Consider the following 71804-nt stretch of genomic DNA (forward strand, 5'->3'; position numbering starts at 1 on the left):
ATATAAAAGCAAGATTAGTAGCTAAGGCTACACATATAGGGAAGGCTTAGATTATCATGAAACCTTCTCACCAGTTGCAAAAATGGTTACTGTAAGGATAGTAATCAGCATAGCAGCATCAAATGATTGGAAAATGTTTCAAATGGATGTTAATAATGCATTTCTTCAAGGAGATTTGGATGAAGAGGTGTACATGTCCCTTCTATATGGATTCCATAGACAAGGGAAGACTAGAGTATGCAAGCTTCTAAAGTCACTATATGGCCTGAAACAAGCTTCAAGGCAGTGGAACATCAAATTGACCACTGCCTTAATTAGTGCAGGATACTCGAAGCTCACATGATCATTCACTGTTTACTATAAAGTAAGGAAAGGAGTTTTTCATCATCTTGATATATGTTGATGACCTGTTTATAATAGGAAATAGTTCTAGTCTTGTTGTTAAGACAAAGATGTATCTGCTTAGTCAGTTCAAGGTGAAAGATTTAGGGATACTTAAGAACTTTCTAGGAATAGAAGTACTGAGATCTAAGCATGGCATATTACATAATCAGATAAAATATACGTTGGAGCTGATTTCTGATTTAGGACTCAATGGTGCAAAATCATCCTCTACTCCATTAGAGGCAAATGTTAAGCTGACCTCTGTGGACTATAATGTAGCATCTGGAAAGACAGATGATATAATACTAGAAGATGTAGGAAGCTATCAAAAATCAAAGGGAAAGGTAGACCGTTACAAGACCAGACATTTGCTTTGTAGTACAAGTCTTAAGCCAGTTCATGCAAATGCCAAAGAAGTCACATTGGGATGCAACATTGAAGGTGGTAAGATATGTAAAAAGGTCAGCAGGACTAGGAGTATTTTCTAAGGAGAAATTCCATTACAGATTTATCAGTATTTTGTGACTCTGACTGGGCATCATGTCCTAATACACGAAGATCAGTCACATGATTTGTTGTTCAACTTGAAAAATCATTAATTTCTTGGAAATCTAAGAAGCAACAGACGGTAAGTCTAAGCTCAACTGAAGCGGAATATCGCAGCATGGCCTAGCAGTTTCAGAGATTGTTTGATTAATCGGTTTGCTCAAGGAATTATAGGTTGATGTGAAGCTTTCTATTAAAGTCTACTGTGACAGCAAAACATCTATTCAAATAGCAATAATTCCTATATTTCATGAATGAACAAAGCATATCAAAATCAACTGCCACTTTGTAAGAGAAAAATTCAAAGATGGCACAATTGTGCCAACATATGTCAACACCAAACTACAGCTTGCAGATCTATTGGCAAAGGGGTTAAGTGTGGTTCAACATCCTCTTCTATTGTCCAATCTGGAAGTGATAGATGTGTTTCACCCACCAGCTTGAAAGGGAGTGTTGAAACAAGTTGTATATGCAAGTGGTTCGCAGTATATTTGTGTATATCGCAGCATGATGATTGAGATGGAACATATACATCTCTTACGACACATTTGACAGGAGGTGAAGATGTAGCCTAGTTATGAGCTCGTGGTCTGAGGTTCGTTCCGGAACGAGTGGTACATGGACACCATGGGTCCCTTGCAGGTCATGGCTATTTGGGAAAAAACAATACCATTTAGCATGTGTGTACAGATATGTGACGTAGTTGAAACTTCATTGTTTATTGTTTACTTTCGCCAGTATTGGTGTTTCATTGTTGGTAATCGGTGATTGATTCTGAAAAAGGATTATTTGAGAATAATTATTGTGATCCATGTTTGTTGTGCCTGTCTTCCTATTCCAATGATTTTATGTATGTATGCATGATACTAATCTTAGTCGGCCTATGATACCTACCAGTACGTGTTGTTTGTACTGACCTACACTTGTTGCACTTTTTTGTGAGCGCAGAGTTTGAGCCAGAGACGTCTTCCAAACCTCGCATCTAGTTGAGGTTATTCGTTACCAAGATCAGAGGGTGAGCTCCTATCCGTGCCATGCCGCCCGAAGATCTTTCTTTATTTCAGATGTCTATTTTCATCCCAAACATTATGTTTATTTTTAGACAGTATCTCTCCTTTTAGACATTGTTGGTTAGAGTCCTTGTACGGTGACTTTCAGATTTTTGGGAATGTAATAGTTAGGTTTCCGCACTCGCTATTTTATTTATTTTATTGTCATACATCTTATTCCATTATTCATGAGCAATATTTATTAATTGGTTTAGGTAATTGAAATTAGCTTGATAATGGGTTAAGGGATTGGTTCGCCCACTATAGGACTAGTGTGGGTGCCACTCACGTCTATTAGGACGTGACAAAAATGCTAAAGTGGAAGCTGCAGCACTTTATTTGAATGGTATTGTCGAGACCTGGTATCATTCACTAGTGTTGAGTAAGGGAGAAATTGTGTGGGCTGAGTTCAAAGAGGAGCTAATTGTCAGGTTCAGTGAAGAGCTATTTGAAGATATAGTGGAAAAGTTCAACAAACTGAGTCAAGTTAGGAATGTTGATGAGTTTTTGGCACAGTTTGAGGACAAAAAGGCACAGATGTTGGTAAGGAATCCTTACCTAGACGAATCTCATTTTTATCTAGTTTCATAGGAGCTTCGAAGGAAGATATTAAGGTGGGAGTGAAGCTACTTAAACCAACAACTCTTAGGCTAGCTATAGAACAAGCTAAGCTGCAAGAGAAAGCAATTGAAGTAGCCGAGAAGAAAGCTAAAGCAGCTGCTAAACTACTTGCTAAGCCTAGCAACTATACTAATGTTAAGGGGCCTGTGACTAGTGCTCCTAGATCCAATGGGTTTAGGTTGACAGCTGAGGTGTATGAGTATAGAAAGAACAACCATCCATGTTTTAGATGTGGTGAGAAGTTTGCACCAGGACATCAGTGTAAGAGGCAACAATTAAAGTGTATGGTTGGTGAGCCACGTGCTATTCCTGAAAATTCTGAGAATGAAGGTGAATAAGGTGGTGTAGATCCAATTATTGAAGGAAAATTAGAACAAGAAGTTATGGAGGTTGTCTGCATGAATGCTTTGTCTAGAGATAACCACGGAGTGAATACTATCTTAGTAAGAGAAGTAGTCAAAAACAGGAAACTAACAGTGTTGATTGATTCAGGAGCTACTCATAGTTTCATTGACATAAATACTGTCAAGGAAACTGGTTATCACTCTAGCAACTGTCCCCCAGTAAGAGTAACTGTTGCAGATGGCAACTACGTTATGACCACTTCTCAATGCAAGGGGTTCACCAGGAAGATGCAAGGAAGACCATTCAGTGAGAATTTGCTTTTGATACCTTTGGGAGGGTCTGACATTGTTTTGGGAAATGACTGGATGAAGAAGCATAATCCTACTAAGTTTGATCATGAGAGGAATTGCATTACTATTGGAAGAAAGGGAAACAAGTGTTGACACCCAATTTTTGCCCTCCAAAAATTCAAATTAACTAGTCAAGCTTCTTGAATCGCAAACAAAGTAAAAGAATTATTCAGAAAATCAAAAATACTTTCTAAAACGACTTTTGGTGACATTTTTGCCATTTCATTGGCGAAATACCCTAATATATATTATATATATTTTACTTATAATTTTAAGTATAAGTTATGATGATTTAACGGACTGGATAATCAAGTTGCATAAAAAACAAGTATTTCAATCAAGTATGTATTTTAATTAAAGTAATTACTATAATTTGTCCATTATTGGAAAAATAAGTATTTTTTTTTTACTTTGTTGAAGTCAAGAAGGTTAATTAATTAATTGGACAATAATTTCATCTCAATTCTAAGGAATGGTTTTAATTGAAATTTGGCTATTTTGCTAACGTTTTGGCTACAATTGCAATACAAAAGGTTATGATTTAAATTCGATTTCAGCCATTTTGTAAACTCCCAAAACAGCCTTTCATTATCCATTAAGACAAATTTTAGTCCAATATTTCCAGCCCAAAAATGAAGTAACCCGGCCCATTATTAATCATAAAACCCCAAAAGTCCTTTTCGTTTTTCTTCAGCAAAAAGCACAAACGAACCCAAAGGCCTTTCAACCTTCATCCCAGCGAAAACACAGGTGTTGTTCGGCCATTTTTGGCAACACATTTTCATCATCTCCAGTCGTTATTTCGGCAAAGAATTTATTGCTCGTCTTCTTCCATCAACAAAAGCCAATTCAAACGGTAACCTAGTGATTTTTAATTGTTTTTTTTTTCTTTTCGATTTTGCATTGCTTCTCTAGTAAGATTCGGATTCCAAATCCATTATAGACGAATTCCAATTTTCAAATTTGAACCCTAATTGAGGTTCTATAAATAGAACCCTCTTTCTTAATTTCAGGGCATGCGGGTTGACACCTACAAAAACTGGTTTTGACATCCCCAGAGGTTTTTCACACGTCAAGAAAGGGTTTTTAACATCCCCAAGTTCTGAATTTTCAATTACTTGGCTTAAAACAAGAAATTTTCTCTAGTAAATTGAGTTCTTGAATTATCGGAACAAGTTAAAATAATTTTTTCGAGTCCGAGTTAGTTGTTGTGTTGGTTCGAAGGTGATCGACTCAACTCTCGTCACCCCCATCGGAAAAAAGGTAATTTTCTACCTCATCTTAGTTTGTTTTCATTTTCTAGGTTCTGTTATTTTTAAATTACAATGGACTAGTTTAGTCTTATTTGAGTTAGCTAGTAATTTGTTCTTACTGTTTTCAGTTAGTTGTCTTTTTTCTTTGCTGTTTAGTTGAGATTCTTTGCAGATTATGTAGTTTATTTGCTCAACACTTAATATATTTCCTGCTGCTTTTTCCTTGGTCATGTGTGATTTAGAGAGTTCTTTCCTCTGGTTTTTCTCTTCATAAGGTGTATAAAGTATAATCTTGAGCACTTGAATTTCTTGTATGCTCGCCTTTATCCTAGTTCACTATCCTTTCCTTGTAGTTTCTTTGTTTGGCTATAGATAAATATGGGTGTAAGAAATTTCCATAAGTTGAGTTTCCTTTTTAAGGAAAGAGAATAGTAGTATATGATCTATTCTGGATGGCTGTGTTATGTTGACATTATAACAAATGACTTCGAGTTCAGTTTTCACTTAAGTAGTTAATTAAGTTCAATTTCATTCCCTCTTGATGTCAAAGACTCTTTTCAATAATCAGTAGGGCATTTCCTTCCTTTGTTTAAGAAAGAGTTAAATAATTTAATTCGATCTATGTGTTATGCCAAATGAGCAGCCAAGTATAATTATGTCCGTGCATTTTTCATCCACTAAAAATAATATGTGTTTACAATATCCTGGTATGCTTGACTTGGGGTTAGAAGGGATACCCAAAAGAGTACTTTTCTTCCATATTAACCCAGAAAAAGAAGTACTTTTCTTTTCATATTATAGGGAGAGTACCTTTCTTCCATGTTAACTCAAAAAGAGTACTTTTCTTTTCATTTTTTTTTTTTTAAAAAATAAATCATGGCCTTATATTACTACTGGTTGTGTATGTCTAATAAGCGTAAACTAAGTGAGTCAATTCCACTCTTTACTTGCAAGACAAAATTTATAAAATTCCAACTTGGGAAACATTAGTCCTCCTACATTGAATCCATATCATTGCACATCTGTTTTCCTTAGTGTGAAGAAGTCCATGCTAGAACTAATATGCAATTCAGTTAGGTGATGACAAATATGGTTCAAAACCATTGAAGTCTGCTACTAGCTCAAGGAATTTGAAAGGGCAAATACACCCCCCTTCTTGTTAAACTGTTAATAGAGTTATTATAAACTGAACATGGATCATATTCTGTTATAGCAATAGGATATGAGTTGCTACTCAGTTTTTAACTTCCTTGAAATCTTGAGAATGTCATGCCCATTATGATTGTTTTATATTGGTTTGAGTTCCAATCAGTTAGCATGAACAATAAAGTGATAGGTCTCATTAGAAAGTAGCCAGAAATGCCTTTGAGAATAAAAAACACCCACTGTTTTCTGATACAATTTATTTCTTTCGTCGTTCCAACTAGAACTTCATGTGTTACATGTTCTGTTTAAATTTGATGTGAGCTTAAGGTCTTGCATGTTCTGTTTGAGTTGGGTTTAAGCTTCTACAGTTGGTTTCGTGATAATATGTTAATTTTGTATACGGGACATACATGACTATATTTTGAAGTTCCTTTGCTTTCCAGTAGTGGGCAGAGTGCATTAGATCACTATTTAAGTGCGAATGGTTTGAAATTAAGGCAACCAAGTTAAACATGAATAGGTTAATATTTAGTGTAAAAAAGGGTAACTACTATCACGTGTTTAAAGATGCTTATGGTTGGTTTTCTTCTTTTAGAAATAGATGCTTGCTTGTTGGTGATGTTGTACAGAGTTTGTTGTAGTCTTTTCTTTAGTAACATGCTCGGTTCATTTGTATTTCAAGTAGTATGTTGATGTGCAGACTCAGTAGAATTAGATTTAAAAGTATTCGTCATCTGCATTTACTAATTCTTATTCTCCTTGTTTGTGCATGAAATTACCCGAGTCCGATGGACCATGTGTTGGGATGGAAGCCCAACATAATTTTTTTTTTTTTTTTAATCGAGTCCAACCTCCAGCCTAAATGGAGAAAGAAATCTGGACTTGAAGCCCAAGTAACTCCTGGAACGCACGGTGGCAGTTTGCAGCAGCAAATGAAAGTCCAGCAGGCCATTGACGGAAAGTGCAACTAAAGGTCCAAGAAGGCGAGGAGATAGGATTAGCTAATCTAACCTTTCTCCACCTTCCTCCTCTATCCCTCTCTTTATTTATCTTTTGAAATTTGTACACATATATGACTTGTAAATGCTTGTGTATTATTGAAACCTATAGTTAGAACTTAGTTGAAACAATTTTCAAATAGATGGTCTTTTTTATTATCTCAGAAAATCAACATTTTCCGACTTATAAATTTGGCACAAAAGAGGAATGAAAAGGGATGTGTATTTCAACAAAAGGGAGTTGTTTGGATAAGATGAAAACGGTTTGGGCAATTTGCATGATTGCCCTTCGCTGGGGGTGTTCTTTAATTTTTGTCCCTCAAAATGGTGGTCTTTAACTTTTGTTCTTCGTTGTAATTTCTGCGAATTTGCCCCATTTGGGCTTTAAAGGCAGAATTTGCAGAATTCTCCCTTAAGGCAGAATTTTGCCTTAAGGCTCAAATTCTATCTTGCATGGATAGATTTGTAATGGCTAGAATTCTGCCTTGCGATTTTTTTTTTTTACTGAGTTGGGGTTCGAACTTACAACCTCGGGGGTATTAGGTGAAGGGCAAAAATTAAAGACCACCAATTTGAAGGGCAAAAATTAAAGACCACCCCAAATGAAGGTAATCCGTGCAAAAAAAGAAATTGTTTAGGTTTATTTTTGGGCTAAGTCCCACATAAAGCTAAATGAACAAGAATAATTCTATTTAAATACAAGTTTGAGAAAGGGATCTAAAGTAGAATATGTTGACCCGAATGAGCAAAAAATAAGATAAATAAAATCTCTTCCTTTATTATATTTGTAAAAAAACTTATGTCATTTTCAATGGAGATATACTCCAAATAGATATAAACTTCTAAGAATTCAAATCATGACATTAGATCAAGTTAGTAGAAACTCTACTTAGGAGAAAATTTTAACTGTGTTTTAGTCCGGAAATGAAATGACTTCAACCTTTATAAAATCTTTTTCCTAAAAACCTTTTTTCCTTAAAGACTTTTTGCTAAAAAATGGAGTTATGATATGACATGACGTTTTTTTTTTTTTTTTTTTTTTGCAAAGAAAATATTTTAGCAAGTAATCACAATTAATCACACATTGAAGCTCGAAGGTCAACCGTATTCTACGGATCCTTAAAACCTTTCTTAGGGGATCACCAGAACCCTTACCTCGAACTAAAGTTTAAGAAGGATTTTTATCTTGTTTGAATAAACCCTTTAACTCGGTTTTCTGATTTCGTTCATAAAATTAGGTGGCAACTCTAAAAATATAAAATCCGAATAGAGTCTACAATCTCTTAGTAGCTTTTATGTACTCATGTAAAAGTGAACCGTAACAACAAGTTGATTCTGCATGGAATATCTGAAGAAAGCAAGCATAACATGATCTCTAGTGGAACCATGGGCAAGATGCTGAAAAGGGGGCAAGCTCTCATAGCTCACCTATTCATGATGAGCGCCATGACACAACGCATCAGGAACCTGTGGATGAGACTGTACAAAAGGTGTTAGAATCTTATCCTGATGTGTTTGCAGAACCTAGGACCTTGCCTCCTGCTAGAGCACTAGACCATTCCATACCTCTCAAACCTGGATCATTGCCAATCAGTTTGAGACCTTATAGGTACAACTATTATAAAAAAGATGAGTTGGAGAAACAAGTTATGGAGATGCTTACTAATGGGATCATTCAGCAAAGTCAATCCTCATTTTCCTCCCCAGCTCTGCTAGTCAAGAAGAAAGATGGATCATGGAGATTTTGTGTGGATTATAGAGGTTTGAATGACATTACAATAAAGGACAAATATCCTATTCCCATTGTTGATGACTTATTAGATGAACTATATGGGGCTATGATCTTTTCAAAGGTGGATCTGAGAGCTGGTTATCACCAGATTAGAATGAAGTTAGAAGATGTGCATAAAACTGCATTCAGAACACACATGGGGCATTATGAGTTTAAGGTCATGCCATTTGGCTTGACCAATGCACCAGCAACCTTCCAAGCTTTGATGAACCAGGTTTTTCAAACATTTCTCAGAAAATTTGTATTGGTATTCTTTGATGATATCTTGATTTACAGTATCTCTATAGAGGATCATGTGAAACACTTGACTGCTGTATTTGACACCTTAAGACAACATTCATTATTTGCAAAAAAATCTAAGTGTTCTTTTGGCCAACCTAAGGTTGAGTATGTAGGCCATGTGATCACTGCAGAAGGAGTATCAACTGACCCCTATAAAATACAAGCAATGGTTAATTGGCCTAGGCCAACTACACTAAGAGCTCTCAGAGGATTTTTGGGACTAACAGTTTATTATTGATACGCTCAAATTACACTTTTTAATAGCGTAAAGCGGATGATGTCAAATATAGTAACCCAACAAGGTTGGGATCGAATCCCACAGAGAATATGGTATGAAAAGTTTACTAAATAAGTATTATACTAATCTTGCGGTCCTGGCGTATTCCAGAAAAAGGGATTTTATAGTTGTTTTGGTTTGTGGACTAATTTGAAGTGACTAGTAATTTAAAGTTGTAAATATATGGGTAAAAAAAATCAAGGTTGTGTCCCCGTCAGATAAAGTGTATGATCATGGGTCTTGATCTTGATCTACTTCTGATGGATCGTTTGTATGGATGCACTTAACTTCTATATGAATCTAGACTATTTCCCAATAAGAAAAGATTATTTCTTTCTATGTTTTTCCCAAAGATAAGAAAATATGCATGAAGAACGATTAATTTATGCCAAGTAAATTCCTCTTATTCCTAAGTGAATTTATTAAACAAGGTTTAAAGCCTTGAGTTCTTATTATTTGTTCTTACCAAACCCTAGTTATTTTCCCAAATAAACCAAAGTCTATAATGTTTGCAACCACTAACTATATGATGAAAACGAAAAACAAATAAACCCTAACAATCCATTATGCGTATATCAATCACAATCCCCAATCACAACACACCCATCCTTGGGTTCACAACCTTAGTAAAGGTGTTTAGCTACTCATGGCAACAAGAAAACAATAAAAGATTGAAGATTGCATAATTGAATTTGTATTGAAACTTACGAATAAAACTGAAAGTAAACGAATGTAATTGTCTGGAAAATCTTCAACCGTACTAAAAACCCAAAAGTAATTACTACAAGTCTAAAACTCCGTATGTCGTAAAATAAAACCTAAATGTGTATTTATACAAGTTAAACTCGGAATAATTAATCCTAATCCGGGCCTGTGTCGGCTTGCAAGTCGATGGACGTCTTTGTACATTGACGGTACCGTCGAATGTTGACGATGCACTTCGACGGTCTGATGACAATTTTCATGCTGCAGAAACTCCACCGTCTCTGTACATAGACGGACCGTACCGTCGAATCTTGACGATGCACTTCGACGGTCTGATGACAATTTTCATGCTGCAGAAACTCCACCGTCTTTGTACATAGACGGACCGTCGATCATGTTGATGGTCCGTCGACCTTTCCGTCGTTTTACATCAATAAAGCAGAGTTCTCCAATTTTTCACTCAGTGCAATTCGACGACCAACTTGACGGACCGTCGAGCATGTTGACGGTTCGTACAAGTGGAACACAGTGCCTTGTTTTCAAAATTCCTTGTTTTCAACTGTTTTTGCAATTCCGCTTCTAAATACCTACACATGCACAAAACACATCAAACTAACACAAACTTACTCGAAAACAAGTAAAACTTAGAGTCAAAATTCATTAGATGTGCCATAATTTCATGGCACATCAACACCCCCAACTTTTAAAGTCTTTGCTTGTCCTCAAGCAAGTCAACTAGCAGACTCAATCTACCAATGTCTAGATATTACAAAGTAAAAATGTCTACAGTAGGTGTGGCAAGTAACTACCGGCATATCACTTGTATCCCAATGACTCTCCCCCCAATAAAGACCAAACCAATCAATGACTAGTAGCACTAACAATGAGGCTTCAATTTATGACATCTAGTTATCACAGAAACCATAGCACACAAGAACCAAGACTTACAGAAACCAATCACTTAACAAATTCTCATGCCCTCACAAAGACCAAAGAATGTCCCAACACATATGTACACACAAAATGGATGAAGCCTAAGGAGAAAAGAAACACTCACACTCACGCATGCAAATACCATAGGCTTGCCCTTATTTTCGCACTTAGACTTTAGACGGCCTTGGTACATGTGATCACACTAGACTTTTTCGTGAGATTGTAATGTAGGCTCGGGGACAAGTAGGATGTATATTTGGATAACTGCGACTCACCCTCCTTGAACATTACACCTTTTTCTTTTCTTTTACTTTTTTCGCCCTTTTTGTTTCGTTCCCTTTTCCCGCTTCATTGCCTCGGTGTGGTTTTATTGCTACTCTACTTCTATATACCCTTTTTTTTTTGGTTTGCTGTTTTTCTTCTTTTTTTTTCCCTTTTTTTTTCACTTACCACACTGATGTCTTTTAACTAGGCAATTCATTTCTACCCAACTTTAGGCTTACACCTCATGTTCCCCTTATTCCACCTATCACCCCCAACTTAGCCTTTTAGCCTCAATCTTATCATTTTAGTGCCAAGGAGGGACCAGGTGCAAAGATAGGGATATTTAGAACGGGTATTGGCTTATTACGGCTAGTCAAAGAATAGGTTTAAGGCTCAAAATGGCTAACAAGGGATATTCATCTACAGGTAGGCTTAAAATTTAGGCTAAAAAGGGGTTCCTAACACAAACAAGGCCTAAGATCATTTCACAGCTTCACTTAAGGATACAGGCATGACTAACCAGGCAAGTTCTAGATTACATGCATAACTAGAGAATATATATACAAGATCTCTCAACACATGGCATCAGAATTGTCAACACACTAGTCTCCCTGCTAAAATTCCGCACACAAGGTGACTCAATAATCCAAGTGTCACACAAAGAAGCATGCATGTCAATCAAACAACCAAGTCCAAGTTTTCAAAAAATTTGGAGGGGAGTGCTTTTTCTCAAATCATAACTAGATAGCCTTAAGTCACTCAAACCACCACCACATAAGTCAACATTACTCTATTTTATCTAAACACGACCTAAACATTCCAGGTTCAACAAAAAATAAACCCCCGGGAAAAGAACCATGGAAAAGAAAAGCCGAGGGGGTCCTAAACACATATATACACTATAAACAAATCAAATACTCCCACCCCCAACTAAAAAAATCTGCAATGTCCCCAATGCAGTAAAAGTAAAACAGGGGGTAGGAATACCTATGGCGCGCTGCTCATCTCGCGACTCATCGGTTCGCGAGGCATCAAGTGGCACAACCGCACCAACAGCAGTCTCCGTAGTAGCATCAGCAGCAGCATGAGTAGCAGCATCAATGCGAGGTGAGTACCCGTAAAACCGGCACCGGAGTAGGAAGCGGTGCGGGCAATGTCTTCTAATGGGAGCACTGCTCGAGGTGGCTCCCGTGGACCCAAAAGGAACGTTTAGCACAACAGAGTTCCTAATGGCCTCCTCCATATGCTGCTCTTCTATACTCAGACCCTTCGGGCGAGTCCTCTCTCTCAACTCAGCGTCCTCATCATTCTCCTCCATCACTCGTTTTCTCTTCTCCTGAGCACCACCCGCTGGAGTTGCCGTAAGGCCTCCCTGAACATCAAACAACTGTATCACTAGGAGTACATCTTCCTCCACCTCAGTCCTGGTGGGAGGCGGCATCAGCCCTACACTCGGATCACGAGCCTACAAAATCAGGACTGCAGCCTTTCAGCTGCTCTAACTCCACACGCAATGCATCAGTAGAGGTACTCGCCTGAGATAACTCCAAAGTTGTGAGCCGCGCCTCAAAGCTATCCAAGAGAGCAGATGTGGTTTGCCTCAGTGGAACCATAGCAGCTACAACCCTTTGATTGACAAACTCATCCAGTTATGCCACTATAACCTTAGACTGTTGATCCGCTGTAGTTGCCTGCTTCACAATTTTCCTGAAGTTCTCAAGAGAGAAGGCATAAGGGTCAACTCTGGCTGTTGATACGCTCAAATTACACCTATTAGTGGTGTAAAATGGATGTTGTCAAATATAGTAACCCAAACAAGGTTGGGGTCGAATCCCACAGAGAATATGGATAGAAAAGGGTACTAATTGTATGCGATACTGGTCTTTAAAGGCTTTAATCCTATTCCGTATAGTTTGGAATATTTGTTTGGTAATATAAACAAATACTTTGACTTGAATTGTAATTAATGCGAGAGAGAGACTAAGGTTGTGTTTCCCGCTTTGATTATATATTATGCTTCAAGTTTCAATGTGATATACTTCTAATGGTTGTTCTAAGGATTTGCACTCGATCTCTTAAAGACTTCCTAATTCTTCCCAACAGTTAGGCCGTATTTTCTCTTTATGATTTTTCCAAATACAAAAGAGTTGATATCGAAGAAGGATCAATAATGCCAATTAGACTTGTTCTTATTCCTAAGTTAGTCTATTAAACGAGGGTTAACGCCCCGAGTCATTGTTATTCAATCTTACTAATGTTAACTCACTTTCCCAAGAAAAGTTAGAATAATGGCTTAGGCTAATGCTTGCAATCATTACCCAACACTAAAACACAAAGATTGAATAAACACCAACAACCATTATGCATATATCAATAGGAGAAACCCATTCACATAATACCCATCATGGGGTCCACAACCTTAGAATTAAAATTAGCTACACATACTTTTGTTCAACAAAGAAAGCTTAAAAGATGACATAATGTACTTACAATGGTAATACAATGTGGACTAAGGATGAAGTTGAGGCCTTAAATGCTCCAACAACTTCACAAATATCCAAGGCTAAGAGTTAATGCTCTCAAGTTAATGAATAATATCTGAAAAACCTAAACTTAACTATTTATAGGAACAAAAAGCACGCCAAAGTTCTAGACAAAAACACCCTTCGCGGCATCGTTACGGACCGTAACACTTGTTACGATCCGTCCTTTGTCAGCTTGCTCAGAGGTCAACTGTGATAGCCTCTTTCGACGGACCGTAACACAGGTTACGGTCTGTATCTTCCAGCGTATTTCGGCTTCACTCTTCAGTGGACAATGCATTACGCCCCACGTTACGCCCCGTAACTTGCGTTACAGACCGTCCTTCTGGTCATAACGTTGACAATACTTTGGCATATTACTGGAATTTCCCTTCAGATTACGGCCCGTAACATGAGTTACGGACCGTCCTTATGAGCCTTCACGTTGATAATCAGTTTGCATGTTTCTGGAATTTCCTCTCAGGTTACGGATCACGTTACGATCCGTAACTCGAGTTACGGACTGTCCTTTAGCTCCAAGTTGTCCGTTTTTCAGCAATTTTCATCATTTTCGTTCCTTCATTAACCAAACCTTCAAAACATCAAAATAACATAAGAAACGATATAAAAACACTTAAAAACAAGTAAAACTTCTAGTAAAAAGATATTAATTGTCTTTTGAAATTCACGGCACATCAGTATATCAATCACAATCCCCAATCACAACACACCCATCCTTAGGTTCACAACCTTAGTAAAGGTGTTTAGCTACTCATGGCAACAAGAAAACAATAAAAGATTGAAGATTGCATAATTGAATTTGTATTGAAACTTACGAATAAAATTGAAAGTAAACGAATGTGGTTGTCTGGAAAATCTTCAAAAGTACTAAAAACCCAAAAGTAATTACTACAAGTATAAAACTCCAGATGTCTGTAAAATAAAACCTAAACAGGTATTTATACAAGTTAAACTCGGAATAATTAATCCTAATCCAGTTCCAGGTCAGCTTGTAACTTGGCCGACCGTCTTTGTACATTGACGGTACCGTCGAATGTTGACGATGCACTTCGACGGTCTGATGACAATTTTCATCTCTTGCAGAAACTCCACCGTCTTTGTACATCGACGGACCGTCGATCATGTTGACGGTCCGTCGACCTTCCCGTCGTTTTACATCAATAAAGCAGAGTTCTCTGATTTTTCACTCAGCGCAATTCGACGACTAACTTGACGGATCGTCGAGCATGTTAACGGTCCGTATAAGTGCAACGAAGTGCCTTGTCTTCAAAATTCCTTGTTTTCAACTGTTTTTGCAATTTCGCTTCTAAATACCTGCACATACACAAAACACATCAAACTAACACAAATTTACTCGAAAACAAGTAAAACTTAGAGTGAAAAAGCATTAGATGTGCCATAATTTCACGGCACATCAATTATAGAAAATATGTTTCAAACTATGGTACTATACCTCTTCACCATCTTAAGAAAGATTCATTCGGGTGGAACCTGCAGCTTTCATTGCTCTAAAAAAAGCAATGACTACAACTCCTATTTTGAGCTTGCCTAACTATTCTAAGGAATTTGTTATGAAGCGATGCTAAGAAATGGGGGTATTGATGCGGTTTTGTGGCAAACTTTGTTGCATAATATCTCGGTAAAGTTTTAGCACGGACTCCATATAAAAACAGCTCAATGACATTACAATTTAAACAACTCCTGAAGTTTTTTATTGGAGCAAAAAGTTGCCAACAAAAGGGAATGACCAAACTACTAGGACTAGATTATAAATTCATAAAGAGGGCCTTGATGCACTCTCTGAACAACATAAAAGCCGCCATGGATCATTACAAGGGACAGCTAATGGCTATCAGCATGTGTGTTCCATCTTGGATGCTTGAGATCAGTTCAAGCTATCAAGGTGATACTTAAGTCTTAGAGATCATCTCTCAGATTTCAGTAGATTTACATGGTCCTAGTATATGGAACTATTCATCTGGTATTCTCAAAAGAAAAGGCAAACTGTATATTGGTGCTACTAGTGGTCTCAAGAATCAGTTGATCACCACATTCGATGAATCACCTTTGAGGGGTCACTCAGGTCAACTTGGCACTCTTAAGAGGTTGACTCAACTGTTCTATTAGCCCAAGATGAAGTAAATGGTAATTGCATTTGTCTCTAGTTGTGACATTTGCCTCAGAAGTAAGGAAGAAAATGTAGCATATCTAGGCTTATTACAACCACTTCCTATTCCTAATCAAGCATTTAGTCATATCAGCATGGACTTCATTAAAAGACTACCCAAATCAAGAGGAAAAGATGTAATTTTAGTGGTGGTGGAGGATGACCAAGTATGCTCATTTCATAGCTCTTGCTCATCCTTATACTATATCCATTGTTCTTTGAATTATTTTGGAAAAAGGTGCATAGCTTGCATGGCACTCCTGAATCCATTATTACAGACAGAGATAGAGTATTTCTCAGTAATTTTTTGCAAGCATTGTTCAAGTCGTTTGGCACTCAACTGCACTACAGTACTTCATATCATCTCAGAGTGATGGTCAAACTGAGAGGGTGGACAAATGTCTAGAAAAATATCTTAGGTGTATGACTGCTAGCAGGCCTAATCAGTGGAAGCACTGGCTTCATGCTGCTGAATGGTGGTATAACACCAATTTCCATACAAGCTTGCAATGCACACTTTTTGAAGCATTGTATGGATACTCACCCCCTCAACTATCTCTAGGTCCCTTGCTTAAAACTATGATCCCAGCAGCTGAAGACACCGTCATGAAAAGGCAACAAATGCAATAATTATTGAAAGATAACTTGACTAAAGCTCAGGAACGTATAAAGTATTATGCTAATAGAAGGAGGACTGACAGAGAGTTTCAAGTGGGAGATATGGTCTATTTGAAGTTGCAACCATACAAACAGTCCTCCATTGCTCTAAGGAAGAATTTGAAGCTTAGTTCTAAGTATTATGGACCCTATAAGATACTGCATAGGATTGGAAATGCGGCTTATCAATTGGAGTTGCCTCAAGAAAGTAAAGATCATCATGTGTTCCATGTTTCCTTGCTTAAAAAGAAGGTTGGTGACAGAGTAGTAGTGCAAACATTGCTTCCCAACATTGGTGATGATGATTAGTTCTTGGTCAAGCCTATCGCTATATTGCAAAGGCAGATGATCAAAAGGAACAATCTTTGCAGTGGCTCGTGTGTTGATTCAATGGTCCAACTTGCCTCCTGAGGATGCTACGTGGGAAGATTATCAATATATCAAAGCTTAGTTCCCTGATTTTGATAATTAATCCTTGAGGTCAAGGATTGTTTCCAAGCAGTGGGGATTGTCATGATCTTACTTAAATAAAGGAAAATAGTAGAGTAATGTTGTTGTAGTGGTTCGAAGCTAAATCTCGGCTAAAGAAGGGAGTAACTAACATTTAAAAAGCACGGTCAGGATTAAACGAGAATTAATGAACTCGGAGGGCCACAATTTTGCCATGTCATCGAGAAGGTTGTTATAACTGAAAGGGACAGGAGAGATAAGATGAACTTTTGGCAGGACATTCCTCTCTCTTTCCGTCATCTCCTTCCTCACGTGTTCTTCTCCTTCCTCTTCTCTTCTTCTTTCTCTTCTAAATCTTAACTTCTTTCTTCTTCTTCTTCATGGCAGATTCATGATGACATTGGTGGATTCTCCATTTATCTAGTATCATTTTATTAAGCTTTCAATTTTGTTGTATTTGAGTACCATTTAGTGATATAAAACTGAAAATTGTCCCAAAATTCATTTACTTTTCGCATTTTACTTAGTTTGAGTTTAGATCCATATTTGGATCATTATGAGAGAGCATTTGTCACGACATAAAAATGATTGAGCTTTAACGAGATTGTTAAAATACAATACATGATCATTCTGTTGCTGCCAATATGTATTGGGATTTTGATTTTAGCGTTTTTGGTTCCAAACTTGCTATTAGGATTTTGACAAATTGGAAGAGAAGAATCTTCTTTTTGGTTTGGAGAAGAACTTTTAAGATAACACCAGTTTGACAATAAGAACTATTAGGGGTCGTTTGGTTGAGATACAAGTTATGTAGAATTTTCTTATATATTACTTCATTAATGTAGAGATTAATAATACAGAAACTAGTACTCCCTCCGGTACATAATAATTAGTGTCCTTTTGGCCTTTGGCAGACCCCTTAAGAAAATGTTAACTCTTAGAAAAAATAGGTATATTTTGACTAACTTATCCTTAATGAAATGGTACCTATTTAATATAATTTCGTGATTACATAAAAACTCACTTATCTAAATAGAGATAAATTTGAAAGAAAACAATTACTAATACCTTCTTGATTATGTAAGATAACACTTATTTGGACCAAAATAAAAAGCCTGAAAGGACATTTATTATGGACCAGAAGGAGTAATACAGAAATTGAAATGCAATAATTATTGGGGAAATTTCAAAAATATACAATTTGCTCACTTACATTGCAAATAAAATAGCTCAAAATTTACATTGCAAAGCTTTGGCCCAAAAACACATTTATACAGTGTTATACATTTATATACAAAAGACATGTACATTATGTGTATAGTTGTTTGAAGGTGTATAATGTGTAGGTATATACACTAAAAAAATATAATTATACAATATTATACAAAAATTAACTCCAACATCACCAATGACGGAGCAATAGCAGCCACCAGCCATCGCCGGAGTTCCGTTCTCTGGCAAACCCCAACACCACCACCAGATCTGAGAGATATAGAGAGAGCGAGAGAGAGAAATTTTCGGCGAAAACCACCAGCCACACCACCACCAGATCTGTGAGAGAGAAAGAGAGAGAAATTTCTGGCGATGCCGACCAGCCACACCACCAGCAGGAGCCACCAGCCACACCACCACCAAACCGGCCGACGAACTCTCTCTGACCTTTCCGGTGGTGCCTACCACCGACTATTGCGGCGGCAGCGTTAGGCGAAGAGAGAGAGAGAGGAGAAGGAGGAGGGAGTGGGTGCAGAGCGAGAGGAGGAGGAGGAGGAGGAGGAGGGAGTGGGTCATTTTTATAAGATTTTAAAAGGTGAGTCAATTTTGATAATATTATTACCCTAATTAATATACAGTGTAATTATTTTTTGCTGGATTTTTCATGGCTAACACCCCCATGTTTGGTGTTGTTTCATGATACCATATTCTCTGATTTTTTGTTGGGTTGTTAGTTTGATATATTACAACAACAAACAAACAAAAAAAAAAATTGTTGGATTTTTCATGGCTAAGACACCCATGTTTGGTGTTCTCTCAAGATACTATATTCTATGATTTCTTTAGGTTTTTAGCTCGATATATTACAAATTAGTACATAATTTATAATTCAAAATGTACTTAATTTTTAAATAAAATATGCTTGAATACTATTATGAGGTTAGTTTTATCATTTCAGTACATTTAATTCATATATTAGTAATACTCACATTCTTACTCCACTTGTTATCCCAGTTAAAATAATACACAAAGTATTATTTATGAGGAAAATGGAAATAGTAACCAAACATATAAACTAAGACAGAATTATATGCAGAGATTAAACTTCTAACAACGCCAGCCAAACATCCACATCAAGTAAATGGAAGATTGATTTAATGATTCATCATAAGTATTACTCCCTCCGGATCAAAAAGAGTGTCCACTTAACCATTTGCACACCCCTTAAAAAAATACTAACTCCTAAACAAAAATAGGTAATTTGACTAAACTGCCCCTAATTAAATAGGTATTGAGATTTGATCACATAACACTTAATAGGGGCAAATCTGAAAAAAATAAGGTTAATTCTTTCTTGATTTGATAAGTTAACACTCTTTTTGACTCAAGAAAAAAAGACTAAGTGAACACTCTTTTTGATTCGGAGGGAGTATTAGAGTTATATGATCTTTTTCACAAGATATCATGCATGACATTTGTGCATAATCTTTTTTGTTTTATTCGAATTGTAACTGGTTATAGGAGTCTCTTTTATCTCAATAAAATAAGATATAATTTAGGATCTTGTTTTTCTTTATCCTCCCTATCTAGGTGGAGATAAAGATTGGCAGCAGTGGCAGCAGTTGAGTGAAATATTTCGAGTTCGGCGTCAAAATGGCATGTTTTTAAAGCTTAAAGATAAAAATGGCATGTCCTTATTTTGTATACCATAATGGGCATTTCGTTCACTATCCAACGAAATATTAAAAAAAGTTAACTTTCCGTTAGTAAGAAAAAAAATTGCATTTCGCTACAGGCCTAGCGAAATGCAAATTAATTAAAAAAAATTCGCATTTCGCCACAATTCTAGCGAAAAACAATTGCAGAATTTTTTATTTTTTTTTATGTATTTCGCTGGGCATGTAGCGAAATACTATTTACCTTCTTTTTTTTTTTTTGGCACTTCGCTTAGTTTTTTTTTAATTTTTTTTTTTTGGTACATTTCGTTTTATCTTGTGTCTCTCGTGACTTAAAAAAAAATAAACTTGTAGATTCAAATTTCGGACGAGCATTGATTGGTCACATCAAAATAATTTCTTTTGTAGTTCGTGACTCAATTTGCTAATTTTTTTACTTTTCTCCGTTAATAAATACTGTCCTATCTTTACCTATGTTATATCCTTCATCTTTCAATTTTCTTTTATCCATTTCATATCTTTCATATATTGTTTTTCTCTTATTTGTTTCATATCCTTCAACTTTCATTTTTTCTCTCATACATTTTATAAAAGATGACGGAAACTCATGTTAAAGTGTATTTATTTTGGGGTGGTGAAGTTGTGTATGAAGCAAGTTCGATTAGATACAGCTGAGGTCCTGAAATAGGGCAAAGATTTCCAATTTCCCTAAAATACGATCGTCTGCAACGCGTCTTAAGGAGTAAAATGTTCGTAAATGATCCTGAACTTTCGGTGGTTATCACCGGACGATGTCAAAGTTCATTTACAGCCGATGGTTTACCAATTTATTGTGAGATGTCGATTACAGATAATGAATCTTTATCGTTATTTCTTCGTAGTCCTGAGATTTTTAAAAATCACATATGCATAGCGGCGCTTGACATGTATGCTACTGTTGAACGCTCTACCCAGGTTGAAGTACCTGCCGACAATGAGTTTGATTTCAGAGGTATTACCCATCTCCGAAGTTTGAATATTGACTTTCCAAGGGGTGTGGTTCAACAACAAATAGTGGTAGGATTTGGTAGTCACTCAAATGCTACAACTAATTATGGTACACAGTATGATGGTGTGGCTTCAACACACTATCATAACTTTGATTGGAGTGGGCAGAATCGTGAGATGGGGGGACCGAGTAATGCTACTACGTAGTTGTATAATTTGAATTGTAATGTACGACACCCTTCACATCCAGGTCCAAGTGAATTGGACAGTGATAGGTAAATATAATCATATTTTATTCACTTTATTCATGGATCTTATAATTGTGTTTGACTGGTAAATTTTATGAATTTTCCTTATTTATAGGCATAACGTTTTTTAATTGACCACACAAATTGTGAGCAATAATGATTTAGCTAATGATATAATAAATGAGTCGGATAGCGATAGTCGATTAGATCATGAAGGGATGGATGATGATCAATCGTCTGCCGACGATGACGATTGTGATGAAGACGTTGCGGCCCTTGGCAGTGGCGAAGCCAGAATTTTCACTTAGGGGGTTCAAATTTTAAAGAAGTAAACACACGAACAAGTAAAAAGGGTTCAACATCTACTATATATACATAAAAAATAATTTTAACCATGTATAAACAGTGTAATTTTTCGCCAAAGGGGATTCGGATGAACACCTTGGGCTCTACCTGGCTCTGCCCCTGGCCCTCGGTGATCTTAGTGTTATTATCATTCATATCTGATCCCATATTTGGATAATACAGAAGAAGAAGGACCGGAAGATTTTGCATACATGAGAGATAACGGGTCTGTTCGGGCTGCACTTTGGAATTCCAGAATTCCTAAAGTTATCAAATCAGGTTAGTTTGGTGTGACTAATTTTTTTTAATAATGTATTATTTTTGAATTTTGTGATTTTAATTGGTGTAATTAGAAGTTGATATTTTTCCTTGTACATGCAAATAGGTATGTTATTTCACAACAAGAAGCAAATGAAAGGTGCAGTGAGACTCTACAATATAGCCCACAAAAAAGAATTTAAAACGGATCAAGCCAAAGGTACATTTTGGAAGGTTATTTGCAAGCGGCATGAGTTAGGTTGTAGTTGGATGATCCGTTTTTTGTTGATCGGAAGTGGTATGTGGAAAGCAGGCAAAGTGGTTGAGCCACACAATTGTGAGACGGATGATTATACAGAGGATCATTTCAATTTGAATAGCAACATGATTGCTACTTCGTTGATACCATCTATTAGGATCAACGCACAAATCAATATTAAGTCTGTTCAGGAAACTATAAAAGGGATCCATCACTATACTCCTAGTTATAGAAAAGCGCAAAAAGGGCGTAAGAAAGCTTTTGAGATGGCGTATGGTGATTTTGAAGGTTCTTTTAGGGTGTTGCCTCGATATATGGCTGCCCTACAACATTTCAATCTGGGCACTATTGTTGAGTGGACACACTAGTCAACTACAATGCATGGCGAACACATTTTCAAGTATTTTTTTCTGGGCCTTTAAACCAAGCATCGATGGATTCAAAAGTTGCAGGCCGGTCATCTCAATAGATGGCACCCATGTCTATGGTAAGTATGAGATGAAATTGTTGACTCTTTGTTGGAATTAATGCAAACGGGAATATTTTTCCACTTGCATATGCTATAGTTGCACGTGAGAGCTTTGAGTCATGGACTTGGTTTCTCAGTTAATTACGGAGACATGTTGTTTGTGATAGAAAAGGAATTGGACTAATTTCTGACCGTCATCAAAAGGCATCTTGCAATGTATCCTGACACATGAATGGTTACAGCCACCCACCACACACCATAGACTTGGTGTTCGACATTTGAAAAGCAACTTTAACAAAAAGTTTCTTAACTCTGATCTTGAGAACCTAATGTGGTTGGCGGCTACAGAGCACCAGAAGAAGAAATACCAATTGAGGATACAACAAATCAAAACTTTGTCACCTCCAGCGCATATGTGGTTAAACGAGCTTTCGAAGGAAAAATGTACATTGTATAAGGACAGTGGTTATAGGTAGGGGCTATGATGACAAATGTCTCTGAGTCTTACAATGGTTTATTGAAGAAAGCCAATGGATTGCCTGCTACTGCCATGGTTCGCATAACCTTTAAAAATCTTGTTGAAAGAAGCGCCCTTGCTGCTTTGCTAATGGTAAATAAGAAGACTTGGCCGCCTGTTGTTCATAAAAAGTTCCATGAATATTGGGATAGGGCCAATATGCATACTGATATGATGAACTGCAACACTGTGAATGGGGTCTTTGAGATTCTGACATTTGCACATGAAGGTAAGGGCGGAAATGTCCATAAAGTCTCTGACAATGGAAAAAAGTGTTCGTGTGGGAAGTGGAAAAACTACCACATGCCATGTTCCCATGCAATTAAATTTTCCGGATCCATAAAATTCAGCCTCAGGACTATGTTAGCAAGTACTACAGTTGTAGGTATTACAAGCAAACATACGATGGAAAATTTTCTCCCTTGGGTGATGAAGTATATTGGCCTGCAAGTCCCTTCCGTTTAATTGCAAACACTGCATACGAGCGAACTTCTGGAGCCCAGCGAACAACTAGAAGGAGGAATGAAATGGTTATTGCTCCTTCTCACATGGCTAGGAGGTGCAGTACTTGTAGGAAAACCGGTCATAACAAGAATCATTGCCCCTATCCACGGTACGTTCTGGATTTCCTATGAAAGTGCGGGAGTGCCTCCGGTATCATTTAAAATATTCGAAATTCAGTCCAGACGCTACAGTAGTACGATTAGCTTCAACTATTATGTCCCGACGATGTTCCCAAAAATATTCAGTTCTCTGAAAATTATCCAGCATCTCCGAACTTATCTTAAATCGCTTGTCTAGTTCAAAATGAAATGGTTTATGTTGGGGGAGTGGTTCCGGAACAGGCTACTCCATACCAAATTATCTGAGAACCCGACCCGCCATGTGCCATTCTCGGTGGATCCCACAAATGAGTGGCACCTGCACCCTCCAAATGTCTTGACCACGTCGGCCCCACTGCGGAAGTCCATTATTGATGGCCTCTGTATAAAGCTTCCTCACAAACTATGATAGCAAAAATATTATATAGTAAATTAATAGTGAATTTATAATACAAATTATACATTTTCACATTACAACAAACATCCATTATGCATTTTCACAAAATAGGGGTAGTTAAGTAAAGATTAGAACATTCAAGCAATTTCCTTCCTTCTGAATACACAAAACTTCATCATTTTCAAACCATGCAAATGAAGAAGCAAAAATACTGAATAGTAGAAAGAGTATCATGACCAAATCCTTGCTAGGAGCATTTCTTTTTTATTCAGTTCCAAAGCATAACAAGAACAGGATAACTTGAAAATTCCATAATGGATTTTGATGGAAATAAAAACAAAATAATATGGTTTAGTAACCTTCTAGCCATTAAAACAAACCTAGAATCCATACTAATTGAGCTAAAAGAAGAAAATCTCATAAAAAATATCACAACCAGTAGCTATAGCAAATAGCTATACTAGGTGGTGTTATAGTATAACAAATTAAAACAAAATCAACCGATTATCACAGTACGAGTTAGCAAAAACTGAACAAAATCTACAAAAACTCTATTGTTGTTATATTTTTTTCACATTTCTTATAAAATTACAGCTTCAAAAAATTTTAAAAAGAAAAATACCCATATGACACCCCGTACCTTTAACCTAATCTTTGAACATGATCCTAGACTTAGAAAACCCGATAAAGAATGAGGGAATTGAAAATTTCCTCATCAGTTGTAAGATGGTGGTTTACGCCCATGAACAGTGACCGTATTTCAGTATACGGCCCGTATTTCAAGTCGTAAATTGGTATCAAAGATTTCTAAGATTCTGAAATTTGACACTTAGAGGTTACATCGTTAAATACGGACCGTATTTCAAAATACGACCCGTATTTCAAAACATATTTAGAATTTGGGAAAACTTCCTTGATGAAAGTAGTAGAGCTTTAAAATACCTTTCCAACAGTATATTATGGGGGTCAAACGGACATCTGTGCAAAGAGTTATGGCCATTTTACCGAAGAGACGCAATGCAAGTCCATACGGAATAAGGACCGTATTTCAAAATACGGCCCGTCTTTCAAAATACGTCCAGTATTTTGCTGGACGTAAAATTCAATTTTTCAGAACAGTATATATTCGTCCATATCAGTTCAAATCATTATTTTTCATTCCTTCAAGCCCTAGAACGACCTCCTACCCTCTCCCATCATCAAGAACACCATGGTAAGCCTACTCTAATTATTTCCAAGTCAATTCTAATACATATCCTTGTAATCTAAACAAGAAATCATCATTCCTAAACTAGGGTTTTCAAGAAAACCCATCTCAAGGTTCAAGATTCAAGATTTTGGAAATCTTCTTCAAAGTTCAACTCTTTAATTCAAGTTTTGAAGCATTACCAGGTATGTAGAGTTACTATCTACGTGTGGGAACATCATTGTTTCTTCCCCACGCCTCATAATCCATAAATTATGATTCTCTACTAAAACTAGGGTTTCTATACCATGCTCATGATAACCCTAGGTCCATGTCCATGATTATACTATGTATGAATTGTTATAATTCCATCATTGAGTTCTTAATATTTCTTTATGATTATTGAGAATCGTCCGTAATCCATGAAAACCCATATATCTCATTCCATGGGTTCATGCATGCTAGTTTATGATATATTATGCTATTTTCAAGAAAATACTATACATGTTTTACAAGTTCATGCAACTACAATTATATAATTCATGATATCCATGTACAAGCAAGTTATATTCATGAAAACCATGGGCATGTTTACAAGTTATTTCCACTTATTTTACAGTTAATTACGGGGAGTTTCTTTAATTACCGAGGAAGGCTTCGAGATAGCCTGAAACTACGTAGCCACCGTAGGATGAGGATCGCTCCACCCATGTTAGGACGATCTCTCATAATGAACGGATCCTTTCATATTTTATTAAATCTCATGTTCCCCGCAAGGGGCGGTTGTTTCCGTTGGCGGGACGCAAGCATCCACGTGGTGATATCATGGATCGGTTATAAGTTATTGCTCTCCCTACTTATTATATATATTTTACCATGTTACATATATATATATGTATTCATGTTCATGACATGTGTTTCAGTTCTTATCATTATTATTTCATGTTCCATGTTATTTCTTTCGGTTGCTTTACATACCGGTACATTCAATGTCTCGACGTCCCCTTTATTGCCGGGGCTTTCCGCATTTCACGATGCGCAGTACGTATTTACGTGACGCCGCATCCGCTCGCAGGATTTGCTCGTATCAGCTCATTGGTGAGCCCCATCTCATTCGGGGTTTAGTCAGTTATCTTTATTTTACTAGTCATGCATTTAAAGGTATCTTTGGGGGGCCTTGTCCCAGCAAGTACGTTTTTCAGTCAAGATTCACGATTAGAGGTTTCATAGACTAGTCAGTTTAGTTATGTTAGACATGCAAGGTGTTTAGCCATCTTTGGCTCAACTCATGTTATTTCCGCATTTATGATTTAAACAAGTATTTCATTAAATTATTATGACATCTCATGTTTTATAAAAGCTCATCACGTTCATGCTATATTTCCGCTCATGTATGCCTCATGATGATTTAGCAAGCCATGTGGTTCGCTCGGTCACATGCAGTATGGCACCGAGTGCCGTGTTTCGCCCAGGCCATGGTTCGGGGCGTGACAAAGCTTGGTATCTGAGCCTAGGTTCAAGTGTCTTAGGGAGTCTACAAAACCGTGTCCAGTGGAGTCACTTTTATATGTGTGTGCACGCCACACATATAAATAGTTGACCACCAAAACATTTAAAATTGTCTCACTTCTTTCAACTCTAGATCGTGCAATAGAGCTATGTTCTCAGAAATCACTCGGACTCGTGTGTTGTTTCCCGTTCTACCGAATACGCCTCATCTCAATGGATGAGGAAGATGTAAATCTAATCATTATCGATGTGTTGCTTTCAGATGGAGTCATCATGAATTATTCTAACTCGTGCCATGAAGCTTAGAGCAGTAAGTAACATTCTTTTTCCATCGAATTCGAACGTATCAAATGTGTAAGCGGCAAGAAGAAAATTCGAGACCCAAGACTTGCCAAATACGTTGCATGGTGTGTTTATCGTGTGTTAGTACCATTTGAAAGACAAATTTCGGTATGGTAGCACACGTAGGTTATATACCCTATAGAGTAAGTTTATTTGGACTCTTTGACCATGGAGCTATAGTATAAGGGTGATGGTTCATATTTAAGACCCTACGAGGTAGCATGTTATGAAGTTAACCGCAAAGTCTTAGGCATAAATTGTCCACTTTGTAGTTTTGAGCGAGGAAATAGCCTAAGAGCCAACCACGTAATACTAGAAAGTCTCGACCTTTTCTAGGATATATATATTTTTGCCATATGATCTATGCACATGACTAGGAAGGGACTGATGCAATAAGAAAACCACGAGCAGACGATATTGAATTTTTTTTTTTTTTAGGGTTAGTTTTAAATTATTTAAGCTTATTCAGATCAGACCTAGAGAGATGACGTTAGTAAGTTACTACAAGAGGCAGATATTACTATGAGATAAAAGATATGACAATTCCCTCTTAGGTTATGTGATTAAGTATTTATCCCTGATGTGTATAGTATGATATAGTTTTGAAAGTGTATAGGGAGTTTGGGGTTAGTTGTTCCAATTCCTTATTTGAGACAGATGAAATTTTCCTAAGTGTGATCCATGTCCATAGTTCAGAAAAGATAGTATACAACCCCAGAATAGAGTTAGATAAGGAGGAAAAGTTAGAAATAACCTTATGCTTCACTTTAGTACTCAGAGAAGAATTAGAGAATATGATGCTAGCAAGTGGTTAACAGAAGCATAGTAAGTAAGTTTGAATAGATACAGTGAATTAGAAATTTTCAACAGAGTTAGTAGAAGTACGATTTGAGTTAATTAGTCAAGTTAGCACTACTAAGTGGGTAACTGTTTGAATACACCGAAGGCGTGTTAGAACCCAAAGGGTTTAAGTTAAATTTGAGGTATAGAAATTGGTGAAAGAAGAAAACCATCTAAGCAGTAAGAGAGCAAGCTACGAAGAAGAGCCTTTAAGGAGTTATCAAAAAAAGAGTTTTCCTCAAGACTGACAAAGCTAGTATGCCAGTTATGTACATTAGAAACCCGTTCATTTAAGTAATCCAGTTTTCCCAGTAAGTAAGACTTGCTTGAAGTAAGTCGAAGAAATGAGTCGTCAGTATGTTAGAGGAAATTAGCGAAATTACTAGATGACCACTTATCGCTAACTCTCCACAGGCTTTAAACGTCAGCTTTTGAACTAAGGGGGAGATCGTGCGATAAGGTATCGATATAGACTATGTGTTTCGTAAGTTGATAGGTGTTAAGGAGATTATGTCAGAGGATCAAAGTTTCATGTAGCCAAGATAAGGCGCGTAGAATGTGATTTTTGTCATCTTTGTTAAGATCAAGTACTAGGTAATTATGTTATGAGATAAAGTTCTAGATCGAATAGCGGGTTTTAAGGGTATAACGGTTCCAATTCCAGAGTAATTCATGTACTATGTAGTATTAATGCCCAGACATACTCTACTCGTGCCTTTCGTACCCATATCATGCCCATGTTAGAGATTGATACTCCGCGTTTAAGATACAAGAGTTAAGACTTCATACGATAGTAAGCTATGCAAGAGAATATCCTTTCATGTTTCGCACATCAGGTGTGCTCATGTCTAAAGTTAAAAACCGCATTCGTGTCTCACGTATCTATCATGCTTTTATACTCATGTCCATGTTCTAGCATCTAAGTGCTTTTCAAATCTGATGATGATCTTGACCCCTATGATTATGTTATCCATGTTACCACATACTCGTGCCCCAATCCATTTCGCTATGCATCCCACTTATAGCGGTATCGTAACAATGATTTTGTTAGATAATAATGAAGGTGAACCAAGATGGATGTCCTACCCATGATTCTATGTAATTTGCGCTTATATTTCTTGGGCTAATGTTTTAAACCATCTCGTAGCTTGGCACAAAGGATGCCCTTATCTTTTCCGAAGTACCTATGCCATTTTTATGTTCAAAGTGACTTTCTACCCATGTCTTAGATGCTCGAGGAACGAATTATTCATGCCTATAATCTATTTTTTTCATGAGCCTTATTTATAACAAGGGAAATTACTCACGGTGATAAGAGTAAGCTATGTTGAATCATGTCCCATCATTTCAGTATATCTAAGTTCTAAAGGTAATACTTTATCCATGCCTTATGTCTATGAGTACCCAAGAGTTAGCCTAAAATTGTACTCCACGCAAGTCACAATTATGCCTTATTATTAGCTCAATACTCATGAAATCAGGTCCAGATGCCACGATATGCATCGATGATGTACTCATGTAAATGTCAGGTTGCTCATGGTCCCATGTCCCATGTCATGCTATTCACGTTTTATGCCATATGAATCACGTTCCCATGTACACATGTTCCACGTTACGTCCTCCATGTACAATGCACCATGTCATGTCTGTTCTCTAAAGCAAAGTATCTCATGTGAATAGTACCAATAATTCCTTTTCTCTTAGTCCTCTATAATTCGCTCACGAGAATGAGCAAGGTGAGCTAAGGTATTCATAATCATGATTAACAGCTAACAAGATAATCAGAAGTAAGGTGCATTCCTATATTCAAATAGATATCTTTTCATATACCCTGTGGTACTTATCTCAGGAGTATTCTACTCAGATTCGACGTATTCATGTCATGCCTATGCTAGAGATTTATGAATACCTATGTTAGGATCATATTCTTGTTATACGACTCAAGTCTTTGGCATTCGCATCGATTTGCGCTTACATTCAAAGCCTTAGTCATATTCAAAGCCTAAGTCATACTCCTATCTCATATTACCATGGTGACATACGAACATCTATGATCAAGTCTCTAAGTATCCAAATCCTACCCGCGCTTAGTATTCAACCCTCATGTTGTAACAATCATGTTTTCGACATTCAGATCCCATGTTACGATATCCATGTTTACACGTATTCGTATCTCATGACAGTTTAGCACTCATGTATTCATGTCATCCAGTTTCATGTATTTATGTCCCACGTCATGCGTCTCATGCCCAGGTAATCATGTCATGTTCGTGCCTATTTCCAGTACTCATGTCATTCATGCCTACGGATTTTCTTCCAAACCACGTGTATAGTAATCATGTAATCATTCAGCCAATGTCCGTGTGTTCAAGCCAGCTCAGTATTTATGTTAGCTACATACAAGATGCAGTAATCACGTTATGTCACATCATGCGTATTAAGATACCGTGTGAGTTGTGTGTTGGTACTTTAGTTAGCTGACAAGCATTTGAGAAATGTCGTGAGGGTCCGAATTATGAAGGAAGTCCTGCCATAAATTTTGTAGATTCCAGAGTTTGTAGCGATTCTTAACCACTAGTCATAAATCAAGGACAAATGTTTCATGATTCTCATTCATGTAAGTGCTACTCAGTTTCAAGTCCCCCATGTACATGTTTCCATGTAATCACGTATTCAGTTCTGATGATCCATGACCATGTTCCTACGTAACCATGTCAAGCTCTTATGTTTTACGGCATGTTTCCTTCATGTTCATGTATTCAAGCCATGTCCAGCCACGTTCTTAACCATGACTCATCATTCGAGGATGAATGATCCCAAGGGGGAGATATTATAACACCCCGTACCTTTAACCTAAGCTTTGACCATGATCCTAGACTTAGAAAACCCGATAAAGAATGTGGGAATTGGAAATTTCCTCTTCAGTTGTAAGATGGTGGTTTACGCCCATGAACCGATGATATGTATTTCAGTATACGGCCCGTATTTCAAGTGGTAAACCGGTACCAAAGATTTCTGAGCATTCTGAAATTTGACACTTAGAGGTTACATCGTTAAATATGGATCGTATTTCAAAATATGGCCCGTATTTCAAAATGTGTTTGGAATTTGGAAAACTTCCTTGATGAAAGTTGTAGAGCTTTGAAATACCTTTCCACGGTATATTATGGGGTCAAACGGACATACGTGTAAAGAGTTATAGGCATTTTCTGAAGAGACGCGGTCAGTCCATACGGAATACGGACCGTATTTCAAAATACGGCCCGTCTTTTCAAAATACGGCCAGTATTTTGCTGGACATAAAATTCAATTTTCCAGAACAGTATATATTCGTCCATATTAGTTCAAATCATTATTTTTCATTACTTCAAGCCCTAGAACGACCTCCTACCCTCTCCCATCATCAAGAACACCAAGGTAAGCCTACTCTAATTATTTCAAGTCAATTCTAATACATATCCTTGTAATCTAAACAAGAAATCATCATTCCTAAACTAGGGTTTTCAAGAAAACCCATCTCAAGGTTCAAGATTCAAGATTTTGGAAATCTTCTTCAAAGTTCAACTCTTTAATTCAAGTTTTGAAGCATTACCATGTATGTGGAGTTACTATCTACATGTGGGAACATCATTGTTTCTTCCCCACGCCTCATAATCCATAAATTATGATTCTCTACTAAAATTAGGGTTTCTATACCATACTCATGATAACCCTAGGTCCATGTCCATGATTATACTATGTATGAATTGTTATAATTCCATCATTGAGTTCTTAATATTTCTTTATGATTATTGAGAATCCGTCCGTAATCCATGAAAACCCATATATCTCATTCCATGGGTTCATGCATGCTAGTTTATGATATATTATGCTATTTTCAAGAAAATACTATACATGTTTTACAAGTTCATGCAAACAAGCTATAATTCATGATATCCATGTACAAGCAAGTTATATTCATGAAAACCATGGGCAGCAAGTGCCACTTATTTTACATAATTTGGGAGTTTCTTTAATTACCGAGGAAGGCTTCAGATAGCCTGAAACTACGTAGCCCTTATAGGATGAGGATCGCTCCACCCATGTCCCGGACGATCTCTCATAATGACTGGATCTTTTTATATTTTATTAAATCTCATGTTCCCTGGCAAGGACTGAGTGTTACGTCGGCGGGACGCAAGCACCCGAACCATGAATCGGTTATAAGTTATTGCTCTCCCTACTTATGATATTTTTACCATGTTATATTATATATATATATATATATATATATATATATATATATATATTCATGACCAGGTTTCGGTTCCTATCATTATTATTTCATGTTCCATGTTATTTCATTCAATTGCTTTACATACCAGTACATTCAATGTGCTGACGTCCCCTTTTATTGCCCGGGGGCCTGCATTTCACGATGCAGGTACGTATTTACAGGACGCCGCATCTGCTCAGTAGGATTTGCTCGTATCAGCTCATTGGTGAGCCCTATCTCATTCGGGGTTTAGTCGGTTATCTTTATTTTACTAGTCATGCATTTAAAGGTATCTTTGGGGGGCCTTGTCCCGGCAAGTACGTTTTCCAGTCAAGATTCACGATTAAAGGTTTCATAGACTAGTCAGTTTAGTTATGTTAGACATGCAAGGTGTTTAGCCACCTTTGGCTCAACTCATGTTATTTCCGCATTTATGATTTAAATAAGTATTAAATTATTATGACATCTCATGTTTTATAAAAGCTCATCACGTTCATGCTATATTTCCGCTCATGTATGCCTCATGATGATTCAGCAAGCCATGTGGTTCGCTCGGTCACATGCAGCATGGCACCGAGTGCCGTATTTCGCCCAGGCCATGGTTCGGGGCGTGACAATCCAATCATCGGTTAGGTGGTCTAACACATCCCTACAAACACTAGCACAGCTTGTGCCTCACTTTCACGAACTCCACGACGAGTCCACTTCTGGGAAAATACCATATCTCGTTCGTTTACTCTTAGAGGACGTAGTAACAGCTGCATCGGGATAATTCGCTTCCAAGCCCAAACCTGTATAAGTAAATTTAAATATATAAATATTTTTCAATTAAATAAGACGGATAATGAAAATATAGCAATATAATATTGAAATTCACGTATCTGTAACAAAGCAATAAATGCACAAACATCATGGCTATTACACATCGAAGCATGACATAGAGAAATGTACAAGTATGATGATGCCGCTGCTCCCCAAGCTTTCCCGCCTATTGCATCAAGGTCTCTTCTGTCATGCAAAAAGTCTAAACTAAGCAATGAACCAGTATTATCAGGGAATATCATGCCACCGTGCCACCAACCAGCCAAAACAGGTACAACCAGACTTTCTGTTTCACCACAATCTCATCGGTGTGTTCATCAATATCATTCAAGGTTTCCACATGCTTAGATAATGCTTTTATTTTCAACAAGCTACTACCTTTAATTGATTCTTCTTCGGGCGACCAACCAGTAAGCTCGTACATCAACTGCTGTCACCTTGATTTATTTATTTTCTAACACCAGTCTGCACCAATGGGTCGCCATCTACAGGAATGACATATAAGACCTCGACATCCTGCAATGTGATGGTACATTCGCCAGTGCGCATATGAAATGTATGCGTCTCTGGACGCCATCTCTCAATAAGTGCAGTGATGATTCCTTCATCATATTGCACATCACCTACCTCTAAAACTCCCCTAAATCCACATCTCTCAAAGTAATTAAGGATGCGGTTATGTAAGGGTGTTGCTTCACGTGATTCCAAAATTCATAATTCCCACGATGTATAGTTAAACACGCATCCTGTCCAGTCAATTTCCCATCCCACACAGCCTGGGATCGATGCTACTGTTGGAGTATTAACACATCATAGTTTTCTGGACCGGGATGTACAGTGACTTTGGAGCGATCCATACCTATAACATTGTGGCGTGAAGCCACTGCTGTTAGAATAATTGACAACCAAGCAAATTACACAATTTTTTACTATATATTCAATAGGAAAGTCAACAAAGGTCAAACTATAACATATATAATCACATGAGAAAAGAAAAAAATGTAATGGGAGTACAACTATCAAAAAATAATTGCAGTTCGATATGTGGTCAACGAAATGTAATTAAACTTTTGGTTAAGATCATTATAATTAATTGGCATGACAGTTTTCATCTTATATATAACTACTGTTTTTCTATTTAAAACAAACCATAGGACTGAAGAGGGGACATTGAAATTAAATGACCTTGGAAGATAAATGGTCGTTTTCATTATGAAAATTTTCAAATTATAAGACTTCCTAAGTAGACAAACCATAATTAGAAAAAACAAAACCTAAAAATAGAGTTTATAGTTTTGGTTAGAGGTAGATTTTCTCCAAACAAGTGATAGGCCGAATAGCCGACCAGCCGACTGGGCCTTTGGGGACATGAAGCATAATTTCAGTTCGATATGTGGTCAACGAAATGTAATTAAACTTTTTTAGTATTTTAATTGCAGTTTGTTGACCAACGAACTCTACTAACATTTTTTAAAGCTTTTTTTAATTGAATCAACAATTGGAATTTGCAACCATTGATTAATTAAACTTGTCACTTTTGTTTTCTTTATTATAATCTACTACACTAAGTACAAGATACAAATAAATCAAAAAATTAAATATGAACTACTTTATAATGACTAAATCAAAAAATATATGTAAAAAGTAATAAAATTGATAAATTACCTCAAAATCGTTTGAAGAAGATGATGGAGCAAAAGTTGAGGTATACTTGTGTTGGATTCCTAGAAGAAGAGAAAGGAAGAAGAGAAAGAATGGAGGATGGAGGAAGAGGTGAGGCAGTCACCAATAGGCATAAGAACAAGGCAAGAGAAAGTTCCAATCTAAACTTCCTCCTTCGCCTTCGCTTAGTAGCACTACTCTTGCTATAGGTTAGGGAGGGCTTATTTAGCGCATAGCTAGTTGGAAAAGCTCAAACAACGACTGGGGAATTCTCAAGCTATGGGTCTTCCAATCAATCTTTGTGAGAAACCTCTTTTCCTATATAGGTAGGGACAAGAGAAAGAAGCGGGAATGGTACCAATGGCGCGGATTCCTATTGCTTTTTTTCCAACTGAGATTAGTGAGACCCGAAAGGTCAAGGTACAAAATCCAAGTGACGAGTTAGGATAAAGTGGAGTTTAGGTTGAGAAAACGGTAAAAAAAAAAAAAAGAAGGTAAATAGTATTTCGCTACATGCCCAGCGAAATACACACAAAAAAAAATCTGCAACTGTTTTTCGCTACATTTGTGGCGAAATGCAAAAAAGAAAATGAATTTGCATTTCGCTAGACCTGTAGCAAAATGCAATTTATTTATTTATTTTTACTGACGGAAAGTTAACTCTTTTTTTAACATTTCGTTGGATAGTGAACGAAATGCCCATTATGGTATTTTTTTTTTAAAAAAAAAGGACATGTCATTTTTGTCTTTAAGCTCCAAAAAGGTGCCATTTTGGTGCCGGACTCGAAAAAAATCCCAATTTTTTTGATCTCCTTAGTTTTGTGCTTGACTATCAATCGAATTTATTGTGGCATACATTAGCATGACTCTTTATATGATGCACAATCTATTGCACGAGCCTTTGCGTACCCACAAAAAAGAAAATCTCGGAGAAATGGTGAAAATTGAGTTCCCTTTCCCTCCTTACAAAGAGCAAACAACACAAAAAATTTGGGCCCTTACTTTCAATAGTTTCCCTTAATTTTTGGAAAATTGTTAAACCATAGAAAAGGTTAACCGTATTTTTGAGAGAAGAGAGGGCCAGTATAAAGATTTTTTGAGAGAAATTTTTGAAAGGACAACTAAAGTTGTTTGGTGAATACATAACTTGTCATCACTTTCTTGACATTTTAAGGCATCAAATTCATCCTCCAATTATAATTAGGGACATAAATAAGCAAAATGCCACCCATTACCGAAGAACAAAAAAATCAGGACGTTCAAGGTACTTTCTTCCCTCTTTTCTTTTTAAATTCTTTTACTTCTTTATTCTTGCTTTTAAAATGATAAAGATCCTTCATTTCCTATTCCTTTTTCAGAAATATATCATATATTCTAATTATTTGTTTATCTAATTCCCTCACTTATTTTCTTTCTAATTCTAATTGCTTGATGATTATGAAGACATCATTCAAGATGGATTTAAAGGAGCTGCCACGACATGTGCTCTTACTTCTCTAGCTGTGGTAATTTATTCCCTCCCTTCTATTTTTATGGAGTTATCGGAACTGGGGAAAATTACTTATTCACATCGGTATTTACACTAATCCAAATAATTTAACATTTGTAGGAGTAGTTAAAACTTAAATTATGCATCATTTAATCATAGTTGGGTGACAAATGTCTTGCTTTCATTAGTTTGGTGTAAATGTCGCACACACATAAATATGAGCCATTCCCATGAAGTACTTTATGTTTTTTGTGTGTTTCTTTTTGTCCTTAACCTATATTTTCCGGGTAAATTGTTTCAGTTTGCTGCTGCTCGCTATTGTCCATGGGCTAAGGCAAATATAAATTATGCTGGTAAAACATTCATCATATCTGCATGTAAGTAAACCAAAATTATGACGTAAAATTATTTATTTATCTTCAATTAAGATATTTCATTCTTTCCGATGAAGTTCAATTATTTTGTTTTTGTTATTTTTTTTCAGTGACTGCAGCTTCTTTTGCCTTCAGCGCTGAACAGTCTATGGTAAAGAAGCACCGTGGAAAATTTTGAGAAATTAAACAAATCTTAATTAGATAATAATCTGCTGGTGTTTCCCCTTACGTTTTGTAAATTTTCTGTAGTTTAAGGAGATGCCTAAGCTGTCCTTTTTCATTTCTTTATAATTTTGTGCTCTACTCATATATTGATTATAGTAGAAAAAAAAAAATTCCCAAAAAATAATGTTGAGAGCATTTTTTTAGTCAAATCCGTTAGGTCAAGATCATTTTTGGTCCTTTTTCGATTCTCCAATTTAAGCCATCAAAATCTTCCTTTCTTTCAACTTTGTGATAGATTAACTTGAGACTACTTTTGCAACGATGACAGTAGTATTCTCTTTCTTCATAGCAAAAAAGAAACTCTTGGATAAACTTCTCATGGATTCTACCCAAACTGCCCAAATGTACTCCTTAATACAGCTAGTAAGTCTCTTCAATGGCAATATCACCAACACGTATACACCAAGCAGTAATCTCCGAGTGCATGTTACCTACCTTTTGGGTTCACTTCATAGAATAAAACTGTTCGAGTACCGACTCCAAAGTGATAAAAGAGCTCCAGTATTGGGAAAGACTTAACTACACCCAATGTTTGCACCAAAACTACATTAATTGGTAATTTTTGCGAGAATGCATATTTAATCATGGTTTATTGATAAACAAGTATGTGAGACACATGTAATGCATTTTCAAAGGGTTAGTCTAAACACTAGGTAAGATTTTATCCTTGGAGTGCGCTGTCTATTTATCTTGCACCTGGAGTTAGAAGAAACGAATCAGGTTGGTAATCTATATATAATATAAAGCTAGGCATAAACAAGGTGATGTGGCACCTCTCTATGACCTCCATTTGCCTTTATCTTTTTTCTCCTTTTTCTCCTTTTTCTCTATTTTTTCCTTATTTTCTAATTAAAGGATTAATTGTATTCTGCCTTTATTGAGTTTGATTAAATTATGTAACAGACGTATTAATTTATTGCGCTAAAATGGCATCACTTTAGGATCACGATTACTGCTTCAGTTTTTTGTCGTTTCTTTTTTCATTTTTACCCCGTATGTTTCATTCACTTCAATTCTAATCTGTGCTTAAAAGTTCAACAGCCACAAACTACGTTAATTACGAAACCGTAAAGCCGCATCAGTTACTCATCGGCAAATATAAGTATAACTATTTCATCTACTTCTTAATCTGTTTTGACCATTTTCCCTTTCTTTTGGTTTCTAATGCGATATTATATTGAAAGAAGAGACTCGGCCTTTGTCCTTCCATTTTCACTACTTATTTGTTCGATGATGATTTCGACGTCGGTATTTGCTAATGAAGTAGGTAAATGGAAAACTGATTAATACCCTTTTTGAATTGTTCATATATATACTATTATATTTCAATCTTTTTTATCCTTAAAAAGCTTCTCTTGCTGATTTTAGTTTTCGTTCTACTAACATGTTTTCCCCGATCATTTTTAACGAAACTTTTATACCGTTTTATATTTAATGTTTGTTCTTTGATTCTGGTGGTACAACTTTAGATGGGGAAGAATAACGAATGGTGATTCCTCTACTAAATAAGAAGATATAAAGAAATTAAAAGGGTGAATTCTCATTTTAGAGTGATAGGAAATATTATCAATGACCAAACAAAAGTATGTGGTGCAGCGAATGAGGTTGCTCCTCTCGTAACCAGAGGTTTTGAGTTTGAGTCCTAGGTATGGAAAAATCCTCAGCGGGGAGCACTTCCACCGGATGAGGCCCTACGCAGTGCGAATCCGAATATAGTCGGGCTCTAATGCAAATATCGAAACAAGGTGGGAAACAAAACAAAAAAATACTATCAAGGTATTATTCTGTTATTTTTTGACAACTCTTTTCTTATTTAAGTTCCGCTTAAATATTATGTTTACCAACTTTTGCAGGATATGATGAATAAAAAAAAGCATACGTGAATTCTCCAAAGAATTAGGAGGAAGAGGAAGTATTGAAGATTCGTACAAATGAACAAAGAGAGATTTTTCTTTTTTGGAATAGGCATAATAGTTAAACAGGCCATCAAATTTGGCCTCAGCTTGTAAGTACGTCCTCCAACGTTGGGTGTGCAAAAGTAGGCATCTCAATTTATCTCCACTTTGTCAGTTAAACATTCCAACTTACCAAATGATCATCTAGACACCTCCAAATTTATGTGTCACGTCAGTGCCACATTATCATTTCTGTTTACGTGTTCAACTTTATACAAGTTGAGGTGTCTATTTGTGCACACCCAAAGTTGGATGACATGCTTGCTAGCTAAGGCCAAATTTGAGCGTCTGTTTATATATCATGCCTTTGGACTAACCTTGGGAAAGCGTGAGAAAAGGACAAAAATAGAACGGAACAAGTAAAAGAAAAGTACCAGTGGGAAATATGTTGAAAAAAGTTATTCCGTCTGTCTCATTTATCGGTCGTGGTTATTAAAATAGTTGTCTCAAATTATTTATAGTTTTAGAAGATCATGCACAATTAATTATTTTCCATTTAACCTTAGTAAAATTATGTTATTAATGAGATGACATATAAATAAACATTTAATGGAAATCTATATCTATCTATATATAATATAAAGCTAGGCATAGGCTAAGTGATGTGGCACCTCTCTATGGCCCAGAAAACCATTTATCTTTTTTCTCCTTTTTTTAAATTTTTTCTCATTTAAAAATTAATGTTCTATTTTTAAAAAACCAAAACATTACTTATTTAATTCTCTTAATTATACCTCTTAATTCTCTTACTCTCTTCCTCTTCTATTCGTTATTATTGTTGTAATAGAGAAGGAAAATGAAAAGTTATGAAGACCATTAAGAATTGTAGTAAATGGAAGACAATGAAGAGTGTTAGCAAAGAGTCATCTTGCATTGGGAGTGTTAATGATCTTTTTTTCTTATTTTTTTCTTAATTATATTACTTTTTCAGTTAGTTCTCCTTTTTTTTACTTTTTTTTAAAAAACTTTCTCTAATTTTTGTTTTAATTAGCCATTATTTCCGTTGAAAAAAGGAACATTCTTCCTAGATTATTTGTACGAAAATTAGTGCACCATGTACTAATTTTATTACCACGATCATAATGCATTCAATATTAGTGTAATAAGTTATAATTGTATTGGCTACTATAAATACAAAACATATCTAATTCATTGCACAATTTTTTCTCTTCCTTTTCATTTATCATTTGCATTCCGCTCCTCCTCCCAAATTTTTGCACAGAAAGTTCCATCTTTTTCTTTTCCTTTTTCTCAACGTGGGTGTTTTTTTGCCGGTTATTTTCTTTTTCGTACTCCTATTTAACTCTTCTGTTCCAAATGTCATTGTCTTGTATGATTTACCCTCCTACGTATTTTTTGTTGACCTAAAATCATTTTTTGTTCACCTCAGAAGAGTACATATTTTTTGTATTTTCAAAACAAAATCAACTAATACATGAAAAAGCTCACCACAATATCGATTGTACAGAAGAGTTAAATAGGAGTACGAAAAAGAAAATGACTGGCAAAAAAACACCCACGTCGAGAAGAAGGAAAAGATCTAGTAACAACGCATATATATACCCCACTTTGAGGAGCTTTTTCATGTATTAGTTTATTTTGTTTTCGTGATGCACACTGTTGTAGATTCTCTTTTATTTTCTTTATTGTGTTTGCTTTTAAAATGATTTTGAGTTTTTGATAGGTGACGACAATATCAAAGAAAAAGGTATTCACTCCTTAAGAGCTCGAAAAAAAAAAAAAGTGGGGGTATATATGTGTGTTGTTACTCTTTTAGTCTGTTCCAAACTTAATAAGTATAGTGCTAATTCGTATTTAGTAACTTTGCCTTTTGTTACCCTAAAATGTCTATTTGAATTTTAGGGCTAATTGTACTTAATTCAAATTGATTTTCGTTATCTTTTCATTACTTGCAATAGAAAAAAGATAGAGCGACAATTGAGAAAGTATAATTATCTCTACATGCTTCCCAAACAAATGACAACATGAAAAATATGTGATTATTTTCCTATGCATATGCATACAGTAGAAAAAGTCGGAACCACAAAGGACTTAACTTCCTCAAAATTTGCTACAAGATATTTTTAGGGAGAATAACGTATATAATTATGGTGTTTTTTTAAAGAGGTTGTCCCATTAATTTCTTAATAAAAACGAAAAATGTATATTATGGTTTACAACATACAATATGTTTTCTTAAATATCTAAAGATTATTCTTAAAATTAGATTTATATTGATAAAGGTTAGATTGTAATTCATTACAAATGTTTCAAAATTATTTTTATTTTTATGATACAAAAAATTGACGCGGTTTGAACTTTCTAAATTTATAAGTCTATTTTGTGAGTGAATGTTAATAATAAAGTGTCTTGCTATGCAATTTATTGGCATTATTTTTATTAGCTAAATGAAAAATAGATATTGTTGAAAGAAGAAGACGAGAGATAGTTCTAACTTAAAAGGTGATTTTTGAATTTAATACAGAGCCTAAAGCATGAAAAATATAAATAAAAGTCACTAAATCAATAGTTTTATTTTTAATCTCCGAGTATTAGAAAAAGGGTTAGAGACTATGTCGATAATATTATCGCGCGAAGCACGGATAAGTTTACTAGTATCTATGAACTCAGGCTTACATGTAATGAGTATAAGATATCATTGACACACCCAATATTCAGGGCGAAAAAATGATGTTCTCTGCAGATACAAAATATGCTTCTTTCCTCATTGTTTCCGAAGGTAAATGACGACAAGAAGATAAGTGGCCTATGGTATGAATGAAGAAGGGAGTGAATTGCTCCACTTCAGCCTATTGCTGGCTAATGAGAAGTTTCCTCGAATTGAATGAGTTAGAAAAATAAACCTTTAATAATTTATGAAAGGGTATGTTTAACCTTCTCATTTCCCGGTTTCGTTATTCGATTCCTGAAGACAAACTCAAAAAGCATAACGGTAGATTGCATCAGCTGCTCCATTATCATCATTGCTGGCACCAATCACATCTGCAACAGCTTTTGCTTTCTCTGATCCGTTACTGAGAGCAACACCAAGGGAAGCCAACTCAAGCATCTCCACATCATTCTCCCCATCACCTATGGCCATTATCTGAAAACAGAAGTGGAAGAGAAATTGGGGAAACTCAATAAATAGACTACAAAATTTTAGATTTTACACGCTCACATAGATCTAAAAATGCTTTGAACAACTAAATTGATACAGTTTTCATCATATCTCTGCCTCCAGCTTGAACTAGTCAGGGAAAAAATGCAACGGAAAAATCAATTGGATCTCCCAAGTCATGGCCCCATTAAGGCTATAGAGCAAGGAAATGTTTACTCTATAAACAATAGAAAGCTCCACAGTCCAGAGATAGATCCAAGATTTGAAGTTTCACAGTCGCATATTTAAAGATATTTAGTGGATTTCTTAATACATATACAGGGTTTGAGTAAAAGCTACTGCGTTCACGTGAACCCATAGATTACACCAGAAATCTGTCCTTACTCCACACTGTCAACCAAAACATCGGTGTTTCACAAGGCTTGGAGAAAAACATAAGCAGATCTTCCAATAAAAAATGTTCCATGAGTTTCGAGAGGTTTGTCAGTATAGATATCTCCTGTTCACTCCATATAGGCTATTTTTATATTGAAACTATTGCACTTGCACCATGAACCATCGGAAGATTGAGCACTATATCCAGTGAAAGATCAAGTCTATACCAGAGGAAGACCAAATGTTCAGAAATTTCTAATGTGTTAAGGTGTCAATTTTCAATTAAGTCTATAATTTGGGAGTTCCATCCTCACATTTAACCACTGCGATGTTAACTCTATATCTGACAGAAAATATATACAAGTGCCTACATGTATACAGCAATGCCACCTGAAACTTAACCCGCTCAAAATTATTAGCTCATAAACTCTATTTGTTCAGATATATGAGGTGTAGAGATTTTCTGGCATTCATTACACATTTCTTGGGTTGAAAATCCCATTTCTGGTACCGTCTTCAGCACGAGTATTAAAGAGAATGAAGCATGTTTCAAGAATGAAATTGACGACACAAAATTTATGCTGAGTAAAGGATCCTAAAGCAAGTTTCAGTAAACTTAAAAGTGTACCATGACGATTAAATGCTAAGAAGTTACACATAGGAAGGATGAATATCAATACTTGTTTCAATGTATATTTTATTTTATTTTTGTTTTTCCTGAGAAAAACTTTGTGTCAATGTAATTCTGATTAACAACTTCTATTCAAATGTTTTGAGATATTTTTAGGTAATAGAAGAGATAATGGAAAAAATATAATAGCACTCACCTCCTTAGGACTGACACCCAAATGATCAAGAAGTACTTTTACTCCACTGCCCTTGGAAGTTCCAGGAGGAACAATTTCCAGCATGTCCGGTTGAGCTTGGACAACAGAGGCATTATCTCCAATTGCCTCCGCCCAGTATGGTCTTAATGCAGTACTCACTCCCTCCGCAGTATCTAAGAAGATCACCTTCTGCAAATTGGCAATGAAGTATTACTTACAACCAAACCTAGAATATGGATGCTGAATGAGGAAAATATCCCCCGTCTTCTGCAGATGAAAAACTTGGAATTTAAACAAGCAAATAAAAACAGGGAGGAAGCCAAAAGGAAATTTAAGAATAAACAGAATAAATGTGAAAAAAGATTTAAAACACAATAGAATGAAAACAAAAAAGGTCGATAGAACTGTTTGCCATTTAGCTTGGACCTCTCTACAAATGGAGTGTATACCATGTGTTTACTCAAAGCGCCACCAATAATAAAAAGAAGGCCGCACCCTCCCATCAACACCGTAACAAGGAAAAAGAAAACCCAAGAAAACTAAAAAGATCATACAATGATGTAACTGTCCCTTTTTGCCTCGACCTTGAAGACACAAAAAGAAACATGAGCAGGAGATGTCAAGATGATTACAACCCAAATAATACCCAACAGGCCAACACACTAGCAAACTGGACATCTGCATCTTCACCAACAAGCGACCCTCAATATAGTAGTTAATTCTTTAGATTGTCTTTTATGTCTTATCTTCCCTTTTCTCTCTGTTTATTTTGCTTCGTGGAACCCTTCTTGAGTTCTAGCTCATTACCTTTTATCATACTTTCTGTGATTACTATAATATGTAAACTATCAACTTTAAAACTGATAAGAGAAACATTGTTTTTGGAAAAAAAAAAAAAAAAAAAAAACTTAGCTCAACTTGCATTAATAAACAAAAACCATTAATGGAATGGACTATTTCAAACATATGGAGAGGAATTTGACGTCCAGACAACTTTGGTAGGGGAGGGGAGGCTTCACCTCCATAACGTAGCAAAGTGCATACAAGATGTAAGCCAACCCACCCAAGACCAAAATTAAAAAAGCCTATCATTGAATTTAACCAACTCCCTAAGTATGTGGTGCATCCTAAATCAAGCCACCAGCTTGAAAAAAGGACTCTTCCAGCAAATTCGTATGCCTTTTTCCTTTCAGCTTAAATGTGCGGTACTAGTGCGAAGTGCAATTCCCTATCAATAATGAATGGCATATGTTCAGGGCAACAATGTAACCCTACAATTAATCTCCTATACCCTTCAATACTTGGAAAGTACCAGCCATATGCTTAGCAGCTAATTTCAGCAACATACCTGTATGTCTGGCCCTGCCAATAGTTGCTCGACTGAAGGAATAAGCTCAGCCTGGCAAAATAGATTAGATATGAAGCATTCAGCAACCCATGCCAATGCCTGTATAATGTCTAGCAAGATATAGACTATTGACAAGTATGGTACCTTTGGCTCATTATATATGGTATGAAGTGAATCTACAAGAGGGTGATGAAACAATGTTAAGATCCGATCCTCACTAAATGCAACAAGAGGAACCTTGTGCTCAAGAGAGTAGAGACATGCCTGTAAATTGAAGAATAGTCAGAATCAGGTCTCATATTGACCAGACCAGTAAATTTAATATCATGTGTTGGTGTCTGCATGAGACATTATAGAGCATAGTTTACAAATAGTAATACCTCGAGACCACTGAGCTTGGCACCGTTTACTCGGTGTACACTGAAACTATTTTTCTTCCTAATTAATCCGCTATACTAGACTAATATACAAGTTACTTTCCATCTATAACACATAAACAATGAGAAAACGAAATTCTTAAAGAATCCTCTTAGATATATTTGTTCAGACCTTAAAAATAAACCCGTCTTCCTTTTTCTTTTTTATAATTAAAGTGAATCTAGTTCACAAAAATCAGCACAAAGAAAATGCTTAACTTCACAAACTATAAAGGAGTTGAACTAATTTAACTCACGTATTCCATTAATGCATCAGGATTATACACAATGGTTGTGAATAAAGTGCTGTTATATGAAAATGATGTTGGGTTTTATATCCACGAGATAAGTGTAATATAGATGCAGACGTTAAGATGGATGTGCGCACATATAATATTTGACATGAAATTACCACATCCAACAAAAGGTGCAAGCAGCACAAATAGAGGATAAACTGAGAAAAGGTCGTCTAAGTTGGACTGATCATGTCCTACATAGACCTTCAAATGCATTGGTCCATAGGATTGATAGCGTGTTAGTTCAAGGCGTTAAAATTACTGGGGAAGAAGTTGTGTCAAATTTTGCAAACTAAGAACAGAAGAAAAAGCAATTCACGGAAATCATGTACGGAACAGGTAGACTTAAAATTACGGGGGAATGGGTTGAGTCAAGAAACCTAAAATCTCTTAAAGTTCATGCAAACTTAGTAAAGAACAAAAAGCAATGCACGGAAATCATATAAATAGGCAAAGACCAACTAGTCTGATTAAGATCTAGTCATTGTTTGTACACTTGCATAGTTCCGGTCTTTGCCTTAAGTCCTTTTTATTTGGTTAGACATTTTTTTGTCCGGAAAAAAAGAAGTATGAGATGTAGAAGACACTAACTCTGAAGAACCCTAACTTTTGTTTGAAAAACACATTATTGAGAACCATGATGAAATTAGTGAAATGATGTGGAAGATTCAAATAACTGATTCCAACTAGTCTTAAATTAAGGAGTAGTTGTAGTATAACTCTCATCTTCCATCAAAACATTGGTGATTCCTTTCCTTCCATATTGTCCATAGTATGGACATTGGAGTTGTAATTTAAAAAAAAAAAAAAAAAAAAACTGTGTTCGTGCCAGCTTGCACGCACCTCGACTAATTCCACGGGGTACCTGCTATCTCCCACAAACACAAGCAAGGAAGGGTAGGTACTCAAAGAGTCATATCTGACGGTAGTGTCTAGGCTAACTCGCGCGGACCTTCACTATTCCTCCAGGTACTTGCCATACCAAATAACTTGTCTATCCAGGCTTAGCCAAATGGAAAGAAATTACCTAGTGTCTTTTTGTCAGATTGTCTTGCACCCACTTAATTGACCACTAGGCACACCTTGGTGCATTCTTTGAAGTTATGTCTTTTTTATTTTAAAAATAAGAGAACCAATAAATTGACACGTGAAACATATGATTTACATCCTTCCATCTGAATTTACTCCTAATAGATCACAATATTTTGTAGTGCAATTATTTTTTAAGCATTATATGCAAACCTGATCCGAAAGAGTAAGACTGTAAACCATTAAAGGGGACTAAGGTGGCCACGAGCAAAAGGAAAATTACCTCTCTACACACAACCGGATCCAAGTTTCTTCGAGAAATTTCCCGGCCTTGTCTGCCATAGACGAGCAACCCCTGACATTAAGTGTATGATTTTAAAAAACATAAGAAACTTATAGCCCGGGGAAAAACTAGAAAAATGAAAGCTATTAAATTTTTTATAAAATGAAACTATTATTCCTTTTAGCCCAAACTAATGACCAACTTTATATATTGGGATGTTCCAAAATATGTCATTTTTCCTGAAAACCTTTTTTTAGACTGATTTTTTAGTAGAGTTATATAGGACAAACGTATGCTTAGGAAACATCATCAACTATGGTTCAATAGATGACAAAAAAAGGGCTGTAGAAAAGAATTTGCCAATAGTTGTTTCCTAAGCATACGTTTGTCCTAAATAACATCATCAAATATGGTTCACAAATAGGCTACTCCCCTCTATCCTTTATTGCTTCACTTTCCCTTTTCTATAGTCCCAAAATGGTTACATTTGTTTCCAAACTACCCTTTATCATATAAGCTTACTTACAACATATGAAGAACTTTCACATCTTTTTCTTTTTTTTTTTTTTTTTTTTTTTTTTACTTCCCTTTGTTATTATTTTGGAGAACATGTAAAAACCTTCTGTTTCACTGAACTTGTGTGAAAAATCAAATATGACAGATACCAGGAGGTCGGATATTACTGCAACCAAAAAAAAGGCCTAATTTTGGGAGGAAGTACAATACATTATGATTATCTTCACTGAATCTCTATATAATTTTGTAAGTGTATCTCGATTATTCATATCCACTTAGACAGATTGCATGGTTCGAAAGATTAAACAAAAGATGCTATTGACTAGGGATAGAAATGGAATAAGTTTAACCTGCACGAATACTCCTGGAGAAACCTCTGAAACAATGCCGTCTTTTCCAGCTAAACCTACACTCTTGAGTAGAGCAATGACAGCAGGACGAGTCTGTTCTCCAAGACAAAATACGAAGCTTATATTAATTGAGCAGAAGCAGGACAAAAACATAGTATATTGCATCAAGAAATACTATTATATCTAGAGGAAATCAGAAATTCTGCAAGATATGGGAAAAGAAAATAGCTAGTCCTCACTTTTCCAGTAGCTATGACCACTTTTACACCCCTGGAAGTGGCCTCTCTTAGAGCTTCAGCAGTTGCTGAACTAATCTGACTTTTGCTGTTCAGGAGGGTACCTTACATCAACAATGAAAAGAAAACACAAGATAATAAACAGGTGAAACATATTAAACAAACCAATTCTAAGCAACATACTTGTTTCCTTACCATCCATATCACAGAAGATGTAGCTAAACTTTGGTTTGTAAAATCGAAGACTCCCTTCTTTCTTCCTGTCTTTACATAGTTGACATGTAAGATTAACTCTTCAATCCCATTAATCAGGAAAGTAAATTTACAATAGAGAATAACAACACAACTAGAAGAGAGTAATTTAACAAAGAATGCCATAATCAATTTAACAAAGAATGCCACAATCTTTTAGTTGTTATTAGGTACATTACCATTGTTCTCCAAAGGAGGACTTCCAGCAGCCTCAGCATCATATGTGCTCTGAATTAATCCTTTTCCCTTCCACCCGAGACTTTTTAGAAGGAGCTCCTCTTCTTTCTCCATTTCAGCTTCAGCTTCATCACTAATCTCATGATCGAACCCCAAAAGATGTAGCAAACCATGAACCTGCAGGGAAGACGATGAACGATTGTCTAATTTGTAAGACAATATCAAATTCTAGTACAGTTGGCTACTGTGGTCCTTCCTACTTCAGGACAATGACAATCGAAAAGGCTTTAAATCTATAACCATATGACCACATGAATGCAACTCCATAACAAACGAACAACCGAAAATAAGGGAGTGAAAGAAACCATGCAAGTCCATATTTAATGAACACTAATGGATAGACTTCCTAGTACAAGAATGTCAAGGGTACTCGTCGTGGAAGATACATTGACATCCAAGATTGAGGATTAGCCTTTCTTTCAGGGACAATATTCAGATATGACCAAATATTCCACGATAAAATTAGGGACAGGAATTGGTCATCAACTGTAAGACAACTGAGTTAACAACAGCATACAGGGATTGTTCAGAAGTATGTGAAACCTACCAGTAAGATGCGTATCTCGTCCAGTAAACTATGCCCCCTTTCCTCTGCTTGCCTTGCTGCTGTCTCCACTGAAATCACAATGTCCCCCAACATTAACTGTAGAACACGAACCTAGTCAGCTTTGTTACATGAGGTGTGACATGCGAATAATGAAGCTTTTTCTTACAATCGGAAGCTCAAGTTCAGGTGTATGTTGAGACATTGAGAGGACATCAGTAGGCCTATCCTCATCTCTCCAATCCTTATTAAGTTCGCGGATGAACTCATCGTTGCAAAGCATTACTGATAATTCAACACTTTCAAAGCAACCAACGTCATTAATTGCTCTATCCCTCGTTTGATACTCTGAATCTTTCAAATCATCAAATGCTAATTTCATAGCCATTGGAACATTAAGACGAAGCAGTTCAGCGATATCCTGCAGAGACAGAATTAGGAATGAAAAAAATAGAAAGAAATGAATTTACAAATTAAAGTTGCTGCAAAGTAGTGCCTAAAACTTTCTTGATGGAATTTTTATTCGGAAATTTTCAGCTAGCTCAAAAGTAGGTGGCTTAATGCACTTCAAATGCATATATCTTCCCGCCTATTTTACTGATTTTGGCATTTTTGATACTAATGCTTTTTCATCTCTCCTTGAGCCGGGGTCTATCAGAAACAGCCTCCCTACCCGTCAAAAGGTAGGGGTAAGGTCTGCATACACTTTACCCTCCCCAGACCCCACCTGGTGGGATTATACTGGGTATGTTGTTGTTGTTGGCATTTTTGATACTGAAGAACTTGCAAAATCAATAGCTATTATCCACTGAGGACTTATTTATTGGTCGTATCTCTTCCCTGGCTCGTGAAACTCATTTTGGCCATATTCACATTGCATTGTCTTATCTATATCTTGATTTCTTCCCTTAAAAAGCCTGGTTTGGAAGTGAAATCATGGGAGTTTTATAATTCAGTTAGCAAAGCCTCTTAGACTCTAGTTTCTTTTATTCAGTAAGCGAAGCCTACTTATTCTCTAGTTGCGCCTTAATATTCTAAACACTACGTAGAAATTCTTCCCCGAGGAAAAATGACTCTGAGACATAGTTCAGACTTCAGAGTGAAGAAGTTCATATATGATCATGGACATAATTCTTAGTTCATTTCCCTGGTCAGCACTTTGTTTTAGAAGGCAGCATTTACTTCACAAGCTTTTCTGATAATTCCTTATCCACAGAAATGGCTTGTTCACATGCATGAGGAACATAAAATGATCAATAGATGCCAAAAATGTGCATATATTTGAGTTGCATATGCTCTTCCTGTTGCCATTTGCACTTGTGAATACTAAAGTTCAAAATTTACATGGCCAAAAAATGTTACACAAATCAAAATTAACATATTTCTTAAACTAAACTACTCCCCCCGTTTCACTTTGTTTGTTTGGTTTTAACTCGGCACGGAGCTTAAGAAAGTAAAGAGGACTTTTAAATCTTGTGGTCTTAAACTAAAAATACGTATAATGTATCAAAATGTCCTTTAATCTTCTGGTCTTAAACATGTCATATGTAAAGTTGTAATTAAAGAGTTGCGAAAAAGAAAAAAGAAAAGGAAAGTAAGAAAAACAAATTGAAAACAGAGTAAGTACATATATTTGAGTTGCATATGCACTTCCTGTTGCCATTTGCGCTCGTATGCTAAAGTTCAAAACTTTACACATGGCCAAAAAATGTTACACAAATCAAAAATACCGTAATTAAACTAGGGAAAATTACTGCCAAATACCATTCAGCCATGTAGTTTACAAAATATGTACATTGTATAGGTAATGTAAAGTTTATACTAAATATACATATAATTTACATACCTATACATGTAACATACATATAATATACATAATTATACGTGTAATATACATACCTATACACTACCTATACAGTCTTCGGCCATGTTTGGTAAACTAGATGGCCAAAAGGTACATTTATGTAAGTTTCCCAATAAACTAAGGTACATTACCAGAATTTCAGGATCATCTGGCAATTGTTGTTCAATGCAAATATTTACACTAAGTTCCAACTCTTTCTCTTTCTTCTTCTTTAACTGCAACCGTTTACTAGACTTCCTATACTCTCTCTGAGAAGCAAAGACTTTACCATTCATTCCAGCAACACTCCATCTCCTATCGGAATTGCAATTCAATCCATAATAATAATGAAACTCCCGACCAATAATTAACGAAGGTTTCATATGAGTCGCCACTGTAGACGACGGAGGAGTAATGAAATGAGAGTTCGTCATGGCGGATGTGGCGGCGGCGGTGGGATGGAATGCGCGTGGGAGAACACGCGCCGCCATTGCGAGTGGTGGTGGAGGAGTGCGGCTAAGACGAGAAAGCATTCAGGTAGGGAAAATGTAGGAACTTGTTTACTGTATTTATTTGTGTATAATCTTTTCCTCAAAACGTAACGCTCGATTGAGTGGACATTACTGGACGGAGGGTTAGACGTCAGCGCGGTAATGACCTCGCTTTTATTAACTACCTTGTGCTCTAAACCAACTAATGTTGCACCTTTACAACACAAAAATAAAAAGGGAAAAGGGTCAAAAATACCCCTCTACTTTGAAAAAAGGGCTAAAAATATCCTCCAAACTTATTTTGGGTCAAAAATACCACCCCCATCCTTAAATTTTTCCAATATACTCCTGTCTTGACAGAAATTATCCCCCAAAATAACCCGAAATCATTTTCTAAACCCGTTCCATCATTTAAACCCGACCCAACTAAATAATAACCCATAAGATCTCCTTATTCCCCCAATACGTAGGTTTGAAGTTTGAGGGAATTGGGGGAATAAGGGGATCTTATGGGTTATTATTTAGTTGGGTCAGGTTTAAATGATGGAAATGGGTTTAAAAAGAATTTTTGTATTTTGGGGATAATTTCCACAAGACAGGGTATATTTGAAAACTTTAAGGACGGAGGGTATTTTTGACCCAAAATAAGTTCGAGGATATTTTAAATTTTTCCAAAGTAGAGGGTATTTTCGAATTCTTTTCCCAAATAAAAAGGCAAGAGCATCGCTTTGATGCTCCCAGGAACACACTGCTCTCCGATATCAAGTTTGTGACGCTCCAACTGACAGGTGACGGGCACGCGTCTTAACTCGACCGAGCGAACCATCTATATTAGAACTTATGCAAATACTTATGAACCTGAGTCAAATAATATAACAAACTCATAGGAACACATAAGCAATGCCACTGGCATCTGTATACATATGAGTGGGTCATTGAGTCTGAAACATATGACTGCTATTCAAGTATATACAAATAACTACAAATGCATGTCTATGAAGCCTCTATGATGACTCAAAATGTACAACTGCCATACTGTGGGGATAGGCCCCGACCTACCCTACCAGACTCGAATCGGCTCCAGATATAAATGGAGCGTATAGCACATCAACTGAATATCCGCAAATATTTAGCGAGAAAGTCTACCAACCTGTTCAGAAAGTCTACCAACCTGTTCATCTGAACCTGCAATATGAACACAGTGCCCTCGGCAAAAGTGACATGAGTATAGAACGAATTGTACTCATATGTAAGACAGACAGGATAGCATATGCAAATACAGAAGCTCATATAAGAGGCAAATGAAGCTGAAACAACAGTATACAGTAGGAAACTGAAAACAACCTGTGGGATCACATATTACATCTTACAGTACTAAAGTCATTCTGAATATTCTTTGAATCATTCTAGTGATACTTTTGAATTGCTATATGTAGCAATGTTCTCGGATCATTCATTGTAGCACTTGGGGATCATATACTTTGGTTACTGTATGTGATATCCATTCTTAAACTTTGTTTAGAACACATAAACCATATGGGGCACATAGTAACCAATTTACCGAGTCATAAGGGTCTAATACACATAATACCTGTCAAACTAATAAGATATACAAGCTATCCGCTATACTTGGCTAGTCTTAACATATGATTCATATTGTTGGACTATCACTTTATTATTACATTATGAAGGGCACTAACACCTGATTCAATATAATAGGCAAGACAAATGATCTAGTTAACACATGAGACCTGCACGTATTAGCACATACTAACATCATTTCACCTTTTAACCGTAATCTACTAATCTTCGAAAGTATGGCTTGTGCATAATGTCGTGCGCTATAAAATAATATGCCAAGCATTACATGTGCCGCATCCGGTCTATGATGTATCACCGTACGTAATCATATATATGCCAAGTATGGCATATGCCGAGTACGGCCTATAGCGTAACATCATACGCTATCATACACTATGCCAATTATGGCCTGATCATACGCTATCATACGCTATGCCAAGTATGGCCTTTCGTGCGTAGCACGTAAAAGTAACCACTAAGGGTGCAACTACATATATCTACATGAGCAACAACTACTTTACAGTACCAAGCCACTCAATAATCTTTTGAATTCATTGTACATTATCTGTTAAAGTTGTTGACTTGTGACATGCCTCGCTATTTATATAAAAATTATGGATTTACTGCAGATAACTATTCTCATCTAACATTTATAAAAACATACAAATACCATCCTTGGAATCTTTGTTCATTAACTTATAGAGGTGTTACACATGATTTGATGGAATCGTTAACTTGTAGATGTAGTTTATTAGACATACAAATGACACTTGGTTTTCTCGTATGAAGAACTTGACATTCTTGTTAGACAGGGGGTTCTACACAACCATATGAGAGCTTGATATGAATAAGATCACATGAAAGAAACAATTGTATACGAATAGAAGGCTCACAATATTCATTCTTTGAAACTCATAAAGAAGGAGGGACATATGACTAGACTTCATGCCGACGAATACGATATGGACATTTGCACTTGCTATTCTATATTTCTCATTTGGTACTTTCTGAATCTGTACTCTAGTCCTTTGAATCATCCTACTCTTGTTAAAGACTATGATCGCCTATGTCAACATGATTCATCTTAACTGTCACTCTACAACCCAATAGTGGTAATCTGAATACTGTCAACATAACACACCTTAAGTAAAGGACTGTAAGTCAATAACGATTACCTTAAGTCAAAATGATTATCTTAAGTGGAGATCTAGAATCCATCAACAATATTCCGAAACTCATCCATATAACTCATCTTCTATAAGACCTATAACTCGTCGACGAATACCTGAAGCTATTCATGTGGATCACCTTATTTTATGATCTTTAACCTACCAACTATCACCCTGAAAGCTAGCCATACGATTCATCTTACATACGATCTATAACCCTCTAACAGTACTTTAGAAACTTTTGACATCACTTATCCTAAGGGTAATCTATGACCCTTTTAGAGATGCTTTGGAAACTCGACTCTGGCATTGGAACAATTGAATGAAGTATCGATATCGAAACACATAATGTAACTTTTACTCAACTTATAAAACATATAACATAGAACCAATATGCTTTTCGTAACTTTAGGTCGTAGCTCATATAGAGAAACAACAAACGGAAGTCGTGCCATAGCAGAGAGAGAAATGATAGCCTTACATAGCTGGAATCTATCTTTGAAATCTACTACAACAACAATATACCAAGTATAATCCCACCATGTGGGGCCCAGTGAGGTAGAAATAGACAAGTGATTTACCCTTACCTTTAGGATAGCGTTGTTTCCAATAGACTCTCGGCTCAAGAGAAGGGTCCAAGACAATAAGAATAACAATAACAACAACAATAAGAATAACAATAACAATAACAATAACAACAACAATAAGAAATAACAATAACAATGATAATAATAATAATAATAATAATAATAATAATAATAATAATAATAATAATAATAATAATAATAATAATAATAATAATAATAATAACAACAATAACAATAAGAATAACAATAAGAATAATAATAATAATAATAATAATAATAATAATAATAATAATAATAATAAGATAAATGAAGTTAAAGAAGGAAAGAAAGAAACAATCAAGTTATATTAGAGATCTAAAAAATAAATGAATGCCCAAAGATAATAATACTCCTAGTACGAAAAAGAAAAAATCCCCGCGGCCCCCTGCTAGCCCTCTATCCTGATACTCAACCTCCACACCCTCCTATCAAGGGTCATGTCCTTAGTAAGCTGAAGCCGCAATATATCCTGCCGAATCACCTCTCGCATGACTTTTTTGGCTTACCCTTCCCTCTCATCAGGACCGCCACTGACAGCCTCTCACACCTCCTCACTGGCGCATCAGCACATCTCCTCTGCACATGGCCGAACCATCTCAATCTTTCTTCCTGCATCTTATCCACCATGGGGGCCACACCCTCCTTGTCCCGAATCATTTCATTCCGAATCATATCTCTCCTAGTATACCCGCACATCTATCTCAACATCTGCATCTGTACTGCCTTCATCTTCTGTACATGAGCTTTCTTAATTGGCCATCACTCCGACATAATCGGTCTAACCACCACTTTGTAGAACTTTCCCTTAAGTCTAGGCGGCACCTTCTTGTCGCACAACACACCTGATGTGAGCTTCGATTTCACCCATCCTGCTCTAATATAATGTGTGACATCATTATCAATCTCACTATTCCCTTGGATGATTGATCCCAGGTACTTGAAACTTTCTTTCTTGGGGATGACCCGAGTATCAAGCCACACGTCCTCGTCCTCTACATGTATCACATTACTGAACTTGCACCCTAAGTATTTTATCTTAGTCCTGCTCAACCTGAAACTTATTCACTTCAGGGTCTGTCTCCAAACCTCCAACCTCGTGTTAACACCGTTTCACATCTCTTCAATCATCACAATGTCATCTGCAAATAACATGCACCATGGCACCCCTCTTTGAATGTGACGGGTCAGTGCGTCTATCGCTAAAACAAACAAAAATAAGCTAAGAGCGGATCCCTGATGCATGCCTATCGTGATTGGGAATTATTCTAAGTCACCTCAAACTGTTCTCACCCGGGTCTTGGATCCATCATGCATGTCCTTAATCACTATAATGTATGCTACAGGAACACCTCTAGCTTCTAGACATCTCCTAAGACTTCCCTTAGGACTTTGTCACATGTCTTTTCTATGTCAAAAAACACCATGTACAAGTCTCTCTTCTTCTCCCTATACTACTCCACCAACCTTCTCACAAGGTGAATGGCTTTTGTGGTCGAACGTCCCGGTATGAATCCGAACTGGTTCTACAAAATAGACACTATCTTCCTCATCCTTGCTTCCACCATTCTCTCCCAAACTTTCATCATATGGCTCAACAGCTTGATACCCCTGTAGTTGTTGCAATTTTGGATATCCCCTTTGTTCATGTACAACGGGATCATAGTGCTCCATCTCTACTCTTCAGGCATCTTCGATGTCCTAAAATAACATTCAACAACCGCGTATGCCATTCCAAGCCTCTCCCGCCCGCATTCTTCCAAAATTTTACCGGGATTTCATCTGACTCGATCGTTCTTCCCCTGCTCATCTTACGCATAACCCCCTCGACCTCCTCAACCTTGACCCGCCTACAGTACCCAAAATCACGGTGACTCTCTGGGTGCTCCAATTCGCCTAGTACGATGTTATGGTCCTCCTCTTCATTCAAGAGTTTATGAAAGTAAGTCTGTCATCTTTGTCTAATATGGGCATCTTCCGCCAAAACTACGCCTTTCTCGTATTTGATACATGAGGAGATCAATGTGCATAGGTATTTTATGCTCGTACTCTGTCAAATTATAATAAAATTTAAGATATCGTCCCACAGAGATTGGAACTACCTAGGCTACAAAGTTGTATTAATTTTGTTACTATTTGAGAGGATCAAATTGATGAAAAGGGAGTTGTTCAAAAGTCTTGAAAATTATGATAACAAAATAAGAAATATTTTTGGATTTTTCTAATAAATGATAGAGGCCGGGATATTTTCAAGACCCAAATCATGGATCGCGTACGCACCTACCCATTTCACACTTGGTAGGCGAACCCGTCCCGTAATCAACTTCCAAAAACAACATAAGAAAGTAAATAAGAAGAAATAGCAATCTCAAAATAATAAATAGATAATCATGCAGAATCCCACAACATAAAACCCCCGAATCTGGTCTAAATAGTAGGAGAGCAACTAATACATATGTCTAGAAAATACAAGTATGAAAATAAACATCTATGTCAGAATGGGAAAAATAAAGACAGAGGTATAGAGGAGTCTTCGGGTATCGGATCCATCAGATTCTCACCCTGGACACTCGAAGCCTAGCCTCAAGATCACTCTCAAGGGGTAGAAGTGGAGCCTGCTACTAACTTTGCACTCAGAAAAAGAGTACAGCAAGGTAGTATCAGTACATACACCATGTACCGATAGGTATCATAGGCCGACAACAGTTAGATAACATATTTAAAAGAAAGAACTGAAAGATAGGCATGAGAGCAGTCAAGTACAATCACAACACAGTCTAAGAATAAATAACACATGTGATGGGAATACCAAAGCAGAATTAATGTAAAATATGAATGAAGTAATATGCAATGCAATGATATGCACTAGCCAACTGTCTGTCTCCGTACACACATGCTACAGATAGATAACCTCCACGTATGGATAGTCATGACCCATGGAGGACCAGCGAAGTCCGTGTACTAGTCACTCTGGACACAACCCATGAATGACTTCCACAACACCAGTCACTCCGTGCACAACCCAAAAGTGGCTTCCATATCACTAGCCATTTCGCACACGGCCCAGAGATGGCTACTCTATCAAATCTATTCATAATCTCGGATATTCTCTTCTTACTTATCCTCATCAGTACCAATCATAGTTCATATAAATGTATCATGAAAAATGAGCATGAATGCAATGCATAATATTAATCTCAAATGTAAGCATATCAAATCTCAATCGTGCCTCTACATGAGCACATATCACAATATCAATACCGTATCAAGTTCTTTCCTTTATCAGTGATGATGTCAAGATAAGTGAGAGACAAACGTATCACAACCACAACATGACAATTTAGCAACAAGTCCAATACTACACACTTGGCAACAAGCCAAATCACAACAAACGAGACAAGCCCACAAAGTCAACAACAGTACCAACCTAAGAATATCCATCACAACTTCATACTCGAAGGCTTAACATGCTTTCTCCATTAATAACTAACTCTACATATGCTTCGCCAACTGGAGTCTAACCAAAAGGTAAGCCGCAACCTACCTCGCTACCGAGCTGGTGCCACGAACAGTCAAATCTGAGTCTTGCCCTTCCGAAGAGCCTCCGAATATTCAAAGTCTAGCCATTATCGAAATCTAAGTTAGAAATAGGGAACAACGTTACCCATAATGCTATACATTCGTTCGAATCAAAATCAACTAAGGGAAAGAGGGAAATCGGACCCACAAGGGCAAAATAGGTATTTCAAAAATGGAATTGGTAACCCAATGTTCTAGAAGTTCAATTACACTTCAATTGCTAATTTAGCTCAATTATTGATCAATTTCATTATTCATGGCAGAACCCCCAAATTAGTCATAAACCCTAGCTTTTCCATATTCAATTTCTCAACTCAAATTGAATATTCAACCCTATTGGTTACTAATTAATGAAAATTTCATGCTTAGATTAGTCAAATCCATCAATTAATCTCACATTCAAAGCCTAAATTTCAACTAACAAAATTAAGGTTGAAACCCATCTTCTCCAATTAGCTTTCTAGATTTCCACCATATATTTCAAGCTTAGAAAGGTAAATAATGGATAACAAGGTGCAAGAGACTCACCCAAAGAAGAATCCACTCATAAACACTTTAAATCTCCCTTGAATCACTTTGGAGAATTAATTTTGGAATGGGAAATGAAGGGTTTAGTTTAGGCATTTAATGCTTCTAGAGCAGCGCCTTTCGCTCCAGCGGAAGTGGTCCAGCTGCCGCACATTCGCCTCGGAGGAATACCATCCGCTTGGGCGGATTTCAATAGAATCTCAAGACTTCCGTGCTTGCGGATCAAGCCTCGCTGGGGCAAGACACCAATAACCAGTGAAATTCCGATTTTTCACCAAGTTCACCCCAAATCCTGACATACACCCGAGACCTCCCAGTTATAAAACAGATATGCACACATGCATAAAAATACGTTACAGACTCACTCGTGGTCTCAAAATTCCCATCGGATGTCTATTTGAACGGGTCAACCCCTAACGGCCAAAAACTAACTTTCCAACCAATAGCCCAAAATGCTCCCGAGTGGCTCGGGAACAGAACTGAACATCCCACCAAGTCATAATCGACCCTCTGGACCTCATGGAATTGATGGATTTCTGAAAAAGGTCCGTTTACTCAAAAATCAACTATCGGTCAATGATTTTTCACTTAAAGGTTCTAATTCTCATAAGCCACCATACAACTCACCCAATTACCTCGAGGATCGTGTCTGTCATTCTCGGGAGTCAAAATCATACTAACAGGGCTCGAGGAAAGGTCAACGGGAGCAAATGGGTCAAAAGTGCAATAACGACCAAACGGGTCGTTACAAATACTTTAAATCGGCAAGATAAAATTATTTTAATAAAATCAAAAGTTTAATATTTATTTCTCTATTTAAATAATGATTGATTATTTCTAGTACAATCACTCCACGTAACGACAATATGTTAATAGCACACTCTCTCTTATACTATTAATTTATTGACAATTAATTAGTGACATTAAACAATAATTAATTAATAACACCTCTTTCGATTAATATAGTTAACCAATTAAAGTAATGGCTTCAAATAAGAATTATCTTACTTGAGTGCACCAAGTGAACAAAAGCCTCTTTCGATTAGCTTTTGCTAAATCAATAACTTTATTAGTCAATCCCTCCGTGAGAAATAGGACTGAAAAAAATAAGACAAAGGTCCCTTAAATCAATAAACTTATTTGAGTCAATCCCTCCGTGAGAATTAGGACTAAAGGAATAAGATAAAGATCATAAAAATTAATAAACTCATTTGAGTTAATCCCGCCGCAAGAATTAGGACTAAAAGAAATAAGATAAAGATCATTTAAATCAATAAACTTGTTTAAATCGTTCTCTTCTCCCGAATAAGGAATAAAATAATAAGACAAAGATTTTTGTAAAGAAATATAATAATATCCAATAGTAGATATAACTAATATCAACTACTTTGGTGTATAACGATGATAAAGAGAAAGTCCTAACATAAGAAGATAATAAAATAAAGATGTTTATCATAATAGCTTCATTAAGCTTCATCTAGTATCCCAACCAAGGAAACTTACTCCATTGGGGAGTAGAAAAACTAAATAGAAATAAAGATTAAGAAAATATTTTTACTACAAGAAAGAACTAAGAGAGACACCAAGCCTAGTTCTTGTGTCCTCTTCACTATTGGATGCAAATCGGATGAAAGATGGGATGCTTTTCTTCTACAAACATGTGCCTATTTATAGGAGAATTCCTACAATTCTTTGGTGAGAATTTGCAAGAGAATGTCAATATAATCTTATATCCTTGATGAGAATTTGATATGGCAATTTATCATGCAATCTTGGTGAGAATTTGACATGATAAATTGTTATGAAATCTCGATGACAATTTGCCATAACTTTGTATCTCTTGAATTTGTGTAATCTTTGGTGAAGTTGTCATGGATGCATCCTCCTTCCTTGACTTTTATTTCTTGCTTCTTCTCTTTTTCCATGTATTCTTTTTCCTGCAAGAGTTGTTAGAAAAGTGCCAGAATCTGATATAAATTATTCATATTTTATTTTAAAATATTATACTTTTATACTAAAATTACATGAATAATTTTTATCCATAAATACACTTCACTTGGTCTAGGTCACAAGCCTTCCTCTCCCTCGTTTTGGCTAGCCTATACAACTTCTTGTCCCCGCCTTTTCCCCAAGTTCTCCATACAAGCATCTAAACGCAGCAGTCTTAGCCGCTGTTACTGCTGACTTCGCCTCGTTCCTCACCTTCTTATAATGCACCCTATTAGTCCTCTTTTCCTCTTCGTCTACGCTCTTTACTAGCTTTGAATACGCTGCTCTCTTATCTTCCACTTTACCTTGGACTTCTCCGTTCCCCCATCAGTCCTCTTTGTGTCTACCAGAGCAACTCTTCGAGATAGCACCTCTCTTGTCGCTTCATTGATGTTAGCTGCCGCGTCCCCGCTACTCCTCCAGGCTCCCAATGCCCTCAACCGTTCACCCAACTCTTGGGCATTGTCCTTGTTCAAAGCATCCACCTAATCTTAGGTTGACCATACACAACCCTCTTTCTCATCTTCCTCTTTATCTCCAGATCCATAACGAAGAGGTTGGGTCATGAGGTTCTCGCTCGGGATAACCTTGCAATCCGTGCATAAACCTCAATCGCACTTTCGGGAGAGTAGGTAATCAATTTGGGTCTTGGCACTCGCACTTCAAAGGTGACCAAGTGCTCTTCCCTCTTTTGTAAACTAGAGTTTGTTGTCACCAAGTCAAAAGCTCTCGCGAAATCCAATAGCGACGTATCTCACTCATTCCTAACAGCAAACTCGAAGCCTCTATGCATATCATCGTAACCCCTAGCAGTCGTCCCCATGTGACCGTTAAAATCACCTCCAAGAAAAAGCTTCTCTGAGTGCGGAATATCGTGCATTACCTCATCCAAATCCTTCCGGAATCGCCTTTTGATCTCTTAATCCTGGCCTACTGGTGGCGCGTAAGCACTAACCACATTTAAAGCATGCCCTCCAACTACTATCTTAATAGCCATCAGCCTATCGTTCACCCTCCTGACCCTTACCACCAGATCATTGAGCTCCTTGTCAACCAGAATACCAACTCTGTTTTTAACCTTCGCGCCTTTTCAGAACCGCAGCTTAAACCCATCTACATCCCAAGCCCTTTCTCCCATCCATCTAGACTCCTGGACACATGCTATGTTGATCTTCCTCTTCTGGAGAATCTTCACTAACTCTGTAAACTTCCTATTAGCGCGGAAAAGATAAAAAACACAACAATTAATGTGGTTCGAATCGATGTGATCCTAGTCCACGGAGAACGGCCGGCACTTTTGTTAATATCAAGGGAGAAAGTAAGTTACAAGATTGAATACTCTTAGGTTCTATGTTTTGTCCTACTTAATAAATCCTAGCTAGCATGTATTTATACTATTAGGTCTAATCCTTTCCTATAAAGGATTTAAATCCCAATAACACTCGAAAACCAACAAAGAAAAAGTTTCCTTATATTTCTTTCCGCTTTTGAGTAGGAATTGGCTTGAATATCTTCTCAACTTCACAATCTCCACCTTGAGATGAATTTTGAGCTTCCGTATGAATGTCATTCAGTCCAATGTCTCTAAGCCTACGTGAGCTAACTCCGTGTAGGAAATAAGAGACACTAACTGAAATGTTGTACATAGTAGTAGCTCTACCTTGCCCTGCCATTCTCCATCCTGACGCATCAGTTGATGCGAACTCCTGCCAAATTCATACAATGACTGAACTTGACAAGAGGAACCACCTTGGTCAACATATCCGCTGCGTTGTCCTTTATGTCAACCTTCAAGACCTTAACTGCACCTTGTTCAACAATATCACAAATAAAATGGAATCTGATATCAATGTGTTTAGTGCGATCATGAAATGTCTGATGTTTTATCAAGTGAATGGCACTCTGGCTATCACATTTTAGAGTTGGTTCATGTTGAACCCTACTCAATTCTGACACCAAACCTTTCAACCATATAGCCTCCTTTACTGCTTATGTTGTTGCCATATAATCAGCTTCTGTCGTGGACAAAGCAACTATAGACTGGAGAGTTGCCTTCCAACTTATGGCACTACCTGTAAGAGTAAAGATATAGTCTGTTTTTGATCTCCCTCTATCAAGATCACAAGCAAAATCAGAATCCACATAACTAAGGACCGAGAAGCCTTCAGTTCTCATCCTACAAAAAGTTAGACCAATATTCGAAGAACCTTTAAGATATCTCAATACCCATTTAATTGCTTCTCAATGTGTCTTACCCGGATTAGACATGAATCAACTTATCACCCTCACTACTTGAGCAATATCAAGCCGAATACAAACCATAGCATACATAATGCTACCAACTGCACTAGAATAAAGAACATTTGACATGTACTCCACTTCTTCCTTTGATTGTGGTGCCATCAACGAAGAAAGTCTAAAATGTTGTGCTAATGGTAAAGTAACGAATTTACATTTATCCATGCTAAACCTCTCAAAATACATTCTCAATATACTTCTTCTATGGAAGATGTACATCACCGTTCTTCCTGTGAATCTCCATTCCAAGGATTTTCTTAGCTTCACCTAAATTTTTCATGTCAAGCTCCTTACTTAGCAGTTTCTTCAAATCATTTATATATATCATACTATTAGCAGCAATAAGCATATCATCAATATATAACAAGAATAAATAATTGAATTACCAGTTACCGTCATGTGATACACGCAGCTTTCCAATGCACTTCTCGAGAAACCTTTAGTAATCATGAACACATCAAATATCTTGTACCACTGTTGTGGTGATTGTTTCAAACCATAGAAAGATTTCTTCAATTGACAAACCTGGTCTTCTTTTCCTTCAATAAGGGAACCCTCGGGTTGATTCATGAAGATTACCTATTCAAGTTCGTCTTCAAGTTCGTCATATAAGAATGCAGTCTTGACATCAAGCTGATAAAGGTTCAAGTCATAATGGGCAACCAAAGCTAGTAACAAACGAATTGAGCTATGCCTCACGACTGGTGAGAAAATCTCATTGTAGTCGATTCTCTCCTTCTGACAAAAGCCCTTAGCAACTAATCTCTCTTTGTATCTAGCATCTTCTACACCCGGAATGCCATTTTTTTTCCTGATGACCCATTTGCAACCAACAGTTGTCTTCTCCTTTGGTAGACTCACCAAATCCCATGTCTGGTTATTGTGGAGATACTCCATCACTTCGGTCATAGTTAAACGTTATTGATCAGCTTCACCATACATAGTAGCTTCTATATAGCTTGAGGGTTCTAGATCCTTTATTTCCTCCTCGGCAGTAGCTAATGCATAGGCCACAAGATTAGCTTGCGAAGGCTGAGGATAATATTTTGGATTAGGCTTCGGAGTTCATTTGTCCCTTCCAGTAGCTATCTTTGTATGGTTCACCTTCAGGTACTATTGTGTGAGCTTTTTCATTATCTGACTCCACCTAAGTCACTAGATCCTCCTGCTCGGTGAGTTTCACATTTTTTATGCAAGAAAATAAAGAGAAGATAGAAAGAAGACACAATTGATAAACAATTGGACGATAACTAGAAGAACTAGTCCTAGTTACCTTCCAAAAGGATCAAAGGCACCTATCTTATGCAACAATCCTCAAGAGAATAACAATCTCTTGCAAATTGAATGATCAAAACAAGGTTGTACAATTTGGAGTCCACCAAATCACAAGTCTCAACTAGAGAGAAAAGTTCAATATTCATATATTTCAAGATAGGTTCCTTTCAAAATGATTTACAAGCACCTTTAAATAAGGTTCTTAAAATATACTAGTCAAAAGAAATAAATGGAAGTGTAGTCTTCTAGGTGCATAGAAGACTACAAAATGCATACTCCTAGAAGCCTAGAAAGCCACTATACATTATGAAAGTCAAAATAGCCTTTAATAAGCCTAGAAAACACAAAAGGAAGCTTACCTTCGTTCACATTAGACCAAATTTCTCTTGTTCACTAGAGCTTCTAGAAGTCCTAATTTGGGTCTGCTAGACTTGTTCTTTCTGTGGGGCAGATCTTGGGCTTCAATCCACATCCTCTCGAGCTTCAATTTGGGTCTCCTCGGCTTGAACACTTGAGTCGTCACCATGGTAATTTGGGTTGCATCAATTTTCCTCCACCGTTTCTGTTGTTAGAACTTTTTGTCCTGCAAACTCAATAGAAGTCTTTCTATGATCAAGCATAGAGGCCTCATCAAAAGTAACTTCTCTACTGATTACAAACTTAAGAGGATCTAAACTCCATATTCTATATCCTTTTACCCCTTCAGCATATCCCATAAATAAACCTTTTCGAGCTCTCGGTTATAGTTTTCCATCACTTGCATGATAATATGCGGGATATCCAAAGATTCTTAAGTACAAGTAATCAGACGATTTACCTGACCATACCTCATTTGGAGTTTTGAAGTCAATCGTTGACGCTGGAGAACGATTAACAACATAACAAGCAATATTTACTGCTTCCGCCTAGAACTCCTTAGGCACCTTGGCATTAGAGAGCATACATCGTGCTTTCTCAAGAAGAGTGTGATTTATCCTTTCCATTACTCCGTTACTTTGTGGTGTATGCCTAACAGTTCTATGTCTCAATACACCATGAATCTTGCAGAAATTGTCAAACTCTTCATTGCAAAACTCCAAGCCGTTTTCTATTCGAAGACACTTAATATTTCTGTCACACTGATTTTCAATTAATATCTTCCAGTTTTTGAAATTCTCAAAGCCATCACTTTTAGCCTTTAAGAAGTATACCCAAACCTTGCATGAAAAATCATTGAAAAGATACCTCTTTCCATCCTTGGATGGAACTTGAGATGGACCCCATAAATCTGAATGACTATAGTCCAGTACCCCTTCGGTTTTGTGCTTGCCCTTGCTAAAGCTGACCCGTTTCTAATTTCCCAGGACACAATGCTCATAAAAATCAAGTGTACTAATCTTCTCACCTTTCAAAAGGTTTCGGTTGCTCAAAATTGCCAACCCCCTCTCACTCATGTAACAATCTCATATGCCACATCTTAGCCTTGTCATCATCTGATAAGCTGAGGTTACAACATTCACAGTACCTAGAATGGTGCTACCCATAAGTACATAAATACCACTCTCCAGTTTAGCCTTTAACATGACCAGAGAACCCTTGGTCACCTTGCAGATTCCACCTTCACCTGCATGATTATATCCGAGCTTATCAAGAGTACCAAGAGAGATCAGATTTTTTTTCATACCAGGAACATGTCGAACATTAGACAATGTTCTTAAGATGCCGTCATGACACCGTATACGGGCTGAACCAATACCTGCTATTTCACATAATGCATTGTTACCCATAAGTACAGTCCCACTCATCTGCTCGTAGCTAGTAAACCAATCTTTTCTGAAGCATATGTGAAAGGTACAAGCTGAATCTAAAATCTACTTATGTGTCTGAATGTCATCTGTTGCAGCTGTTAGCACATAATCTTCTTCAGATGTTTGAGCTACCTGAACCGTAGATGCACTGGCTATTGTTTTATCAATCTTCTTATTCAGGAAATCCCTCTCAAAGTGACCCTTTTGATGATAACCCCAACATTCAGCATCCTTCCTACCCACCCTTTTCCTAAACTTTGACCTAGCTACTTATTTGTCTCTCCCGCTTTGGCTCGAGTGACCTCTAACAGTCAAACCCTCACCATGGTCTTCTTTTTCACCATTGTTGATATGGTTTCTTAATTCATCTAAATTCAATGCATGTCTTACCATCTGTAACAGGACCACCTCCTTACTGTACATCATTGAATTAACTACGTTTTTGTACGCCGGTGATAATGAAAATAGTAGAGTGCACGCTAGGTCTTCATCTCCCACTTTACTATCAACATGAGTAAGATCCATAGCCAATTTATTAAAAGCATCAAGATGATCCTGTAAAGTTGTCCCTGTCTTCATCTTGAAGGTGTGTAAACGCTGCCTTAACAACATTCTAGATGTTATTGATTTCTTCTGGTAGAGATCTTCAAGTTTCTTCCACAAACTCGCAGCTGTTTTCTCGGTACTGGCTTCACATAATATCTTTGTCTTATAAGGACAATTGAATTGCACTAAACGCATCCATCTCAATCTTCTGCTTCTCAACCTCTTTCGTATTTTCGGGTTACGAGTCGTCCAAAGCATAGACTGATCCTGCTCTCCGTAACAACGCCATGATCTTGATCTTCCAGATGTTGAAGTTATTACTTCGCCCATCAAAAATCGCTACCTCAAACTTCATAGATGTCATAGTCTTCTCGTCTCCTACATCTCACAACTTATAGGCTCTGATACCAATTCTTAGCGCGGAAACGATAAAAAGCACAGTAATTAACGTGGTTCAAATCAATGTGATCCTAGTCCACGAAGAACGGCCGACACTTTTATTTATACCAAGGGAGAAAGTAAGTTACAAGATTGAATACTCCTAGGTTCTATGTTCTGTCCTACTTAATAAATCCTAGCTAGCATGTATTTATACTTCTAGGTCTAATCCTTCCCTAGAAAGGATCTAAATCCCAATAACACTAGAAAACCAACAAAGAAAAAATTTTCTTTTTATTTCTTTCCGCTATTGAGTAGGAATTGGCTTGAATATCTTCTTAACTTCACACTTCCCTGTCAAAGTCCCTATGTTCCACGACCCAATTCTTAGCCTAGTCCCTATGTTCCACGACCCAATTCTTAGCCTAGTGACTCCCTTTCCGCCCTTACTCCCCTTCCTACCCCCACCCGAGGTCATCTTTGAAATTGACTGCAAGGAACTAATTAGCATGCTCTCTAACAGTGATTGTTATTATAAAAACCTAATTGACGACTGCAAGAGCTACTATCTGAAGTTGGAGACCCGCCATCAAAGCATGTTTTTAGGAAAGGTAACGGAGTTGCAGACATGCTAGCAAAAATGAAAGCATAGATCGCGTTTGAAAATTTAACGCTTTATCATACTATTTAGTTTTATTTTCTACTTTTGAATGAGACAGAATGAGTATTTCGTTGCCTAGACTAGTCTCTTTATGTAACTACTTTTAAGTCTTTATTTATATAACGGAAAATGGCCAAAACTACTCTCGAACTATTCGAAATAGAACATATTTACCATCCATTTGGTTTTGGTACCAAAACTACCCTTGCCGTCTAACAAAGACCACAAATGCCCTCACTTTTAATGATTTTCCACTAAAGCTGACTAGAGAGTCCGATTGGGTAGAAATTGCTGACATGGTTGTCCACCTAGGCAATTCAACATGACAAAAAAAACCCTGCCCTTTAAATCGATGCTTTCTCCTAAAGATTACTTGATTCCAGATAATACTATCCCATATTTTCAACTGATCATTCTTTATCCGCCAAATCTTCTCCAAAATATGCATTGAGGTATTAGTAACAAGGATTACATTGCTAAATCATACAAGGACCCAAAAAAGGACTTGCTTCCACATACCAATGGGGAGAAGGAAATTAACAAGTGCAAGCATTAAAAAAGTAGAAACATTAATAAAGAATCCTAATGGAACAAAGATGACGAGTGGAATAACAACTTCGTAGATATGCTTGCTCCAACGTCCTAAAGTTCCAAGCTTGATTTGAACCACATTGATCAAAGCAAGCGACAAAAATACCGACCCGCAAGCAGAACACGCAGCAGAAACCATATAGCCCACCATAAACGCGTTTTTGTTTATGTGTCAAGCCAAGAAAGAATATGGTGGAGAAATGGGCGATTTTGCAAGGCGAATAGCCTGCTTAAGGCACAACGCAGTGAGGAAAAAGGAAACAACTGAAGAAGTAGACATGAAACGCTACAATAACATTTTCTCGCGTATACCAAATTTCAAGTGAATTGATAGAGCCTTCCGACATTGCTTAGAAAATCAGTTGAAGAGAGCTTTTTTAAGAAATGGTTGAATAAGAAATCTGAAATTAGGGTCCTAGGTGGGAGAAGAAAGCATCCATTTAAGTGAAGGTTTTTTTTGCCATGTTGAATTGCCTAGGTAGACAATCATGTCAGCAATTTTTATCCAGTCGGACTGCATAGTCAGCTCTAGTGGCAAGCCGTTAAAAATGAGGGCATTTGTGGTCCCTTTGTTAGATGGCAAGCATAGTTTTGGTATCAAAACCAAACAGAGGGTGAATATGCTCCATTTCGAATAGTTAGAGGATAATTTTGGTCCTTTTCCATTTAAATAAATATCTTCGTTTCAAAAAAGAGTTTCAAAATGGAAGATGATGGATATAAATTATTCATGTAATTTTGTATATAAAAAATAAGATTTATAAATAAAACATTAATAATACTATCATATTCCCGCATATCTTCTAACAGGAAAAAGAATACAAGAGAAATAAAGAGCAGGAACAAATTGCCAAAGAAAAGAAGAGAACCACTTATGCATCTACAACTCCGCATACACATCCGTGAAAATTTACAGTCACATCTATGGCATCCGCAGACGCGTCCATCACCACAATCGCATCTATGGCATCCACAGACGCATCCATCACCACAATCGCATCTATGGCATCCACAGACGCGTCCGTCACCACAGTCGCATCTATAGCATCCACAGACGCGTCCGTCACCACAGTCGCATCTATGGCATCCACATATGCGTCTATAGAGAAAAAGTCAGGCATTCATTTCTATAAGTAGCAAGCTACTCTGAAGACAAAGGGCATCCAATTTTTAGCAAGATACAAGAAATAGTCTTTGCTCTATTTCTTTTTTTTTTATTATTTTATATTTGTAGGAGTAGTATTTTATTTTTGATTTCTTTCTTATTATTTTTTATTTCTTTCTTACATACTCCTTAATGGAGTAGTTTATTTTTGTTGGGATAGTTGAAGAAGCTTGGTATGATGTTATAATATTGTCTTTACTTTAATTTCTTTTCATGTCTTGATATTCAAATCTTTGATTTTGCTTCTTTTAGTCCTAATTTTCACGGAGGGATTAATTCAAGTTAGTTTATCGATTCAAAAATCTCAATATTATTTCTTTTATTCCTAATTCTCACGAAGGGATTAACTCAAATAATTTTCTTTGGTTTAAAGTTGTTATCTTATTTCTTTCGGTCCTAATTGTCACGGAGGGATTGACTCAAATAAGTTTAATGATTTGAGGGGTCTCTATCTTATTTCTTTCAATTCTAATTCTCGCGGAGGGACTGGCTCAAATAAGTTTAGTGATTTTAAAGGCTAATCGCAAAAGGTCTTTACTCCTTATAACACAAATCAAGTCAAATAAGTTTTTCTATTCTTTTGTGGAATTTAATAGAATGAGATTTTATTATAATTGTACCAAGTGGATTCAACGACTCCCAACTCTTTTCTTTTTAAATTTTCTAATAAGTTGTTTATTTTATTTTAAGTAATTTATAATTTCAAAACCTCTCCTTTCATCAATTTGATTCTCTCAAATAGTACCCAAGATAATACACATCTGTAGCCTAGGTGGTTCCAATCTCTGTGGGACGATATCTTAAACTATACTAGAATTTGACAGAGCACGAGCGGATTTTCTTATGCACTTTGGCCTCGTCAGAAGACAAGTGAAATAATTGCATTCTTACTCCTTAGGGCTCGTTTGGTTAGAAAACAAGTTATCTGGGGATAACTAGAAAACAGGATTAGTTATCCCAAAATTATTATTCCACCCTCAATGTGGGATAAAAAATACTATAATCCCGCGATAACTAATCCTGGGATTAGTTATCTCAAGTTTTTATTTCAATAAAATGTGGAATAAGACGGCACTAAATTTTTATCCTAAAATTATTTTTGCTTATCCATCATACCAAACGAGCCCTTAGTATTTTCTTTGTTAAAATAATTAGTGGCTAGGGAAAAAAAGAAAACATAATAGATTTACTTATTAATCAATATAAGCAATCATGGACAAGGCTGCGGGCAAATCACATCAAAGTTGATGAAAAGTATTTTTTGTCATTTATCATAGTCCACAACTTTATCTTTGTACGATCACAAATATTATTTCTTCTATTATATATAGGCGAGAAGAGGGTACGAACACTGCAATTTATAATTATACTGGGAGCAGTGTCAGTTGTACCATAAACTTGGCCAAATTTCATTGGTCATTGAATTTCTGTGGCTTTTTGACAAACACGTGTACTATAGATGTGTTTCACCAAAGCACCTCTACACACACAATTTCCAGTTTCCACACTCACAAATTTCCTTCATTTGCCACGTAAAGTGTACACTTTAACCAACTGCTTATTTTATTCCACGTCATAATATTGAATATTTATTCTCTTTTCATATATACACATATGCACTTTAATTTTAATTTTCTGATACATTTATTTCCTCCGTGCACGTTTACTTTTTCACTTTTGACTTTTCAAGTTCTTTAAGAATTAATAAATGAAGTACTCCTTTCGTCCCATATTACTTCGCCACATTACTATACTACTTTTTTTATCCCACGCGGACATATATCATAGTACTGAATATTTATTCTCTTTTCATATATACACGTAGGCTCTTCAATTTTAATTCTCCGACACATATTTATTTCCTCTGTACACTTTTACTTGTTCACTTTTGACTTTTCACGTTCTTTAAGAATTAATAAATGAAGTACTCCCTCTGTCCCATATTACTTGGTCACATTACTAAAAATATATGTCCAAATTACTTGTTTATTTACAACACCAAGATAAAATTAATTAAATCTTTCCAATCTTACCCTCTCCGTCCCATATTACTTGGCCACATTGCTAAAAATATATGTCCAAATTACTTGTTCATTTAAAAAATCAAAATAAAATTAATTAAATCTTTCCCATCTTATCCTTAGTAATAAATTTTCTTGAAAATAATCAAATTTGATTAAAATGTATTTATTAAAGAGAGATAGGAGTAAGATAGTAAAATACATCTTTTATTATGATTTCTTAAAGGGCATGCAAAAGGAAAAGTGGACAGTAATATGGGACGGAGATAGTATATATTTTATTATAATATTCATATTTATTGGTGTAAGTCTCAATAACCTTGGAAAATGATTTGAAAATGAGTAATTAATGTGAAGGGTAAAATTAATAATAAGAACAAAAATTTCTTTCTCTTGCTATGTTAATGTGGACAAGTAAAAGTGAATGGAGGGAGTGATCTTTATCCCCGTTTTCCTTCTTTGTCAATACTTTAAACGTGAAGAGAGGACGAACAATAGCAATGCAAATTTGTACCAAAAGTTATATAAATTGTACGCTTTAACCAACTACTTTTTAATCCCACTTGGACATATGTCATGGTACTGAGTATTTATTCTCTTTCATAGTACTAAGTATTTATTCTCTTCTTATGTATACACGTATGCACTTCAATTTAATTCTCCTACACATATTTATTCCCTCCGTGCACTTTTATTTGTCTGCTTTTAACTTTTCACGTTCTTTAAGAATTAATAAATGAAGTATATATTTTATCAAATATTCATATTTATTGGTGTATAGTCTCAATAGCCTCAGAAAATGATTTGAAAATGAATAATTAATGTGAAGGGTAAAATAAGAAGAAGAAAAATTTCTTTCTCTTGATATGTTAACGTGGACAAGTAAAAGTTAAGAAGGGAGTGACTTCTATCCTCATTTTCCTTCTTTGTCAATACTTTACTTATTTTACTCTCCCTTGCAGTCTCTGATTATTGTTTCTTTACATTTATAAAATGTTTACTTTATATTTTCATTTTGGAATTGAAATTTGGTGATTTACGATATAATATATATCTTT

General features: G+C 36.4%; 2 protein-coding genes across 2 annotated transcripts; one reads left to right on the plus strand and one right to left on the minus strand.

Moving 5' to 3' along the window:
• Window positions 1–35464: 35464 nt before the first annotated feature.
• LOC132069231 (early nodulin-93-like) lies at window positions 35465–36536 on the plus strand. The gene is made up of 4 exons (XM_059462643.1): window positions 35465–35612; window positions 35792–35853; window positions 36139–36214; window positions 36322–36536. The coding sequence occupies exons 1-4, from the start codon at window positions 35570–35572 to the stop codon at window positions 36387–36389; spliced, it is 249 nt and encodes an 82-aa protein (XP_059318626.1). The 5' UTR covers window positions 35465–35569; the 3' UTR covers window positions 36390–36536.
• A 4488-nt stretch (window positions 36537–41024) lies between these two features.
• LOC132029677 (endoribonuclease YBEY, chloroplastic-like) lies at window positions 41025–50643 on the minus strand. Its single transcript, XM_059418987.1, has 12 exons — window positions 50217–50643; window positions 48391–48642; window positions 48225–48320; window positions 47620–47794; window positions 47384–47452; window positions 47192–47292; window positions 46953–47045; window positions 46087–46158; window positions 44207–44326; window positions 44063–44113; window positions 42715–42903; window positions 41025–41497 (listed from the first exon to the last, which is right to left on the minus strand). Exons 1-12 carry the CDS (start codon window positions 50595–50597, stop codon window positions 41330–41332), a joined length of 1767 nt encoding a protein of 588 aa, XP_059274970.1. The 5' UTR covers window positions 50598–50643; the 3' UTR covers window positions 41025–41329.
• Window positions 50644–71804: the final 21161 nt, after the last annotated feature.

This window comes from Lycium ferocissimum, chromosome 9 (assembly GCF_029784015.1).
Source record: "Lycium ferocissimum isolate CSIRO_LF1 chromosome 9, AGI_CSIRO_Lferr_CH_V1, whole genome shotgun sequence".
Taxonomy (NCBI): Eukaryota; Viridiplantae; Streptophyta; class Magnoliopsida; order Solanales; family Solanaceae; genus Lycium; species Lycium ferocissimum.

What these genes read in the sequence shown, in the direction of transcription:
- LOC132069231 (XM_059462643.1), top strand. Translation starts at nt 35,570, where the DNA reads ATGCCACCCATTACCGAAGAACAAAAAAATCAGGACGTTCAAG. An exon ending in CTCTTACTTCTCTAGCTGTG is followed by an intron (nt 35,854 to 36,138) that starts GTAATTTATTCC and finishes AAATTGTTTCAG; the next exon opens with TTTGCTGCTGCTCGCTATTG. An exon ending in AACATTCATCATATCTGCAT is followed by an intron (nt 36,215 to 36,321) that starts GTAAGTAAACCA and finishes ATTTTTTTTCAG; the next exon opens with TGACTGCAGCTTCTTTTGCC.
- LOC132029677 (XM_059418987.1), bottom strand. Translation starts at nt 50,597, where the DNA reads ATGCTTTCTCGTCTTAGCCGCACTCCTCCACCACCACTCGCAATGGCG. An exon ending in ATCCGGTTGTGTGTAGAGAG is followed by an intron (nt 44,327 to 46,086) that starts GTAATTTTCCTT and finishes TTCAATTTACAG; the next exon opens with GCATGTCTCTACTCTCTTGA. An exon ending in TGGCAGGGCCAGACATACAG is followed by an intron (nt 42,904 to 44,062) that starts GTATGTTGCTGA and finishes GCCAATTTGCAG; the next exon opens with AAGGTGATCTTCTTAGATAC.